We start from the raw sequence: 72,089 nt of genomic DNA on the forward strand, positions 1-72,089 counted from the left end.
ATATGAGGGAACGCAAGATATCTCTAGGGAGAGAGAGTGTGTGTGAGCGACATACAAGAGAACAATGGAGAAATATGAGACCCTGGGAGACAGAGTTTGTGTTTGTGTGTGAGAAAGAGATATTTAAGAGGAAGAGTCGTAGGTTCTCATATCTAAGTAGCGAAAGACATCTCTGTATGAGGGGTGTGCGAGTGGCACACATGGGAATAGTAGAGAGAAATGAGACCCCGGGAGACAAAGTTTTGTGTTTATGTGAGAGAAAGAGATTCCACATGGAGAATCATAGTTAGAGACACATAGCAGGGAGCGAGATATACTTAGAGAGAGATAGAGTGATGAAGGTTGAGGGAGAGAGTACCGTCAGTGTGTTACGAAGATAAAAGATCATTGTTGACATACAGGTAGCACGAGAGATACCTGAGAGACGATGAACGCGTATAGGTCCAGAGAAATAGTCCTATATAGGCATGAGTGATAGCTATATGAGATGAATATCTGGATTAAAGGGGATTCAAATATTTAAACTGGAGATCACGGCATCGATAATATCATAACACAAATTGGTGTATCAAACATGCATATTCATTTGAATTTGGGCACACGTGCAATGTTATATAGTTTATCAATATTGGTGATCCTTAGATTATTTAATTACAAACAATGCATGGTTTATATGCAATTAATGTCTAAACAGGATTACACTATATGTTGCTTGTGTGAAACACATTATACATGTTTGAGAAGTAAAAAAACCCGCATGAAACACACATTAATCGGAGACAGTTAGCGAGGAATGCATACATTGGATTTCAACATAAGGTGGTTTCAAATATTTGAAAATCCAAATTGATGGATACAACCTTATGAATCTGAGAACATGCCATTTGTAAACCGTATTTATGTATAAATGGTGTTGTGCTTTTGAAAGTATATATAAAAAATGATGTATATATAATGTAATTCCAATTGAAAATGGATCCCGCCCGAAAAAATAGAATACAAACGGGATTCAAATTGAGTTGACACGGTAAACATGCACTCTGCAAAATTTGAACGAAGCGGGGAAAGTCGCAGTGACCGCCCGAAACCAAAATCTACGAGATGGAAATTACTACTGCCTATCCTTGCCACACAAAGCCTATCTGCTGGATTTCTATAGGTTTCGATAGGGGTAGGTTTGTAATTTCACCCAAACATGACGTAACCACCTCTCACCCGGATTCATACACGGTGGGCGCCAAAACATAGTGTGTCCTCGGCCGAAATCGACTCCCTCCCCGATTCATATTCATACACGGTGCGCGCCAAAAACAAACTCTCGTTGGCAAATATTCGGTGTATGCGAGATTACCATCCTATCCCCAACCGACTAATATTGTTGTGATGTTGTAGGAAATTTGAAACGGGGGCTAAGTTTGTAAATTTCCTCGCATTGCAGACAAGCACACCCTGAATACATGGTTCCCCCCTTCCTCTCTACCTCCCTTTTCCCCATTCGTACTCCGTGGGCGCCAAAACACCCTCTCCACCCCAGCCTCCTCCGTCCGTCGACGTCCACCACCCCATCCACCGTCGTCCTCTTCCACCATGCCGGAGCTCATACCCCAACGCCACCGTCCATTACAAGAGATCGACCTCTCTCATCCACGGCTTCGGACCAGGATCCTTGCATGTCGTCCTCTCGCTTCATCCCCGCCGTCGTCCACCTTGCCGGCGCCGCTCCTACGACCATCTCGTCCACCGCGCCCTGCCGCCACCGTCTACCCTCCTAGATCTGCTTCCACGCCGCCGACAGCCATCGCTATCGCAGCACTGTCAAATTCTCAGCAGATGCATACACGGCGCCGCACGAGAGGCGATACTATTTCGTATCTGCTCAACTTATTTATCGTAGCAAGAAAATAGATCGCCACTGCTTTACTCTAATTTCTTGTCTTGGTTGCGAAGTTGCCTTTGTCCGGTTTGCACCTTCAGATCCGCCATGGCACGCTCAACACTACACTCCCAATGCTTATGGTTTTCCCCTTTTATATTCCACACTAGTTAAATCACAGTAGACTAAATTTCAAATTTGGGTCAGTCGATTTTACAGAGCTCGCCGGAGTTGGCCGGTGCGAACGAAGGGGCTCGGGTGGTTGTGGGGCCTCGCCGAACGAAGAAAACTCGACGCGGATGGGGGTGGGGGTGGCGGAGGAACACAGGCGGTGGGGGACGGTCGTCTAGCCTGTATGGGAAGAATCAGAGATGAGGAAGAAGAAGGGTTAGGAGATGTAGGATCTTCATCCAACCGCCTGAAATGGTCGAGAGATAGCTGGGAGTCGCGTTCTTAATGTGCTCTGGTTCATCATGTGTGGGCACTGTGCAACCAACATTTTATTATCCAAAATCTGCTTGCTCTTCTTTACCATGTTCCTCTTCCGTTCTTCTTTAATATGCACTCTCTCCGTTCCCAAATACAAGTCTTTGTATAGATTCCACCATGGACTACATATGGAGCAAAATGAATGAATCTACACTCTAAAATGTATCCTGTATGTGATCCATAGTGGAAATCTCTACCAAGACCTATATTTTGGAATGGAGGGAGTATGATAGTAGTACAGTATGTTCCTTGTACTGAAGATGAGCAGGGACATTTGCAGTGTAGAGGTCTATTGGGTCGGTTGTGATGGACACTTTGAGCCTCTTTGATTCGTAGGATTTTGTAAACATAGGAATAGGATTTGTAGTGGCCTTCCCACTTGAATCCTATAAAAATAGCAAGGAAATGCGGGGAGTTGTGTCGCCTTTGAGAGTTACACTGATATTAACAGTACCGCACCTTCAGTTGAAGAGAACTAGTATCCGAAGCCTTTCTTGCCGTACCGGCAGTACTAGCACATATATTCCAGCAAGTTCCACTTTGCTGATTTTACTCTGATACTTACGGTTTTCCCCATTATATCTACACTATGATCTGTGTAGCTGCTTTGTGTCGCACTAGCAGCAGTCCACTCTCGAAGCTAAACACTGCAATGACTTACAAAATTGTCACCAAGGCATTGAGTGCCATTCTAGATGTAATGAAACTCATACGCTCCCCACCTATTGATTCTTGTTCAGAATATCATCCTAATGACTATTCTAACCTCCAGGAGTCAAAGGCAGATGGCATGTCATGTTCATCCATCAAGGTGCCTATTCTAATTTGGCAAGGTTTTTTTGATTGCGCGTATCTTGCATATGTTGTCTTGCATTTCTTCTACTTTGTTGCACCACCATCTGCTTAGTTTACTCATCATATAACTCGAGATGCCATGCCCATCCATTATCAATACATATTCCATCTGTCATCATACCATGTTTTCCCACTAAAATGCTGTTATTGTGCATCAGACATCAAAAAGGAAGAGGGTGATTGCCGAACCTGAAGGAGCACCAGCAAAGTCCTTGAAAAACGTGGTGGTGCCGGAGATATCAGACATCACCCCACTTATATTGGCTATACAACTAGTGGCACAATACAGAGGACCGACAACAGTAGACTCTACCCATACTTCACTGGCCACACCACTATCCCAACCACACAGGACTTGCACTCCAGCAAAAGTTATACTAATTTCATTTCCATACCACCAGCCGTACCACAGAAAAATCCCACTCCAGCAAAAGGTACATCAAGTCCACCGGTCGAAGACCTATCCCAACTGCAGAGACGGCAAATTCTTGCAGATTGGAACCCTATTCCATTTATTCCCAGTTTAAAAGACAATGCTTTCAATGTTGTTAGGGACTATGTGCATATATTCCCATCACGGGAAGATTATAGTGAAGACAAACACCATTTTCACATCCTCCTATCCAACTTACATGTAAGTGCTATTATTCATGGTTATTATTTTCCTGTTTTCTGCTGATTGGACACATCAATGATTTACATTACATTGTTGTAACTAGGCAAGGGTCAATCTGGATAGTCATGACGAGCAAAGCTTGCTTGTGATTTTCAAGGAAGCATTGTAGCAGTATCGGTGTTACCTGAGGAAATCACACTTTGACGGCAAGTCTATAAACGAATTTCTGGTGAAGTCTCCTGTGCTAAATTGAGAAGACATTGAATGGAAAAACCTTGTTATGCACTGGTCTAGTTCCCAGGATGAGGTAATGTCTATGAAATCATATGACAATGAACTTCTACTTTTCCGCATGTGCCTTACGGATCTTTTTTGCAGGAAATATGCTCGAAGAAGAATTCCGGTATGAAAAGAATGACAGGATATCGCAAATATGCTGCCCGCTGCTTTGCTCTTGTTAGTACCTGTTGTCCTGTATCACTGTACTTACATACATACCTGGTTCATTATGTGACAGCAGTATGCATGATAGCTTGCTTATCAATTGTTCGCTCCAAATTATCTGATCTGTATGAATGGTTACATTAGTGTAGAATATATCCAATGCCAATGAATTTTTTAGCTCTGCATTGTTCTTGTAAGTACATCTATCCTTTATCAGTGTACTTATATTGACAGGTAGTTGTTCATGTACCATCACTCTGCAACTTATTTTCCTTTGCCCTCCATTTTCTATACATCAGATCTATATTTACTCTTACCATAAGGTTGGTACTGAAAAAGTATAGTTGTGCATTGCTCTTGGCTGTGCCTTTTGCCTGTATCGCTGCACATACATTTATAGCTACTTGGTTATGTAGCATCACTCTTCATCTTATCTTAAATATTCTCCATTTTTTTGTATATTATCACATCTATATTTACTCTTAACAAAATATAGAATAAAGGCAATGCTTATGAAGAAGATTATGTGGTAAACTTCTTGAACTGCCCCCCGTCAACATGGATAAGGGCTTTATAGAGCCTGTCTTCACCAGTAATATAAGTTTGTCCTTCTCAAGCCTTCAAACTTTCTTGTGTATATTTGGTTAGGCATGACTGCAACATCTGTTTATTTTTGGTGTTTGCATCAAATTGCATGTTTAAAGTTTATTATGTAGTTCATAAAAAAAAGTTTGTCCTTCTCAATTTAAGTTTTCAGTTGTACAACCAAGTTCCTTCTTCATACCATGTAAATTAAACTATACAGAGCAAGTGATCTTCTTTTGCACTGCATGTATGCTTGTCTTCTTCATCCGTAATCCACTAGTGTGGTGAACCTACCCACTAAAGCATAATGTCATATTCTGCAATGTCTTAACTATGAACAATGTCATATTATTCTACTATTATTTAAACCATCTCTTTATTTTCCATTCTGAAATGGGATAAATTGATAGCACACTAACCATTGATACTTATGAGTTCTTGATCTGTAATCTAGTGGTATCGTGAAGCTGCCAACTCCTTCACAATGTCATTTCCTGCCATGTCTTGACCTGAACAATACCATATTGTGTTAATGCAATTTTAAACTGTGTCACTTTATTCGTCAGTAAGAAATGTGATGAATTGTCAGGACTGATACTTTTATGTGCAAAACCTGTCATTTGTCTACTTGTTTATCTTTCAGAGTGAGGAAGATATAAGTGTTGAACAAGCACAGTCTCATCATCTTGCTCAGCTGCTTGCGCTGCAGCTCAGCTGCTTGCGCTGCAGCTCCCCTGCAGGGCTAACCTTTCTTGAACTCTATTGAAGTGCTGTCGGTTTTGTATATTATTTTGTCGGCGTGTTTATTTGCACTGGTGGCGATCTTTGATGCCCAGTGTATGTAGTTTGTTGTCTTCTTGTGCTTCATTATCTTAGTGGCGAACTTTGATGCCCAGTGGATGTAATATGCCGTAATTTCTTTATTGTATAGTCTAGGTTTTTTCTTATTCACGATGCTGCAGTTATTTTACTGTATATATATACTGTCTTCGTAGTAAACCGGCCAAACCGTAAAATTACGGTACTTAATCGAGCCGTCATGCAATCACGATGTATGATCCGCATCATTGGCCCTGTCATCTTGGTCCGTTAAACGGCAAACTGGCCCAGTAGATAAGGGCCTTTAATAGGCTGAGTAATCCCCGTCCCTCTTTTCGCAAGAAAACTCAATGGGCTTTTAAGAGGCTGAGAAGTATGTTGGGCCTGAAACGTGTCGAACAGCTCACGGGCCGGCAGCAGCCCGAAATGGACCCCGGCCCATGATTGTGCGAATCAAATCACGGGCTTTTAATAGGCCAAAATTGTCTCGGTCCTTGTTTGGCCCAATAGATATCGGCTGCGAGTAGGCCGGATGCAAACCGGGCCGTAGTTAGGCCCAACTTATGACGAGCTTTTAACAGGCCAAATTTAATATAGGGCCGAAATGTTAGACAGGCCCTTAACAGGAGGAAACTAATATCAGGCCGAATTAATAAATGGGCCTTTAGCAAGTGGGCCCAAAAGCATAGCATCCAGTTGACGGGCCAAATCTGATATGGGCCGTAATTTAGCCCAAAGCCTCTTAAAGGGCCGGACCTAATCTGGGCCATAATTTGGCCCAGAATGTGGTAGGCTTTTAACAGGCCGGATCTCATATGGGCCATTATTAGGCCCGTAACATGCCAGGCCATTAATGGACCGAATGAAATATGGGCCGACATTTGGCCCGAAACATGGCAGCCAGTTAATGGGCCGGCCTACTTGGGTCCTCAAAATCTTGTGGGCCTACAGCTGGGCCGGCCCATTAATGTCGGCGAAATCTCGTGGGCCTTTAGCAGGGCCGTCCCATTATTATCGGCAAGAATCTTGTGGGCCTTTACCTAGGCCGGTCCATTATGGCACACAAAAATCTGGTGGGCCTTTACCTGGGCTGGCCCATTATGGCCTGCAAAATCTTGTGGGCCTTTAGCTGGGCCAGCCCATTATGGTCCGCAAAATCTCATGGGCCTTTAGCTGGGCCGGCCCATTATGGTCTGCAAAATCTTGTGGGCCTTTGGTTGGGCCGGCCCATTTAAACTTGATGGGCCGGTCCATGTGTCAACATATCATAGGCGTGTCTCGCCCATTGGATGAGTGACACCTGTGCCAACGCGGACCTGACACGTGTCTCCTCCAGCCAATGATGATTTTACACGTGGAAAAGCCCCATTGGTCGGGGCTGTTAACGGGTTATCGGATCCAAAACCTGACCCGATAGCTTAACGGTGTTACGTTACGGTGGATGCCACGTGTCGGTCACCCTTGACGAAAGCACTTCTGTGACGCGCGATTTATCATCATGGAAGTGGACACTTTCGTGATGATAATTTTGGTAATTTGATGGAACACTTCTACGACAGCATAGGTATGACTATCTTGATTCTGTCATAAAATCGTCATGGATGTACATGCATGACAAAAAACCTGACCTACTGTGACAAACATGTATCATCACGGAAGTGGATTTTTTTGGAGTGTAGCTATATGTATAGCGAGATATTGGTCGGTGTACATCCATTTGTTAGAGGCAAATAAGGCCCAGCGAGACGGATAGACAGAAAGAATGGAGCTAGGAGGTGGTGCGAGAGGCCCGACTACTAGCTAGATAGGAGGAGGAGTGTGCGGTTGTGAGATCGATGAAAAGAGGGGCGAGAGTTTACACGTGTGTGTGACCGTATGAGAGACACGAGGCAAGGACACATAAAGGAGGAGATTGAAGGTGTGTGTGTATGTTGTAGGCATGCATCGCTGGAGAGTTTTATTGATCGGTGTGTGTCGGAAAGGAGTTGTGGAGACTCTGGGAGAACGACCTAAAGAAAAAAATGAATGTGTCCGGTGGATAGAATGCTGAGGGAGGGGAGGGCGAGGAGGGCGTGTGCATGCATGAGAGAAAATTAGTGGTAGCTACAAAGGTTAGAGGATTGTGTGGGTGTAAGAGACTAACAAAGATCTTAATTTGATATGAAAGCGGATTCATATATTTGAATAGGAGATCATAGTTTTTTAAACATTGCAGGCATGAATATAGTAGTGATACACGTGATGTGCACATGTTATACCATAATGTGATAATGCATGGCGTTTGCAACTCACAGCTAAATGCCAAACAATCTAAACCATACTATACATCAAACAATCTCACATTTTATTTGAATTTGTGATAATGTGTGGCGTTTGCAGCTTACAACTAAATATCGAACAATCTAAACAATACTATATATCGAACATTCTCACATTTTATTTGAATTTGTGGTAATATGTGGTGTTTGCAACTCAGATCTAAATACTTGTAGGCATAGGGGGCAGGGCACATAATGTGATAAACACATTATACATATGAAACATGGTTTAGATTATGAAGATCTAGCTAGAGCTAGAAATGTGGTGTGATTTGAAATCAAAATAAAGTGGATTCAAATAATCGAGTTCGAGTTCATATAGTACACATAGTTCATATGTAACTCGAGACTAATCATGAGGTGTGTTGTGAAGATAATACACAAACGATGGTTTAACTTGACAATAATGATGATTGTAGATCTTATTAAAACAGAGAAATGAATTCAAATGCTTTTAATTCACAACAACCATTACTGTAGATCTTATTCAAATAGAGAAACGAATTCAAATTTAGTTCATATTGAAGCGGTAGTATATACGTTTGGAATTCACTAAAACATTCATTTGAGTAGTAGGTTGCATGCATTATACACGTAGCAAGATATTGTAATTGAACATAACATGAATTCAAAGTTTTGAATGACATTTGTAGTGCGCATTGATTTGGTACAGTACACGTTAGGTTTGTCCAGAAATTTCAACCCGCGCCTTGTTAGCCCGAAATATTTAAGATATATCTTTGTCTCGTCGTGCTCCGACAACTCCCTCCATCTCAACCCGTGCCTTTCTATTCGGAAATTACAACGCGCGCGAAAACTCCCACCTGATGTGAAATCCCGACACGCGAAATGCCCGTGGTACCCCTGAATCGAAAGAACCGCCCTAAAAGGGGTGGGGGTACTTTTGTAACTTACCCCACATTTCGGACAAGCGCGTCCCTTAGCCATGGTTCCCCACTGCTATCCCATCCGCCCACCCATTCATACACCGAGGCCGCGAAAACCCGCGACGAAGCCACACACCCTGCTCCGTCCGCCACCCAGCCGGAGCCTCTTCCCTGACGACGTCGTCCACAGCAACACCTCGACGTCCCTCATCCACCATACCGGATGAGGATCCGTCATCGATCTCGTGGTCCTACTGGTTCAGCCACCCCTTCCTCCACCTCCAAGGAGCTGCCCCGACATTCCCCTCGTCTTTCGCGCCACCTCCATTCCCACACCGCCGTCTTCACCTGCACCACCGGAAGAGCATCATCATTGTCGTTTCCTTGGATGAAGCTGCGGCCTAATCGGCGCCACCAACGAGGTTGTACACTAATCGCCGCATTTTTTCTTGATTCAATCTCATAGTGCTGCCGGCGCTCGGTCCCGAGCCGACACGACGCGGCTCCATCCATGGCGGCATCGCCGGCCACTTCCTCCACGGTGTCGCTCCCTCGGCGGCGATGTCCACATTAGTAGGAGTTGATGCTGCTTTAGCTCTCGCTCGTGCTGCTACTCTGCTCTTGCTCTCGGTCGCCTGCCTTGTCTGCTCTTGCTATTGCTATTGCTCTTGCTCACGCTGTTGCTCTCTCTATTGCTCTTGCTTGCGATGCTGCTCCGATTTAGCTACACTTCAGTCGACTGAATTTACTTTTGGGTCAGTCGATTTTCAGGGGGTGGGTGGGGGGGGGGGCTTGCCGGGGTGAAGGAAGAACCAGCCGCAGCAGGGAGGGGGGCTCGCCAGAGAGGTACCCCACTATCTATCTTAGGGTTCAGGGTGGGGGCAGTGGTCGCCGGCGGTGGCGGGGCGGTGCCATAGGGATCGCTGGAGAAAAAGCTTGGCACGGGGGGGGGGGCTAGAGGGATGGCCGGGGCGGTGGCGTACCGGCGGTCGGGAGTGTTTTCGGGGCAGGCGGGGCAGCGCACCGCCGGCCGCGAGCGGCGGGGGGCTGTTGTTTGGTCGGTGGTGGCTGGCAGCTGAGGGTGGTGGAGGTTGAAGATGAACCGCAGGCCCTTGATTTCATATCCAACGGCTGCAAAATCGACTGACCAGAGATGAAAAAGTCAGTCGACCGATGTGTAGCCTCACCTTGCTAGTGCGTTCAGTTTCGACAGCAAAATTCAGTTTCGACAGCAAAATTCAGTTTCGACAATTAAGTTCAGTTTCGACAGTTAAGTTCAGTTTCGACAGTTATATTCAGTTTCGACGGTTAAGTTCAGAGATGAGCGGCTGATGTATTTTACATCTAGCACTTTGTGGTTATGTATTTTACGTCATGTATTGGAGATGTTATTAGAATTCCACTCAGGTTAACGTTGTTCGTTGTCTCTCTTGTCCTACTTCAGCCTCGGTGTTGTACAACTCACCGGAGCTGCTCCAACGACGAAACCCTCCATCACAGTGGAGCAGTACCTCGGGCTCCATCTCCAGACGCCAAAGATCTTCTTCCCCTCCTCCGACAGCAAAGTCAGCTGGAGCATCCTCACGGGACAACCCAATCACGCTGAGATCGACATGGCTTTGCCAAAGAGGTTGTACACTTGTTGCATCTCTTTTTTACTCTACATGTTATATATATTGTCCACTGAGCACACTGATTTGTTCCTTTAGTGTCTCCTTGAAAGAAAAAACGTAGGTATTTTAATTTTCACTTGTCCTCCTTTTAAAATTCCTATTCATGAAGAACAAGACTAAGATATAGTAGCATAATAGCATTATAACCGTACATTTTCTTGTGGTTTGACTTAATCTCACCATGCTTCTTTGCATCCTGTGATCTTCCAATTGTTGTGAATCAAACAACCAGATTGTCAGAAATCCCGTGTTTTTAAATTCTCTGTTTTGCACGTGCATTCCTATCCTATTCTTGTCTATTTCCTATCCCTGCATTGTTGGAATCCTCCAATTCAAACGAGCCCTTACAGAATTACTTCTCTTACAGATAGTTATCAAAGAAAACCTTGCGTGGTTTGTCCCGCTCCTGCTGCGTCGTCGTCCACCCCAGCTCAGCTGCTCCAACTACAGAAGGGTCCAGCACAGCAGGGATCCGGCCTCTAGACTATCTTTCGTCGCCTCAGATCTTCTTCCCCGTTGCTGGCAGCCATGAAAACTACATTACCATCATCAACCGAGCAGATGACCTCGAGGACTACACGGGTCCGCAAGAGAGGTTGCACTCTTTCGTGTCTGCTTATGTTATGCATCGCTTAATATTACATGCTACTTTATCGTCCTATTCACCGATTAGACTCTGAGTCAACTCCAAACTAATGGTCAAACTTGAGATTTTAAACGGTTGTGGAGTACATATCGGGGCCGCAATCAATAGTATCTATCTACTACCTGGTTAATCTCCGGTGTCTACTATGAGTTTCATGTTGGGTGGGAAACAAACAGTAAAGAAGCCATTATCTGTATTTTTTAACTGAAGCCATTATCTGCCTGCTATTATTGGTTTTGGGTCTATCCATAGGTTGCTACCATCACTCTGGATTTCTGCATGCACTCCTTACATAATGTCACTATGTTTTATTCCTATGCATGACAGTTATTGTAAACAATGGAACTGAACATGTAGAGCAAAAGAGACGAGCCTTGCGTGGCAATAAAATTTCATGCAGACATCGTTCCATGGTAGGCGCAAAGGCAGCCCCCCTCCACGCATTTCGGATTGTAATCGAGAGGAAGATATCTATTCTGAGGGGGATTCAGAAGGAGAAGACAACTCCTATTTACCCCCTGAGGTCTTCGCTCTAACTTGCATGCTGATGTTGGTTATATCATGCATATGGTGTCTTGCATTGCTTACTTTATACATCAAATATGTCATCTGCTTAGTTTAGACATCCTTTGTGCGAATGCCATCTATTTAGTTTATTCATCATTTATGTGAATTATGCAATGCCATCTTGTTTAGCCAGGCATCATATATGTGAATTTTGCAATGCCATCCTGCTTAGCCAGTCATCTTATATGTAAATTATATCAGGCCATCCTTTTTTTTCGTTACATATTACATTTGTCAACAATGTTAGTACATTCAACTTCTCTTCGTGTGCATCAGCCATTTGACATGGTGATGGCAAATTCTGGAGTGAAAACAAGGTCCTCAGAGCAGACTATGCTATCTGACGAAGAGCATATCTCGCTGATTATGGTAGCTCCTCAGAGGAGGATTTAGAGACAGATGACCAGTCCTACCCCCCCCCCCCCGAGGTGTATGCTCTAACTTGGTAGGGTTATGTTGCTCATATCGTGTGTATGGTGTCTCGGATTGCTATGTCATTTGATTAGTTTAGACATGCTTTGTGTGAATGCCACCTGTTCAGTGTCTAATTACCATATATGTGAATTATGCATTTCCATCTTGTTGGAAGACATTATATATGTGAACTATACAATGCTATCTTGTTGCAAGGGCATTATATATGTGAATTATGCAATGCCATGCTGTTTAGCCAATTATCATGTATGTGAATTATATCATGCTATCATTTTTTTGTATTACGTGTTCCATTTGTCGACAACGTTTGTATATTCAACTACTCTTCCTGTGCATCAGCCATTTGAAGCGGTGATGGAGGTATCTGGAATGAAAACAAGGTATTTAGAGCTGAAAATGCTACCTGCTGAAGCAGACATCTTGCTGGTTACAGAGAGCTCCTCAGAGGAGGTTTTAGAGACTGATGACCAGTCCTATTTCCCCCCCTGAGGTCTATGCTCAAACTTGGCAGGGTTATATTACCCATGTCATGCATGTTGTCTTGCATTGCTTAGTTTTTACATCATGTATGGATTGCCATCTGCTTACTTGCTTACTATATAAATCATATATTTGAACTGTATCATGCCATCATGTTTACATAGTACATACACATCATCTATCTGAATTATGGCATGGCAACCCATTTAATAAAGACATCATGTAGTTATATCATCTCATCCTGTTTAGTGTTTACATTCATCATATTTTGAATTATGGCATTCTATCCGTGAATGTATGTGAATTATGGCATGCCAACCTATTTAATAAACACATTATATAGTTATATCATGTCGTCCTGTTTACATAGTCTCATGTTTTGAACTATGTCTTTCCATCTTTTTTAGTTAGCCATCATAATGTGAAATTGTGTCACGCTATCCTGTTTAGTTAGCCATCATATATGTGAAATTGTGTCATGCTATCCTATTTGGTTAGACAACATAAACATGAATTATTTCATGCCCTCTTTTATTGCCCACTATCCATTGCACCTGTCTATCATACAATTTCTATACTTTCAATTACTTTTCTTGTTTATCAACCATTTGAATTGGAGAGGGTGATGGCAGTATCTAAGGGAGTAACAACACGGTCTTCAGAAAAGATAGTGCTACCAGTTGATGCAGATAGAACCACGATTGTACTTGCCCAAGGACCAGATCCACCACACATAACCCAGACTCTCGCAGATTGTACCCCTACCAAGTTGGACAGAGAACCAGCTACACCCCTTCTTACCCCAACCCCGGCAGATAGTAACCCAGTTCCAGTTGACATAGCACCGTCTCCACCACAAAGCACCCAAACACGAGCAGTTAGTAAGGGAACTGTAGTGCCCAAAGCACGAGGACCACCACTCCGAATCCCAACTCAACGCTTAAAGGAGAAGAAGATTTGTTCTCAGGTCAGGTTCTGTAGCTATGGTTCATACTCCTTTGCTCTTGCATTACTGTATTTACTCATACCTACTATTTTCAAATTTGAAGGATGGAATTGAAACTCCAATGGTGCAACAGGCATGTTTTAAACTTGTTTCTTTAACTGGTTTGCTGTTGTAACCTGCTCTATGTTGATTTCAGTTTCAATTGAATAAACAGTTATGTTCTCATGTCATGCACATTACAAGTGTTGTTATTGCTCTATAGTTTCCCACACTTATATTCTGACTATTCTGCTTTGTCTTGAACAAATATTATTTGAACTGTGTCTCTATCTTGATTTGTCAACAAAAACTAGAATGATATAGACCATAAAGTGACCATGGTACATAGATATATGTTTGTTTCATGTTGTTATCCTGTCCACTTTACTACTGAACTCATTTACCAAAATGAGTTTCATATACAACATGGTAAACATGTGATGTGTCTACTTGTTTCTCTTTTAGAATGCGGAGAAAATATTGGAGAACAATACCGCGTTATCCAATGGTAAAGGAAGTAATGCAGATAAGGTTCAAGATAGTGAGACATCCCTATTGGTCTCCAAGAAAGCTGATAAAAACTATCTTGATGACAGTGAGAGAACCCAAAAGTCCTGTCTTGATGTAGTGTTTGAGTTACTGGCCACTACTGCTGGCACAAGCTCTTCGAACTCGCTGCCTGAATCAGTTCGTCTTCTTGAGTCTCAACTTCAAGTTGAAAGACAGCGATCAGATGTGCTGCGACAGGAAGCCGAAGGACTGAGGAAGTCCCTGCAGAATTCAGATGCATATTTCCTGGTGCAAAAGCAAGCGCTAGAGGATTTAAGCGCCAAACAAGAGAAAGTTAATAAGCTTGCTAAGCATCTTTCCAGCATTTTGGGTACCCAGGATATTGTTTCTTTAGATCTTCTGAAGTGGTTTCAGTTCTACATTTGTTTTGTTGCAGCGTTTATTTGCGCTGGTCGCCATCTTTGACAACCAGTGTATATGATATGCTGCTTTGTTCCCTATATTTGCACTGGTGGCGAACTTTGATGCCCAGTGGATGTAATATGTGTAATAGCCGTGATAGCCTAGCGTTAGTTGCTTGCTTATATATTTCCTTGTTGTCTTGTTTATTTGTTTGCTTGTAGTCATTGCAGTTCTTTTTCCGCGGTTTGCTAGTGGCTGCAAGAACCTATTTTTTAAAACTAGGCCACCATAAACATGGGCTAATATTTACTGTAGTGACACTGGGCCTCCTATGGGCCGTAGAAATAGTGGGCCTTCTACGGGCCATAGAAACAATGGGCCTTCTACGGGCCGTAGAAACAATGGGCCTTCTGTGGGCCATATCATCAATGGGCGTTATACGGGCCGTATGATTGATTGGCCAAACATGGGCCAATCAGACCACATTATGGCTGTAAACGGGCTAGAGTTGGCATCGTCTGTTCATGGGCCGACCATAACGGGCCATCGTTAATAGGCGGAATTTGATGACGCTATGAAAACGGCCCAACATATTAACGGACCACAAACGGGCCGACTGTAACCACAGGCTGAATTTGGCCCACAAGCAGAAAATGACAGTAATGGGCCGTAAGTAAACGAATGCTGGAAATGAGCCCAAGAATAAATGGGCTCTGAGATGGCCGAAAGATAAATGGGCTGGAAACAGCCCAACAGAATAACGGGCCGTTAATGGGTATAAGGTGATACATTGTTCATTACGGGCCAGTTTCACCACGGGCCGTTAATGGGTGTAAAGTGATACACAGTTCATTACGGGCGAGTTTCACCACGGGCCGTTAATAGGCCAAGAGTTACAAAGGGCCTCATATGGGCCGAAAGACGTCATGGGCCATACATGGGCCAGAAATGAAAATGGGCTGGAATCTTATTGGATGGCCCAGATGACGCTACTGAGCCTAATTCGGATAGGGCATAACGGGCCTTGGGTTAGCGGGCTGTAAATGGGCTATATGAGAACAGGCAGGTTAATAGGGTTTCCATGGGCCGGCCCGCTACCTTTTGACCAAGTCAAACGGGCCGGCCTTTTCACAGGAATGGGCCTCTGTTGGGCCGTGCCATGTGTCGAAGTATCATAGGAGCCTTCTGTCCAATGAGTGGATGACATCTGTCCCAACGATGAGCCGACACGTATTTCCTCCAGCCAATGATGATTTTACACATGGAAAATCCCCATTGGTCGGGGTTGTTAACGGGTTATCGGATCCAAAACCCGACCCGATAGCTTAACGGCGTTCCGTTACGGTGGATGCCACGTGTCGGTCAGCCTTGACGAAAGCACTTCTGTGACGCGCGATTTATCGTCATGGAAGTGGACACTTTCATGATGATAATTTCGGTAATGTCATGGAACACTTCTACGGCAGCACAGGTATGACTATCTTGATTCTGTCATAAAATCGTCATGGATGTATATGCATGACAAAAAACGTGACCTACTGTGACAAACACGTATCATCACGGAAGTGTATTTTTTTGTAGTGAGGGTTGCTCTTCACTCGGAATGTTTTTTTAACTTAGGCGATTATGGGGTCGCAGCTAAGCCCCCGAGTGGGAGGGTTGCTCTCCACTCGGACTGTTTTTTAACTTAGGCTATTACGGGGTCGTAGCTAAGCCCCGAGTGGGAGGGTTGCTCTCCACTCGGAGTGTTTTTTAACTTAGGTGAATCGTATTCGCAGCTAAGCTACCCACTAGGGGATTTTAGACACAGATGCTTATAGGAAACTAATGATTATGATATTGAAAAAAATCTTGTCTTCGGAAAGCAAACTGAAACACTTTTATTACAACTCGTCAGGTCGAGTGATCTATGTGTAGAAGTGACGGAGCAGCTCTGCGTTCCATGCTCATGGCTCGTCTATCTTCTTGGCTATGTTGTAGATGTGGTAGGCTCCGTTGTGAAGCACCTTGGTGATGATGAAGGGGCCTTCCCAAGCTGGGGCCAGCTTGTGAGGTTGCTTCTGATCCACTCGAAGAACCAGGTCTCCCTCTTGGAATGCCTGTCCTCTGACGTTCCGGGTGTGGAGCCGACGTAGGTCTTGCTGATAAATGGTTGACCGGATCAAAGCCATCTCGCGCTCCTCCTCTAGGAGATCAACGACATCTTCTCGTGCTTGTTCCGCTTCAGCTTCTATGAATAGTTCCACTATGGGGGCGTTGTGCAGAAAATCACTCGGGAGCATGACCTTTGCACCGTACACCAAGAAGAAAGGAGTTCGGCCAGTAGACCGATTGGTGTTGTCCTCAGCCCGCATAAGACGGAAGGCAACTCGGTTATCCAAGAACTAGCAGCATGCTTGAGATCGTGCATCAGGCAGGGTTTTAATCCTTGGAGAATCAAACCGTTCGCCCTCTCTGCTTGTCCGTTCGACTGGGGATGTGCGACAGATGCATAATTGACCCGAGTGCCTTGGGTTGTGCAGAATGCCTTGAACTCGTCAGAATCAAAGTTGGAGCCGTTATCCATGATAATGCTGTGAGGGACTCCATATCTGAATATCAACTCCCTGACGAAACTGACAGCAGTGCTTGCGCTGAGGTTCTTGATGGGTTTAGCTTCAATCCACTTGGTGAACTTGTCGACTGCTACGAGCACATGGGTGAAACCACTCGCGCCGGTCTTGAAGGGGACGACCATATCTAATCTCCAGAATGCAAACGGCCAAACACGAGGGATAGTCTTCAAGGCGGATGCTGGCTTGTGGGACATGTTGGAATAGAACTGGCATCCTGCACACTTGTCGACTATATCCTTTGCCATTTCGTTTGCCCGAGGCCAATAGAATCCCGCTCGGTATGCTTTGGCCACGATGGTCCGAGAGGATGCATGGTGACCACAGGTCCTCGAGTGGATATCGTTTAAGATCATTCGAACTTTCTCTGTAAAGCTGATCTTTCATAACTGTAAAGGCTTTGGATTGACGAACTATCAGACGGACTTTGTCTTCGTCTTCTGGGAGCTCCTTTGTGAGAATGTACGCAATATACAACACTGTCCAGTTGGGCGTGATCACTAGGACTTCCATGATCAGGTCGACCACGACTGGAATCTCAATCTCACTCGAGTTGGTTGAACTTATCGGCTGCGGGGGCTCTTCCTTGAAGGGATCCTCTTGCATGGACGGGGTATGGAGATGTTCCAGGAACACATTACTGGGGATAGGCTTCCGAGTGGAACCTATCTTGGCCAAATCATCCGCCGCTTGATTCTTGAGTCGGGGTATGTGGTGGAGCTCTAACCCCTCAAACTTCTTCTCCAACTTTCTCACTGCATTGCAGTAACCAGTCATTGCAGGGCTCCTGACATCCCATTCTTTCATCACTTGATTGACCACTAAATCCGAGTCGCCGTAGACCATCAGGCGCCAGACACTGAGTGAGATGGCCATACGCAATCCATATAAAAGTGCCTCATATTCAGCTTCATTGTTGGAAGAATCACATTGAATCTGAAGGACATAACTGAGCTTGTCTCCTTGTGGGGATACTAGAACCACTCCTGCGCCAGAGCCATTCAACATTTTGGACCCATCAAAGGACATGGTCCAATGTTCCGACTGGATTTGAGTCGGCTGTTGTTGTTCTGTCCACTCTGCGAGGAAGTCTGCAATTGCTTGAGACTTGATGGCTTTCTTTGCCTCAAACTTGATATCCAATGGAAGAAGTTTGATCGCCCATTTAGCCACTCGACCAGTTGCATCTTTATTATTCAGAATCTTTGACAAAGGAGCGTCGCTGACGACTGAAACTAAATGATCAGAGAAGTAGTGTGCAACCTTTTTCATGGTTAAGTAAATCCCATAATGAAGCTTCTGATAGTGAGGGTATCTCTGCTTGGATGGGGTCAAAACTTCTGAAATGTAATAGACTGGGCACTGAACTTTGAAGGCTTTGCCTTCCTCTTCCTGCTAGACTGTGAGCACTGTGCTGATAACTTGTCCTGTGGTTGTGATGTAAAGCAAAAGAGGCTCCTTGCTGATTGGAGCAGCAAGCACCGGCTGGGTGGAAAGCAGGGCTTTGAGATCTTCAAATGCTGCTTCGGCTACATCATTCCGCTCGAACTTGTCAGACTTCTTCATCAGTCGGTAAAGAGGCAATGCCTTTTCACCGAGTTGTGAGATGAATCGACTCAATGCAGCCAAGCAACCAGTGAGCTTCTGAACATCATGCACTCGCACTGGGCATTTCCTTCGGAGGATTGTGCCAATCTTCTCTGGATTTGCATCGGTTCCTCGTTTAGAAACGAGAAAAAACTGAGTAACTTTCCACCTGGGACTCCGAATGTGCATTTTGATGGATTGAGCCTGATATCGTACCTTCTCAGGTTGGGAAAGGTTTCAGCGAGGCCAGTCAGCAGGTCGGAACCTTTGCGTGACTTAACCACGATGTCATCCATGTAAGCTTCCACATTCCGACTGATCTGAGTGAGCAGGCACTTCTGGATCATGCGCATGAACGTGGCGCCAGCATTCTTGAGGCCAAAGGGCATGGTGACATAACAAAAGCACTCGGACGGGGTGATGAAGGCAGTCTTGATCTCATCGGGTCCAAACAGTCGGATCTGATGGTACCCGGACTAAGCATCCAGGAAGGACAGTCGCTCGCACCCCACAGTCGATTCGACTATCTGGTCGATGCGGGGCAGCGGAAAATGGTCCTTCGGGCAGGCCCGATTGATGTGCTTGAAGTCAATGCACATTCATAGTGATTTTTCTTTCTTAGGAACCATAACAACATTGGCGAGCCACTCGGAGTGGTAGATCTCGTGAATGAACTCTGCGGCCAGGAGTCGAGCCACTTCTTCGCCAATGGCTTTCCTTTTCTCCATCGCGGCCCGACGGAGATGCTCTTTAACCGGTTTTGCTTTCAAGTCGACGCGCAAACGGTGCTCAGCCAGTCCCCTGGGTACACCTGGCATGTCAGACGGCTTCCATGTGAAGATGTCCCAGTTCTCACGGAGGAACTGGGTGAGTGAGGGAGTCCTGGATAAGGGGGTATCCGGACAGCCGGACTATATACTTTGGCCGGACTGTTGGACTATGAAGATACAAGATTGAAGACTTCGTCCTGTGTCCGGATGGGACTCTCCTTTGCGTGGAAGGAAAGCTTGGTGATTCGGACGATAGATCTCCTTCTCTGTAACCGACTCTGTGTAACCCTAGCCACCTCCGGTGTCTATATAAACCGGAGGGTTTAGTCCGTAGGACAACAACAGTCATAATCATAGGCTAGCTTCTAGGGTTTAGCCTCTACGATCTCGTGGTAGATCAACTCTTGTTATACTCATATCATCAAGATCAATCAAGCAGGAAGTAGGGTATTACCTCCATCAAGAGGACCCGAACCTGGGTAAACATCGTGTCCCCAGTCTCCTGTTACCATTAGCCTTAGACGCACAGTTCGGGACCCCCTACCCGAGATCCGCCGGTTTTGACACCGACATTGGTGCTTTCATTGAGAGTTCCTCTGTGTCGTCGCTGTAAGGCTCGATGGCTCCTTCAATCTTTAACAATAACGCAGTCCAGGGTGAGACTTTTCTCCCCGGACAGATCTTCGTGTTCGGCGGCTTTGCACTGCGGGCCAATTCGCTTGGCCATCTGGAGCAGATCGACAGCTACGCCCCTGGCCATCAGGTCAGGTTCGGAAACTTGAATTACACGGCCGATATCCGCGGAGACTTGATCTTCCAAAGATTCGGACCTGCAACACGAGCACCGAACAGTCACGACGAGCACGACTTAAATCTGCTGTCGGATAGTGTTCGGGATATCGCCCCTGCAGCTGCTCCGGACCTAAATCTGGGGCAGATCGCGTTGTCCAAGGACGGGTGGATGGACCCCGCCACGGAAGCCGCATACTCTTTGGCGATAGAGCCAAACACAGATTCCGCCGTTAAGGGAATCTGCATCACCGGACCCCCGGACTTTTGTCTAGATGTGGGTTCCGAACCGCGCGCGCCCAGGCCCATCGAGTTCGATTGGGCTCCAGTAATGGAGTTCATCACCGCGGATATCTTTCAGCACTCCCCCTTTGGTGATGTGCTAAACTCATTAAGGCGTCTCTCTCTGTCAGGAGATTCCTGGCCGAACTATGTCCGGCTCGAGTGGGAAGCAGGCGACGAAGAAATTCGTTACCCACCCACCACCCACTTAATAGGCATTGTCAATGATTTGACCGACGTGCTTGACTTCAACTCCGAAGACATCGACGGTATAGACGACGATGCAGGAGAAGAACAGGGACCACCACCCATAGGGCGCTGGATAGCCACCTCTTCATATGATATATATATGGTGGACACCCCGAAACAAAACAATGGCAATGAGGCAACAGAAGATAACCCCTCAGGGAAGAAATCAAAGCATGGGCATCATCGACGCCGCTCTAAGCGCCGCCACAGCAATACCGGCACAGGAGAAGAAAACAATCCAGATGGTGTCGAAGAGGAATACAATCCTGATCAGCCTACCTTCAAGCAGGCAGAACAGGAAGACGGGCAGGTCAGCCCAGATGAACAGGCGACGGACGGATACTTGGAGGACGACAACTATATTCCTCCCTCCGAAGACGAGGTGAGCCTCGGTGATGATGAATTCGGCGTACCAAAGGATCCCGTAGAGCAGGAGCGCTTCAAGCGCCGGCTTATAGCCACTGCAAGAAACCTGAAAAAGAAGCAGCAGCAGCTCAAAGCTGATCAAGATCTACTCACAGACAGATGGACCGAGGTCCTGGCAGCCGAGGAATACGGACTCGAGCGCCCAACCAAAGGTTACCCAAAGCACAAGTTGCTACCTCAACTTGAGGGGGAGGCCTTAGCGCCTACACTACCAGCACAGGACGAGGCTGACCGGCCACCTCATGGCCGAGACAAAACGACGTATCAGCCCGAATACCAGCCTGCACCCAGACGCCCATATACTACGGCTCGAGGCAATACGCAGGACCTGCGAGACATATTGGAAAACAACGCAGGACAACCAAGATCGATCTACAGATCACGGGGCCACGCCACAACACATGATGATGACCGTCATGCCGGATACACTAATAATAAGTCCGGTCGGGCCAAACATAACCGACCAAACTTAGTCGGACTGCATCGTGACATAGCCCGGCATAGAGGCGCCGCACACCCCCTCTGCTTCACTAATGAAGTAATGATCATGAATTCCCAGAAGGGTTTAAACCCGTAAACATCGAATCATACGATGGCACAATAGACCCCGCGGTGTGGATCGAAGACTTCCTTCTCCACATTCACATGGCCCGTGGTGATGACCTACACGCCATCAAGTATCTTCCCCTTAAACTCAAAGGACCGGCCTGGCACTGGCTGAATAGCCTGCCGGCAAACTCCATCGGCAGTTGGGAAAATCTTGAGGACGCAATGCTCGACAACTTCCAAGGCACTTATGTGTGACCACCGGATGCTGATGACTTAAGTCACATTACCCAATAGCCGGAGAGTCAGCCAGGAAATTCTGGACTCGGTTCCTAACTAAAAAGAACCAAATTGTCGATTGTCCGGATGCCGAGGCCCTGGCGTCCTTTAAGCATAATATCCGCAACGAGTGGCTCGCCTGACACCTCGGCCAAGAAAAACCGAAGTCCATGGTGGCCCTCATGACACTCATGACCCGATTTTGCGCGGGCGAGGGTAGATGGATGGCTCGCAGACGCACCACGCCAAGAAACTTAGGAACTTCAGATGTCTGCGACAGTAACGGAAAGCCACAGCGCAATAGGCATAAGCGTCGGAATAATGGTGACAACGCCGAAGATATGGCAGTCAATGCCGGATTCAGCAACTCAAAATCCGGTCAGCGGAAAAAGCCATTCAAAAGAAACAATCCGGGACCGTCCAGTCTGGACCGCATACTCGACCGCTCGTGCCAGATTCACGGCACCCCCGATAAACCAGCCAATCACACTAACAGAGATTGCTGGGTGTTCAAACAGGCCGGCAAGTTGAATGCCAAAAACAAGGACAAGGGGCTGCACAGTGATGATGACGAGGAGCCCTGGTGTCTGAACACTAGGGGACAGAAGAAATATCCCCCCAGGTGAAAACGGTAAAACATGATCTATGCCACCCAGATTCCCAAACAGGAACGAAAGCATGCACTGAGGGACGTCTATGCGATGGAGCCAGTCACCCCAAAGTTCAACCCATGGTCATCCTGTCTGATCACCTTCGATCGTAGGGACCATCCTACCAGCATCCGTCACGGCAGGTCAGCCGCATTGGTCCTCGATGCAATCATCGACGGATTCCACCTCATGCGAGTTCTTATGGACGGTGGTAGCAGCCTGAACCTGCTTTATCAGGACACAGTGCACAAAATGGGCATCGATCCCTCATGGATCAAACCCACCAAAACCACCTTTAAAGGTGTAATTTCAGGGGTAGAGGCCCGCTGTACGGGCTCAATAACACTGGAAGTGGTCTTCGAATCTCATGATAACTTCCGAAGCAAGGAGTTAATCTTTGATATCGTCCCTTTCTGTAGTGGCTATCTTGCACTATTTGGACGAACCGCGTTTGCTCGATTCAATGCGTACCTCACTATGCATACCTTAAGCTCAAGATGACAGGACCTCGCGGGGTTATAACAGTCAATGGAAACACAGACCGCTCCCTCCGTACGGAAGAGCACACTGCGGCCCTCGCGGCGGAAGTACACAGCAGCCTTCTTCGACAGACAGCCAATTCGGAAATGACAACCCCGAACATCGTCAAGCGAGTCCGGAGCACCATGCAACAGGATCGTCAGGCACGCCAAGAGCTTGATTAGCAATCCGGCCTCCACCCCAGCCCCATTCAGGCGGCATTTGTGCCACGTGTACACAACTACGCACTCAAAATACCATGGGCATAGGTGGAGGCGAGACAATGATGCGGCCTACAGTGTGGTTCAGCCGCCACGAGGCCCGCATACCGTTTTTCTTATTTTCTTTCGGGACCCTACTTTCGGGCAGCTCCTTCAGAGAACCGGACCATCGGAATCATCACAGGAGGGAACACCAAGGAGGCAAGAGGCTTTGCACACAAGGGAATACCCAGGTGGTCCCTGTTAATGATAGTTATACCTGTTTCACATACCTGCATGCGGCCCGCCCATGGATAGGACATGTCAAATAGTCCTATTTGTTTCTGCTTAACGCTTCAATTATACCCATACGCTTTGAAGTATCATTCAAACGGGAAACAATATACAACGTCAGCTTATTATTTCTATCTTCATGTTTTCCCCTGAATGTTTATTTAATATTGCATCTGTATACTTTGGTACGTTCAGTTTGCCAGGGGCTTCTTATTGCGCCCCACAATACGGCAAGATAAGTCCGAACACTTTTGACAGAGAGGCACCCCAAACTTATAGCATTATATGCATCAGCTCCAAATCATGTCTTGAGTCAATAGTTGGGTTAGCCCGACTCCCTTGTTTTGGTACCTTACGTTCCGTTATATCGGCTAAGGTAGCGCAGGGAGAACTACTGCGATTGTGTCCCAGTTCTTCCGGATGAGCACCTCAGTAGACAAAGCCGAAAACTGACTGTCATGATGCGGCGAGAGCTGGTTGCTGTTTGAGAGGTTCAAAATCCTTAAAGATTTTTTCCGCTTCAGGCGAGGAATCGGCCTTGTCCGATTTAGACGTGTATAGCGCCCCGATTCGGCTTTCCGAATATTAGGGGCTTCGCTGAAATTTAAAATTGTAGACTTCTATGGCTAAATGAGAGTTATAAAGCCGCATAGTCCGATTGCCTTGTTCTCTGCGCTGAACACCTCCTTAAAGGACTAAAATTTGGATAAAGAGTGTTTGGTTTTCCACGAACACCCCAGTACTAGTTACGAGGGGGCAGAAGCCGACGACTGGCCTACTTTCAGAATTTTACAAACAGCCGCACAGAAGGTAATATTTTAAATCAAACAAAGCGTCATATAAGCGCAAACAAACTTGTTTTCCTATTACAAAAATGACATAAGTACATTCACTCAATGATTATGTCTTTGGTACATTCATTGGCCACAAGGCGGGCGCCTTTCATAATGCCATCATAATATTTTTCGGGGTAGCGATGCTGCTTACCCTCAGGTGGTCCATCCTTCACCAGCTTCTCAGCATCCAGTTTGGCCCAATGTATCTTCGCATGGGCAAAGGCCAGGCGGGCACCCTCAATTCAGACGGATTGCTTGATAACCTCAAGTCGCGGACAGGCATTTACCATCCGCTTTATAAGGCCAAAGTAGATGTCATGTAGAGGCTCACCAGGCCACATCCGGACTATCAGGCCCTTCATGGTCAGTTCGGCCGCCTTGTGGAGTTCGACCAATTGCTTCAGTTGGTCACTCAAGGGCATCGGGTGTTCGGCTCCGGCATACTGGGACCAAAACAACTTCTCTGTTGAGCTCCCTTCTTCAGCACGGTAGAACTCCGTGGCATCCGATATGCTGCGTGGTAGATCTGCGAATGCCCCTGGAGAGCTCCGAATGCGGTTAAGTAAAAGAAATGTCTCCTCCACATGCTTGCTCTACATAATGAATGCCTTACCCGCCGCTATCTTCTTAGCCGCCTGGATTTCCTGGAGGGCCTTTTGGGATTCGGCCTTGGCATCTTTCGTGCTCTCGAGGGCTTTGGCAAGCTCTGACGCTTGCGTCTTGAAGTCATGCTCCAAGGACTCGAACTTCTTGCCGAACTCCTGGAGCTCTTGTTGTACCTCTCCCGCCCAAGCATCTTGCTTTTCATGCTCGGTGCGCTCTGTGGCCGCCTTGGCTTCGGCCTCGGACAGCGCTTTCTTCAGGGCCGCCACTTCGGTCATGGCCCCTGTTAAAAATCATGATGCTTTTTGTTAGCATCACCAATTTTTCTCCTCTACATGACACATGGACGAGGTATCACTTACCTTTGTTCTCCTCGAGATGCCTCTTCACGAGGCCGAGCTCTTCTTCGTCCTGCCCCAGGTCCCGCCTGAGTCCGGCGACCTCAGCCGTGCGCGTAGCGGCGGCCAACAGCAACGCCTGCTTATTAACATAGACAAGTACTGCCAGACTCCTGCGGTTCTTAAGTTGACCCTCTGTTTGGCTTTTCTTTTCGAACACCAAACAGAGTGTCAGGGGCTACTGTCTATTGGGTGATATTTTCTCACACTTTTTCGTTCTTTACCTCAAAGCCTGTTAGGAGGCTGGTGCAGGCTTCGGTCAATCCGCTTTTGGCAGACCGAACCTTCTCAATCACCATACTCATAAGAGTATGGTGCTCTTCGTCAATGGAAGCGCCTCGAAGCACTTCCAGCAAATTACCCGATGCCTCCGCCTGGGCGGAGGTCCTCAGCACGGTCGGCTCACCCTTCTTAGCGAGGGGCTGCCCTCTTGAATCCGGAACCTGTGGAGGCTCCGGCACAGTAACCGGCGGGGAGCCAGACTTGTTGTGGCTCCCGTCCGCATAATCCGTGGGGATCTTACCCCCCATGTGCCCCGCGTCTGGGATTTTGCCTTGGGGCGTCTCCAGAACCATCGCCCCCTGCTCTAGTATCCTTTGGGACAACACCTCGGTGTCATCCACAGGTCGTGGGGAGGTGGCCATAGGGAGTGAATCCATCTCTGACTCACTCAGAGACCCATCCGAAGAGGATACCCCGAGATTGGACCCAGCCGGACTGCATATACGTGTTCGGCGTTATTACAAACTATGAAGTTAAAGTCACACGAAAAGTATTACAGAGTGCGGATACTTATGACTTCGCCCGGGGCTTTCCCCTGGGCAGCCACTCCTCCTCGCTGTAGGCGGCCGTAGTGGAGTGATCCGGAAGGGATGTCTTTCCCTTCTTCGGCGTCCTAGCCTCCCCCTGCGGGGCGGCTTTCCTTTTCTTCTCCTCCCCAGTATGGGGAGGAGGCATTTCTTCATGTTTCCCCCCGTCTCCGTGGGAGGAATCTGCCTGGGCGTCCTCAGACGACGAGTCTATCACGACCCTGCGCCGGAGACCTTTTCTGGTCCCCGCGGCCGCTTTCTTGGACCCTTCGCCCCCCCCCCCCCCCAGTTGGGGTGGCCTTCTTCTTCCTCTCCTCCCCTTTATAGGATGAGTGCGTCTCGTCGTCTTCTGGCAAGGCTTCCGGTGCAACCTCACGCCGGAGACCCTTCCTGGTTCCCGTGGCCTTCTTTTCAGCCTTTTTCTCTGGCACCTTGTAAGGCGCCGAAACCAGCATCTCCGTCAGGAGTGCGGTTGCTGGATCTTCAGGTAGCGGAGCCGGACAGTCGGTCCGCTCCGCCGTCTCCATGTAATCCTATTTTGTCAGCATGGTGACTTAAAATCCTCCCACGAATATGTTGGGAAAGGTACATCTTGTGATAATCAGAGGACTTACTGGATTGGCGAGCCGCTTTGCACTGAGCCTGCGGTCCCCGAAAGTTGGAGGAGGAACTTCGCCGGTCTTGAACAGCACCTTCCAGACGTCCTTATGCATCGTGTCAAAGAGCTCATGCAGCATCTGTTGTTCGGCCGGATCGAACTCCCACATATTGAATGCCCGTCTTTGACACGGGAGAATTCGGCGATGAGCATGACCTGGACCATGTTGACAAGCTTGATCTTCTTGTCCCTCATACTTTTGATGTAGGTCTCGAGTCCGGTCAGCTCTGCAGGTTCGCCCCAGGCCAGGCCCTTCTTTTCCCAAGAGGTGAGCCGCATGGGGATTCCGGATTGGAATTTGGGGGCCGCCACCCAATTGGCATCGCGCGGCTTGGTGATGTAGAACCATCCCGATTGCCACCCTTTCACGGTCTCCACGAAGGAGCCGTCAAGCCATGTAACGTTGGGAATTCGGCCCACCATGGTGCCTCCGCACTCCACCTGCTAGCCGCTAACGATCTTCGGCTTCACACAAAAGATTTGCAGCCACAGGCTGAAGTGGGGCCTAATGTGGAGGAAGGCCTCGCATACGACAATAAATGCCGAGATGTTGACGACAAAATTTGGGGCTAGATCATGGAAATCTAGCCCATAGTAATACATGAGCCAGTGGACGAACGGGTGGAGTGGAAATCCTAGTCCGCGGACAAAATGAGGGAGGAATACTACTCTCTCCCAAGACTTAGGGGTAGGGGTGATCTGTCCCTCCGCCGGAAGCCTGTGCGCGGTGTTTTCGGCCAGGTATCCGGCCACTCGAAGCTTGGTAATGTCCTCCTCTGTGATGAACGAGGCTATCCACTTGCCTCCCGCTCCGGACATGCTGTGGAGAAGGTGTGAACTTGGGCGCTAGGGATCGAGAGTGCGAGAATGGATGGGCAAATGAGGAAGAAAGCATGGGTGAAAGCGGGAGATCCTTATCCCTTTATAAAGGTGGTGAAAAAATGTGCGCCTCCCCACTTGCCTGTCAAAATTACTCATATTCCAAGCACCACGACTGATGGCATGGTTGGGTTACCCATACCCGTATTGATGAGAATCCCGCGATAAGGGGACACGATCTCTGCTTTGACAAGACATGCCAAGGAAACCGCCTCGCAATGTGTGCGGTAGCTGGTTGTGAAAAAACGGTTCGAATAATGACTGGGCCATGGCGTGATGTCACGCTATGAAGAATTGTCAGCAGATTAGATTTGTGGAATGTTGTTCTCTCTACGGTGGTATGTGAAATTTGTCTTGCAGAGCCGGACACGACTTAAGTGTTCGAAATTTACCTTGGAGTATTCGGAGATGGAACCCGCCTTGCAATGCCGAAGACAATCTGCGCGCCGGACTCATCATCATTGAAGCCTGGTTCAGGGGCTACTGAGGTAGTCCTGGATAAGGGGGTATCCGAAGAGCCAGACTATATACTTTGGTCGGACTATTGGACTATGAAGATACAAGATTCAAGACTTCGTCCTGTGTCCGGATGGGACTCTCCTTTGCATGGAAGGCAAGCTTGGCTATTCAGATGATAGATCTCCTTCTCTGTAACCGACTCTGTGTAACCCTAGCCCCCTCCGGTGTCTATATAAACCGGAGGGTTTAGTCCGTAGGACTATGACAATCATAATCATAGGCTAGCTTCTAGGGTTTAGCCTCTACGATCTTGTCGTAGATCAACTCTTGTAATACTCATATCATCAAGATCAATCAAGCAGGAAGTAGGGTATTACCTCCATTGAGAGGGCCCAAACCTAGGTAAACATCGTGTCCCTAGTCTCCTGTTACCATTAGCCTTAGACGCACAGTTCGGGGCCCCCTACCCGAGATCCACCGGATTTGACACCGACAGTGAGCACGGCTTCTTATTTGTTGTCGAGCGTTGTGGAAATATGAGTCGGAGCAGTATTGGGGTCGGTCGGGTGGATGTGAACCGGTTTGGTTTCCCCGGCCGACTGGAACGCAGACTCTGAGGCAGGCCTCTTGGCACGCAGCAAATTACTTGGATGTGCCATCTGTTTGTGCTCTTGGAACTCCACCGCTGTCATCTGCTCATCTGCTACCTTTGCACCATCCTGGAGGCAATCCTCCACTTTCTTCCGGTTACCATAGACGGTAATCACGCCTTTGGGGCCAGGCATCTTCATTTTGAGGTACACATAGCATGGTCGAGCCATGAAGCTCGCATAGGCCGGTCTGCCCAGAATGGCATGGTACACACTTCCAAAATCCACAACTTCAAACGTCAACTTCTCTTTGCGGTAATTCTTCTCGTCGCCGAAAACCACATCGGTCGCTATCTGGCCGAGTGACTCAGCTTTCTTTCCAGGGATGACTTCATGGAACCTCATGTTACTCTCGCTCAGTTTAGACATCGGAATGCCCATTCCTTTAAGAGCTTCGGCATACAAAATATTGAGGCCACTGCCGCCATCCATCAGAACTTTGGCCAATCGCGTGCCTCCAACAACTGGGTCGACCACTAGCGCCTGCCGCCAAGGGGTAGCCACTCACGGCGGGTGGTCCGACTGATCGAATGTGATAGGAGTCTTTGACCATTTCAGATATTTGGGTGTCACCGGAGCGACCATGTTCACTTCCCGGTTAATGACTTCCAGTCGACTTCTGCTCTCGACATCAGCAAAAATCACCAGGGTGGCATTAACTTGGGGGTACCCACCCTCCTCTTCTTCCTTGTCTTCCTCCTTTTCCGAATACTTATCCTTTTCACTGGGCTGACCCTTCTTCTGGAAGCTTTGGATCAGGAGTCGACATTGTCGAGTGGTATGCTTGGGGAGGATCAGATTCCCCTCTTCATCCTTCTTGGCGTGAATAAGACATGGCAAATCCATCACATCGTTCACATCTTGATCTTTCACTTTCCTGGAGATCCAGGGCCCTTTGGGCTTCCGCTTGAACTTCCCTTGATTTAACACTGCTGCCTCAGTAGGCCCTGCTACCTCAGCCTTTCGCTTCTGCTTCCGACTGGAATTCCCTCCTCTGGTGTCCTGGGCGACTATTTTATGCTTGCCACTCCGGAGTCGGTCCTCCTCTTCACCGTTAGCATATTTGGTGGCAATCTCCATCATCCGAGTTAGAGTCATATCTCCTGTCCGACCGAACTTCAAATTGAGCTCTCTGTAGCGAACGCCTTCCTTGAAGGCACAGACTGCTTGGTGATCTAACACGTTCTCCACTGTGTGGTGCAGAGAGATCCATCTCTTTATGTAGTCTCTCAAGGTTTCATTCGGCTTTTGCACATAGTGTTGCAACTCCGGTAGACCGGCTGGTCTCTTGCAGGTGCCCTCGAATGTTCTGGTGAACACTCGGGCCAACTCATCCCAACTCAAAATACTCCCAGGGGCCAACTGATTGAGCCAAGCTATGGCAGAACCTTCAAGCATCAGAGGGAGGTACTTCATGGCCACCTCATCGCTGCCCCCGCCGATGTGCACAGCCACTCGGTAATCTTCAAGCCAAGTGTCGGGCTTCGACTCTCCCATGAACTTGCTGACACCAGCTACCAATCTAAAGTTGTGGGGGATCTCCGCGGCTCTGATGGCCCTTCCGAAGCACTCGGGGCAAGACACATGGACCCTACTGCTGCTAGGTCTGTCTCTGTTCAGCCCTTCTCTGTATGCTCTATTCTGGTTGACCAAGCCCTGAACGAGGACTGACCTCGCGTCGAACCCAGGCTCCCTTGGGTCGACTGGAACCCTGCGGTCATTACCGAGTGGATGCCTGTTGTCATACCGCCGGGGCACGTATGACCCGACCCTCGGGAGGGGAGAAGGCACTCGACGGTAGTTGTCACGAGCGAACTCATGGTCATCATTTCCATGAAATCTTCCCAAATGCTGATCCTGACGGTGCTCACGATCTCTTTGACTCAACAGTGATCTAGGACTGTGTGCCGACTGAAAAGTTTCTGCCCTTACCGACCGACTGTGAATTTTGTTACGCGATTGGGACTGTCCGTGGAGTTTTGATCTCCTGCTTCCTGGAGTAGTGCTTTGATCTGTTCCAGGACTCTCCCAGCCTCTGAATAGGACGGCTGGATGGACTCAGCAATACGCGCAGCTGCTGCAAGATTCTGGATCAGTGTGCAGAATACCTGGGTTTCCGGTGGAAATTGTTGTCGCATGTGCCGACTGGATCCGGGGATCAGTCCACAGGCGCGCTCGTCGATAGAATGCTGGAGATTATCCAAACGGGTGCGCTCGGCCAGCGTGGCCAGGAGCATGTCCTCCAAGGCCCGAGCCTCGGTGGTTTCCCCTATGATGAGGGTATGGAGAGCCTCCTCGTTGCGGCGACGCAGCTCCTCCGTCTGCTGCAAACTGAGAGGTTAAGGCTGGTACTCCTCGTGGCCGAGCGACTCGCCACCGACCCGGTTCTCGCCGTTGCGGCGCAAACTAGGCGGGCTGCGATGGGAGTCGACCATGAGAACATCCGTCGTGGGGTCACAACTCCCACTCTGGAAAGTGTGTCCGCGAAGTCAGTCGACGGATCGACTGGACCGCAGTGATACACGTCGGGCTCGATTGCCGCAACCTGAGGGGTGAACGCCTGCCTAGCCAGCGCGTGCTTTACCCACCGCTGGAGCCGTGAGTGGCCCGACCGCTTGCGGCGGCGTCCAGCGGAATGAGAGGCTGACACGGGCCCCGACTGGTACGGAGTCGACAGCTGCCGGAGGAGCACGCCATAGGCGCTCGCGCGGAAGTGTGATGAACCTCGGGTCGGCAGTGCCTCGACGCCGAGGGGGGCTTCCTGGAGCCAGGCCGAATCATCAGCGACGAACATGAGCGCTCCGAGTTAGAACTTGTGGCCCATGATCAAATTGCTGCCGGAAACCATGTTGATGAAGACTGAAGAAATTGCAACCTCGCCGAAAGTCGCTAAGATGGTTGGCCCCATGGTGGGCGCCAACTGTCGTGGTACTAAGATTGACAGTAAGAATAGAGGGTACGTAGGAGGAGGCAAGGTCCTAGCTATGGTGAGGTTGTAAGCAAGTGTTTACGAGTTCAGGCCCCTCTCGAAGGAGGTAAAAGCCCCACGTCTCGGTGCCCGGAGGCGGTCGACTGGATTTCAGTATATGCTTGTGTGTTACATGGGGTGCGAACCCTTGTCTCAGAGGAGGGGGTGGCTTATATAGAGTGCGCCAGGACCCCAGCTCCCCTCCGTTATAGAGGGTTCAATGTTCATAAAGGAGGGGCCTTACTGATAACGCCAGCTATAAGTGTCATTAATGTTCATGAAGACTACGGAGTGAATGTCCGACCGTTGCAGTTCCGTATGACTCCTGGTCTTCATGGGTCGAGTGGTTTCTTGTATGGTCGAGTGATCTTCGAAAAGTTGGGATACCCGAGTGAGATGATTGGTCGAGTGGATTGCACTCGACATATTCCTTGGGTACTCCCTGTTATCTCTTGAGCTTCTTTGCTTCTAGGGTAGTGACCTTAGGTAGGGCACGTAGGTCAGGCCTATGACCCTACCGTAGGTCTATATCCTCATCAGGTGGAACATGTACAAATGGCTATATATTAGGTATAGTATGTTACAAATGGTTGACAAATAGTCTAACTAAGATTGCACCCCTTCCTTTAATCTATACTTGGCCTTCTTGTTGATTGTATCAAAGTGAGATTTGAAGCGCGATATGCAATATTCCAAGTTTTGACCTTGTTATAATAAATAACACTTTCCCATGCTTACAAATACTCGAACAACCATCAATCACACATTCTTTCGAACATTGAATTGAGAATCTCCTCTCCCTTCCATGAGCATGTCTACAACATCATAGTCAGTGTTCCAGTAAACCTAAGAGAAACACAGTTACACAAAAAAATTGAAGAAGAGATTTATAAGATGATCATTCAGCTCATCATCACACAAAACTCAATTATTGTTTTCAATGTGGAAGTTCTTTCTTACAAGGAGATCTCTGGCATTTAACCTTTCATGTAACATCATCCAAAAAAAGAGATTTCTCTTGAGGAAGACCGCGTGATTTCTATAAGTTTAGTATCCACAGCATTTCACATTTGATTTACATACTCCCACATTTATATACATAGACAACACACCTTTTTAGTTGCCTGGACATAAGTTCATATAAATACAACCAATTGTTTAACGCTTGGAATTTAGAAATACACATGACCTACAGTATCTCGATCTAATACAAACATAAGAGGAATATAAGCTTGTAAAACGAACTAACATTGTAATGCAACATAAATGTCAAAGCAACAATGGTTCACAACCCATAGTTTTCCTTATGACGCGTATAATCGTTGGACCATCCGTCGCCCACCTTGCATTGGGAGCAAACCCATAGAGAAAAGTTAGTTCAAGACCTCTCCCTTCATCTTGCATTTGACCCCCTCTACAGGAGAAATGAAATACTAGAAGGAAACAAGGAAAAAACCAGATCTCTCAACTAAGAAAACAAGAAATACTAGAAAAACAAATCAAAGAAACATGTATAGAGCATGAACATGTGTTAAACATATTGAACAACGTGTATCTTTGCATATGTTTTGCTAGTGTACATTATACCTTGTAGATGGCGCCATCTCCATCATTTTTAACTCCATGATCGAACCATCCAGGAGCTAATCCAGTGGCTCCTCTACACCATCTTCCACCTTCTCCTTGACATCCTATGGTAATTTCACTTCCTAACCGTATGAGATCACGTCTTCCATTCTAGCAACTACGAAAATCCCCCGCTTTCATTTCTACCCCTCTTGTTGTTTTCTTATATCTAAAATAGCATGATATAGGGATCGTTGGTCGACGAGAGAAGGGTGGTTAGATAAGTAACCCGTGTGCTGGGTCATTGTTGGTGTGAGCTAGCATTCTCCAATGTGAACCATGCGAACAACATTCGGTGACAAGTTCTGACAGATACTATAAAAAATTCATTGAATGTGGTGACTGGAGTAACCTAAATTTGCATGTAGAGTAAAGTTTTACTATTCATTTGGGAGTAAAATATTACTGTTCATTTGGGAGTCTGTAAAAACATGAACATTGTGGAGAAGAAGTACGAGTTATAAAACATCAAGAGAAAAACAAACCGGCCTCCTTACTAAAACTAATAGATTTGTGTCATATGTTAAATAATGAGATGGAGCATAGACATTTCTTTCGTGAATCAGATTGAGTATAGACTTGTATTCATATTTTTATTTGATAAGCGTACCCTCTATTATTGAGTTTGTTCATTACTAAAAAAATAAGTGTTTGTATGCATGTTGATATTGTATTAATTTTTATTAATTATTGTGGCCACAAGACAATAAACATTTTACACCCGATGAACACTTTTCTTAAAAAAATCCTGGAATTTTTATGAACATTTTTAAAAAATGTCATTAACACTTTTTAAACCTACGAACATTTTCTCGAATCGTACCAACATTATCTTGAATGTCAAGAATATTTCTTATAACTGTGTGATTTCTTTTTTAAGCCACATGCATATATTTTTTTAAATGCGCGAACATGTTTTTTGGACCGCGTGAACATTGTTTTGAGAAACAACAATAGGGAAAACCCCTACTATAAATCTTTTTCATTAAGGTTAGTGGAACATATACAAATGGCTATATATTAGGTATATAGTATGTTACGAATGGTTCACACATAATCTAACTAAGATTGCACCCCATCCTTTAAGCTAGGATTGGCCTTCTTGATGATTGTATCAAAGTGAGATTTGAAGCGTGATATGCAATATTCCAAGTTTTTGACTATGTTGTAATAAATAACACTTTCATGTGCTTACAGATACTAAAACAACCATCAATCATGCATTCTTTGAAACTTTGAATTGATTATCTCCTGTCTCTTCCATGAGCATCTCTACAACATCATAGTCAGTGTTCCAGTCAAAACTATGGGAAACACAATTACTCAAAAACAATTGAAGAAGAGATCTATAAGATGATCATTCGGCTCATCATCACACAAAACACAATTATTGGTTTCAATGTGGAAGTTCTTTCTTACCAGGAGATCTCTGGTATTTAACCTCTCTTGTAACATCATCCAAAAGAAGAGTTTTCTTTTTAGAAATACTGCATGATTTACATATCCACTAGGAAGGCGTTGTAGCATCAGGAGGATTTCAAATACGTTCATATTCTTTTGTTGGAATACTTATTGCTCTCCCACTAGACTGCGAAGTCTCTTTGATGTTGTTGCAAATCATGCCATTTAAAAGCTTCAGCATTATTGTGCTTTTTGGGACAATAATGGATGACATTGGTACGTGAAACATATTATAGAAGTCATCAAAAACATAGTTGTTTGAAGTGGCAACGGTGATGTTTATGTCTTTGGTGTATGACAACAACTGTGGGAATCTTGCCTAAAGATTCTCATCTTTCCACCTATCAAACTAGACCTTTACTGTGTTTCTCGGAGCAGGTTTACAAATGCTCTTATTCTGAAATCCTCCAATATAGAGCAACAACCTCTCCAACAGAAAAATCCAACTCTATTGGGATAGAGACGCACCTCAACATCACTATAATATGTATTTTAAATAAATTGAGCCCAAGGTATATCATGCTACTTGAAAAACTTGCATAAGAATTTAATGAGAAGAGCACTGTTGTGTGATCTGAGATCAAGAACACCAACGCCACCAGGTCTTTTAGGAAGGCATACATTTTCCCCATTTAATCGATCACACAAGTTCCATGCTTATTAATTTCTTTACATACTAAAGAAAAATTCTAGCATTTTTTTTGAAAGTGGTCTAGGATTATGAAATGTACTCTAATGTGAAACATGGAAAAGATGGGGAGCGCATAAATTGCTAGATTCACCAACCTACCAAAGTATGGCGACATTGAAGGAACCTGAGATAGTCTTTTGTCAAGTTTGGACACCATAGGTATCCGATAATCCACTTTAGGTTTACTAGAACCCATAGGATCCCAAGACAATTGAAAGGCATAGCTCTTTTTTACAAGCACGAATGTTAGCTAAAAACACAGCTCTTTCATCACATATTTTAATTCAGACCAAAGAGGACTTGTTGTAGTTAACTTTCAAACTAGTAAATTGTGAACAAAAAATTGTAGGACATTCATCAGGTTTGATAGTTGCTCTGGTTCTATAGGCATGATAATAAGTGTATCTTGCATATTGGATAATAGGATATCTCATAGTAGATGATTGTCAATAGGAAAGCTGAGATGTTCATTGTGCCATGATTCATTAACCAGGATCTGTAGAAGTTCAACCACAAGAATGTAAATGGGAGGTAAGAGAGGGTCTCCCTGTCTCACCCTCTTTTGTAGTTATTTTTAGTTAGTATTTTTTGTAAGGTGCATGAAGGAGATAAAAAAACTACCTTGTACATCTTATCCATCTTTTATCGCCCTGCTCTGACCTCTACTGGACATGCCTCTCGAAACCATTCTTGTCCCTTATGTATATCATGATAGAATGACACATAATAATGGATATAATAAAATATATAATGGCCTCGCCATAGTAAGAAAACATACATGAGGCGTGCTATAAGCAACACGATCATTAGATCCGATGTAGTGTTCCTCCGTCTCAGAGAAAAGGTAGTCCATGACCTATTCATTCATCCTAAACTTGACTCCCGTTACTGGAGATATGAAATACAAAAGGAAACAAAAGTAATGGGAAAAATAATCACATATCTCTAGTAGACAACGCAGTGAAATCTAGAAAAAGCATAGAAACATGTATAAAGAATGAACATGTGTTGGATCTACCTAACATGTATTTGTCCATATGTTTAGTAGTACACATCATACGTGGAAGAGGGCGCCATTATCACATCTCCATGATCCGGCCATCTGGAAGCCAATCCGATGGCTCCTCCATGCCATCTTCCACCTTCTCCATAACATCCTCCACTAGCGTCACCTCCTCGCCGTATGACATTAAGTCTTCCATTACTAAAACTCTCATAATCGCACCCTTCTCTGTCAAACCCTCATTTTTTTTCTCAGATACAAAGGAGCATGAGAACGAGAATGTTGGCAAATCAGGGGGTGGCTAGATATCTAATCTATCCAGGGTAGGAACTTCGCCGCCGCCGGGCGACTTGATTAGGGCTAGATAGCACACCTATCACCCACAATTTCTCTATTTGTTGCCTTTTATAGACTGGTCTTATTTCCCTCCTTGGATTGGGCCGGCGGCTATGCTAGATGGGCTGACTGGGCCAGTTAACCACAGTAGTCCAAAAAGCCACAAGAATAACTGCCCGTAGGAAGCCACGGGGATGGGCGTGCTAAAGCTAATTCCGTGGTTATCCAACGGACAGAGATGCCAATGACATGTGATCTGAAGGCTAAAAAGGCTTAATGCATGAGTAGGCTAGGAGAGTGCCCAGTTTCATTGTTCTAAATTATTTTCCCAGGGATACCATATAAGATCACATAAGTCGTGGCAGTAGATAATATCATTTTATCCATTTAAGACATTTATCTCCAAAGCCAAAATATTTCAACATGAAGTAGATGGCATTGTATTCCACCTTGTCAAATCCTTTCTCAAAATCAATCTTAAATAGTAAATTAGTTTCTTAGATTCATGACACATATGAATGTACTCAAATCCCCAAGCTAGACATTCCCGAATAATTGTTCCTTTGATGAATGAATCCATATTGACTCTTACTAATAAGTGGAAAGACAATATCTTGGTCTCTATTTGCTAACAATTTTGTAATGATTTTAATGGGCATACTCACAAGGGAGATGGGCTTAAAAACATTAAGATTCTTTGTGCTTTACTTTTTAGGTATCAATACAATGTAGGCGGAATTAACACGACATAAATTAACCTTCTCAATCAAAGTAGGATTATCGATCCAACTGTTATAGTATTTGCAATAATTCTAAAAGTTCTCAAAGCAATCTAAAGTTTAGTATCCACCACATTTCACCTTTGATTAACATACTCCCACATTTATATACATAGACAACACACTTTTTAGTTGCCTAGACATAAGTTCATATAAATACAAACAATTTTTTACGCTTGGAATTTAGAAATATACAATACCTACAGTATCTCGATCTAATAGAAACATAGGAAGGATATAAGCTTGTAAAACGAACTAACACCATAATGCAACATAAATGTCAAAGCAACAACAGTTCACAGCCCATAGTTTCCCTTATGACGCTTGTAGTCGTTCGACCATCCATCGCCCGCCTTGCATTGGGGGTGAAGCCCATAGAGAAAAGTTAGTTCAAGACCTCTCTCTTCATCCTGAATTTGACCCCCTCTACAGGAGAAATGAAATACTAGAAGGAAACAAAAGCAACAAGGAAAAAACCTAATCTCTTAAGTAAACAAAACTAGAAGAAAAAAATTCAATGAAACATGCATAGAGCATGAACATGTGTTAAATATATCGAACAACGTGTATCTTTGCATATGTTTGGTAGTATATGTGATACCTTCTAGATGGCGCCATCATCATCATGTTTGAACTCAATGTGCCAACCATCCGAGAGACTATCCAGTGGCTCCTCTGAACCATCTTCCACCTTCTCCTTGACATCCTATGGTAGTTTCACTTCCTCACCATATGAGATCAAGTCTTCCATTCTCGCGACTCCGAAAACTCTCCGACTTTCTTTTCTACCCCTCTTGTTGTTTTCTTAGATCTAAAATAGTATGAGAAAGACATTGTTGATCGACGAGACAAGGATGGCTAGATAAGTAAACCATGCGCATGATTATTGTCGGTGCGACCTAGCATTCTCCAATGTGAACCATGTGAACAACATTGAGTGACAAGTTCTGACAGATAGTACTATAGACAATTCATTACATATGATGACCAGAGTAATCTAATGGCATGTGTAGTAAAGTATTACTATTCATTTGGCAGTAAAGTATTATTGTTCATTTGGGAGCCTGTGAAAACATGAACAATGTGGAGAAGAAATACGAGTTGTAAAACATCAAGAGAAAAACAAACCCGCCTCCTTACTAAAACTAAGAGATTTGCCTCACATGTTAAATAATGAGATGGAGCATAGACACCTTTTTCACAAATTAGATGGAGTATAGACTTGTATGCATGTTGATATTGTATTAATTTTGTGGCCAAAGGACAACGAACTTTTTACGTATCATGAACATTTTTCTTAAAAAAATTCCTGAATGTTTAATGAACTGTCTAAAAAAATGTCAATAACACTTTTTAAATGTGTGAACATTTTTTAATCCACATGAATATTTTGTTAAATGTGTGATCATTTAAAAATGTCATGAACACTTTTAAAAAAATTGTGTGAAATATTTTATGAATATTTTTAAAATAATGTCATGAACATTATTTAGAAATGTGTGAACATTTTTTAAGCCTCGTGAATATTTTGTTAAAAATGTGTGAAACATATTTTGAATTGTGTGAACATTTTTTCCATACACAAAGTTCAAAAAAATGTTCACACACTTCGAAAAATGTGTTTGTGCATCTTTAACAATGTTCTTCATTAGACTTTGGTGAATGTTCATACATTTATAAAAAAAATATTCGTGAATTTCATAAGAATGTTTGTACCATTTAACAAAAATGTCCGCATGTTTTAAAAAGGTTCATGACATTTTTTTTAAATCACGCAATTTAGAAAAAAAATCATGACATATAAAAAGTGTGTGTAACCATTTAAAGTTTTTTTAACAACATTTACAAAAAATGTTAATGCATTTAAAAATATCATGATGATGTTGAATTTTATTCGCATAACTAAAAAAATCATGCGACATAAGAAAATGTTCATAACCATCTAAAACAACTTGCTAGATTTACAAAAATATTGATGAAAATATGAGAACTTGTTCGTTGTACTTTTTAACATGTTCAAGAAATATAAAAAACATCCCCTCCCTTTTTTCAAAAAAGAACATGCAAAAATGAGAGGATAAATAAATAATAAAACAAGAAGAAAAAACCTAAAAACAAGATAGACGGATATTTTTTTAGAGAAAAACATAGGAAAAACCCTGAAATGAAAACATTTCAAAAACGCAAACAAGGTTCCCAAAATGAGGCAATACATTAGCAACAACGGTAGGGAAAACCCCTATTGTAACTCTTTTTCATTAAGATTGGTGGAACATGTACAAATTGCTATATATTAGGTATAGTATGTTACAAATGGTTCACAAATAATCTAACCAAGATTGCACCCCTTCCTTTAAGCTAGGCTTGGCCTTCTTGATGATTGTATCAAAGTGAGATTTGAAGCATCATATGCAATATTCCTAGTTTTTGATCTTCTTGTAAGAAATAACACTACTCTTGTGCTTAAAAATACTCCAACAACCAGCATTCAGGCATTCTTTGAAACATTGGATTGAGTATCTCCTCTCCCCTTTCATGAGCATCTCTACAATATCATAGTCAGAGTTCCAGTCAAAATTACGGGAAACACAATTACACAAAACAATTCAAGAAGGGATGCATAAGGTGTTCATTAGTATCATCATCACATGAACACAATTATTAGTTTCAATGTGGAAGTTCTTTCTTATCAGGAGATCTCTAGTATTTAACATGTCCTGTCACAATAGCCAAAAGAAGAATTTTCTATTTAGGAAGGCATCATAATTTCCATATCTATTGGGAAGTCTTTGGAGTATCAGGATTTCAAATAATTCAAGATTTATTCTTTTGTTGGACTATTTATTGCTATGGGAGTAGAACTGCCAAGTGTCTTTGTTGTTGTTGTTGTTATTGTTGTTGTTGTTGTTTTTGTTGTTGTTGTTGTTGTTGTTGTTGTTGTTGTCTACTAATGATATTCATTGCATTATGGGTTGTTATTACACATTATGGTACAATATTTATGCCTATTCCCTCTTATTTTACAAGGTTTACATGAAGAAGGAGAATGTCGGCAGCTGGAATTCTGGACCGGAAAGGGTGCAAATCTGAGAGACCTATTCTGCACAACTCCAAAAGTCCAGAAAATTTACGAAGAATTATTTTGGAATATATAAAAAATATTGGGTGAAGAAATACCAGAGGGGGACCCACTAGGTGGCCACAAGCCTGGGGGCGCGCCCTACCCCCTTGGGCATGCCCCAGATCTTGTGGACCCCATGCCAGGCCTCTGGTGCCCCTCTTCTGCTATATGATGTCTTTTGACCTGGAAAAATCAAGAAGAAGTTTTCGGGACGAAGAGTCGCCGTCTCGAGGCAGAACCTGGGCAGAAGCAATCTAGGACTCTGGTGGAGCTGTTCTGCCAGGGAAACTTCCCTTCGGGAAGGGGAAATCGAGGCCATTGTCATCACCAATGATCCTCTCATCGAGAGGGGGTCAATCTCCATCAACATCTTCACCAGCACCATCTCCACTCAAACCCTAGTTCATCTCTTGTATCCGATCTTTGTCTCAAAACCTCAGATTGGTACCTGTGGGTTGCTAGTAGTGTTGATTACTCCTTGTAGTTGATGCTAGTTGGTTTATTTGGTGGAAGATCATATGTTCAAATCCTAGAGGCTATCATATACCCCTCTGATTATGAACATCAATATGCTTTGTGAGTAGTTACGTTTGTTCCTAAGGACATGGGAGAAGTCTTGTTATAAGTAATTGATATGTCCATTATGCATCATGCTTTTATATCGATATTTATTGCATTATGGATTGTTATTACACGTTATATCACAATATTTATGCCTATTCTCTCTTATTTTATAAGGTTTACATGAAGAGGAAGAATGCATACAGCTAGGGTTCTGGGCTGGAGAAGGAGAAAATATTGGAGACCTATTCTGCACAGCTCCAAAAGTCATGAAACTCCACGAAAGTCATTTTGGGAATTAATAAAAAATATTCAGCGGAAGAAATACCTGAGGGGGCCACCCACCACCCACGAGGGTGGGGGCGCGGCCTACCCCCCTGGGCGCGCCCCCTGCCTCATGGGCCACCTGGCAGCCCTCTGGTGCCCATCTTCTGCTATACGAAGTCTTTCACCCTGGAAAAAATCGCAAGCAAGCTTATGGGACGAAACTCCGCCGCCACGAGGCGGAACCTTGGCGGAACCAATCTAGAGCTCCAGCGGAACTGTTCTGCCGGGGAAACTTCCCTCCGGGAGGGGGAAATCATCACCATCGTCATCACCAACGATCCTCTCAACGGGAGGGGGTCAATCTCCATCAACATCTTCACCAGCACCATCTCCTCTCAAACCCTAGTTCATCTCTTGTATCCAATCTTTGTACCAAAACCTCAGATTGGTACCTGTGCGTTGCTATTAGTGTTGATTACTCCTTGTAGTTGATGCTAGTTGGTTTATTTGGTGGAAGATCATATGTTCAGATCCTTAATGCATATCAATACCCCTCTGATTATGAACATGAATATGATTTGTGAGTAGTACGTTTTTTCCGGAGGACATGGGAGAAGTCTTGCTATAAGTAGTCATGTGAATTTGGTATTCGTTCGATATTTTGATGAGATGTATGTTGTCTATCCTCTAGTGGTGTTATGTGAACGTCGACTACATGACACTTCACCATTGTTTGGGCCTAGAGAAAGGCATTGGGAAGTAATAAGTAGATGATGGGTTGCTAGAGTGACAGAAGCTTAAACCCTAGTTTATGCGTTGCTTCGTAAGGGGCTGATTTGGATCAATATGTTTCATGCTATGGTTAGGTTTACCTTAATACTTCTTTTATAGTTGCGGATGCTCGCAATAGGGGTTAATCATAAGTGGATGCTTGTACAAGAAAGGACAGTACCCAAGCACTGGTCCACCCACATATCAAACTATCAAAGTAACGAACGCGAATCATATGAGCGTGATGAAAACTAGCTTGAGATAATTTCCATGTGTCCTCGGGAGCGCTTTTCTCATATAAGAACTTGTCCAGGCTTGTCCTTTGCTACAAAAAGGATTGGGCCACCTTGCTGCACCTTATTTACTTTCATTGCTTGTTAACTGTTACAAATTATCTTATCACAAAACTATCTGTTACCTACAATTTCAGTGCTTGCAGAGAATACCTTACTGAACACCGCTTGTCTTTTCCTTATGCTCCTCGTTGGGTTCGACACTCTTACTTATCGAAAGGACTACAATTGATCCCCTACACTTGTGGGTCATCAAGACTCTTTTCTGGCGCTGTTGCCGGGGAGTGAAGCGCCTTTGGTAAGTGGAACTTGGTAAGGAAAAATTTATATAGTGTGCTGAAATTTACTGTCACTTGTTACTATGGAAACTAATCCTTTGAGGAGCTTGTTCGGGGTATCTTCACCCCGACCAGTAGAGCAAAGAGTTGTTCCTCAACCTACTGAACCTACTAAAAATGTTTACTTTGAAATTCCTTCGGGTATGGTAGAGAAACTGCTAGCTAATCCTTTTACAGGAGATGGAACATTACATCCCAACTTGCACCTAATCTATGTAGATGAAGTTTGTGGATTATTTAAGCTTGCAGGTATGCCTGAGGATGTTAATAAGAAGATGGTTTTCCCTTTATCTTTCAAGGGAGATGCATTGACATGGAATAGGCTATGTGATGACACGGGATCTTGGGACTATAAATTATTGAAATTGGAATCTCAGCAGAAGTTCTATCCTATGCATCTTGTTCATCGTGATCGTAATTATATATATAATTTTTGGCCTCGCGAAGGAGAAAGTATCGCTCAAGCTTGGGGGAGGCTTAAGTCAATGTTTTATTCATGCCCCAATCATGAGCTCTCAAGAGAAATGATTATTCAAAAAATTTATGCTCGGCTTTCTCTCAGCAATCGCACCATGCTCGATACTTCTTGTGTTGGGTCTTTTATGATGAAGACTATTGAATTCAAGTGGGACTTATTGGAAAGAATTAAACGGAACTCTGAATACTGGGATTCCGACGATGGTAAGGAGTCAGGTATGACATCTAAGTTTGATTGTGTTAAATCTTTTATGGATACCAATGTCTTCCGTGAATTTAGCACTAAATATGGACTTGACTCCGAGATAGTAGCTTCTTTCTATGAATCATTTGCTACTCATGTTGATCTCCCTAAGGAGAAGTGGTTTAAATATAATCCTCCCACTAAACTAAAAGTAGTTGCAACTATTAAAGTTGAAGAAAATACTATCACTTATAATGATCCTATTGTCCCTACTACTTATATTGAGAAACCTACTTATATTGTGGTTAAAGATCTCTTGGCTGATAATATTGATGGGCATGTTATTTATTTCTGTGATGAAGCTGCTAGAATTGCTAGACCCGATGCTAAGAAACATAGACCTGTAGTAGGCATGCCTGTTATTTCTGTTAAAATAGGAGATCATTGTTATCATGGCTTATGTGATATGGGTGCTAGTGCATGTGCAATACCTTATTCCTTATATCAAGAAATTATGCATGATATTGCACCTGCTGAGGTAGAAGAGATTGATGTTACAATCAAGCTTGCCAATAGAGTACTGTTGCACCAATTGGGATTGTTAGAGATGTTGAAGTCTTGTGTGGGAAAGTTAAATACCCTGCTGATTTTCTTGTTCTTGGTTCCCCACAAGATAGCTTTTATCCTATTATATTTGGTAGACCCTTCTTGAATACTGTTAATGCTAGAATTGATTGCGAAAAAGATGTTGTTACGATCGGTTTGGATGATATGACTCATGAGTTTAATTTTGCTAAATTTTGTAGACAACCCCATGATAAAGAATTGCCTAGTAAGGATGAAATTATTGGTCTTGCTTCTATTGTTGTACCTCCTAATGATCCTTTAGAACAATACTTTCTAGACCATGAAAATGATATGTTCATGAACGAAAGAAGGGAAATAGATGAAGTATTCTTTAAGCAGGGTCCTATTTTGAAACACAACTTACCTGTTGAGATCCTAGGGGATCCTCCACCACCCATGGGTGATCCCGTGTTTGAGCTTAAACCATTACCTGATACTCTTAAATATGCTTATCTTGATGAAAAGAAGATATATCCTGTTATTATTAGCGCTAACCTTTCAGAGCAGGAAGAGGAGAGATTATTGAAAACTCTGAAGAAGCATCGTGCTGCTATTGGATATACTCTTGATGATCTTAAGGGCATTAGTCCCACTCTATGTCAACACAAAATAAAATTGGAGAAAGATGACAAACCAGTTATTGATCACCAACGACGGTTAAATCCTAAGATGAAGGAAGTGGTAAGAAAGGAAATACTAAAGCTCCTAGAGGCAGGTATAATTTATCCCGTTGCTGATAGTAAGTGGGTAAGTCCTGTCCATTGTGTCCCAAAGAAGGGAGGTGTTACTGTTGTTCCTAATGATAAAGATCAATTGATCCCGCAAAGAATTCTTACAGGTTATAGGATGGTAATTGATTTCCGCAAATTAAATAAAGCCACCAGAAAGGATCATTGCCCTTTACCTTTTATTGATCAAATGCTAGAAAGACTATCCAAACATACACATTTTTTCTTTCTAGATGGTTACTCTGGTTTCTCTCAAATACCTGTGTCAGTGGAGGATCAAGAAAAGATCACATTTTTGCTTATAGATGTATGCCTTTTGGTTTATGTAATGCACCTGCTACTTTTCAAAGATGCATGATGGCTATATTCTCTAACTTTTGTGAAAATATTTGTGAGGTATTCATGGATGATTTCTCCGTTTATGGATCCTCTTTTGGTGATTGCTTGAGCAACCTTGAACGAGTTTTGTAGAGATTCGAAGATACTAGTCCTGTTTGAATTGGGAGAAGTGCCACTTTATGGTTAATGAAGGCATTGTCTTGGGGCACAAATTTTTTGAAAGAGGTATTGAAGTTGATAAAGCTAAAGTTGATGCCATTGAAAAGATGTCATGTCCCAAGGACATCAAAGGTATAAGAAGTTTCCTTGGTCATGCCGGTTTTTATAGGAGGTTTATTAAGGACTTTTCTAAAAATTTCTAGACCTCTAACTAATCTATTACAAAAAGATATTCCTTTTGTCTTCAATGAGGAATGTGTAGAAGCATTTGAAATACTTAAGCAAGCTTTGATTTGTGCACCTATTGTTCAACCACCTGATTGGAATTTACCCTTTGAAATTATGTGTGATGCTAGTGATTATGTTGTAGGTGCTGTTCTAGGACAAAGAGTTGATAAGAAACTAAATGTTATTCAATATGCTAGTAAAACTCAAGACAGTGCCCAGAGAAATTATGCTACTACTGGAAAAGAATTTTAGCAGTTGTATTTGCTTGTGATAAGTTCAGACCTTATATTGTTGATTCTAAAGTAACTATTCACACTGATCATGCTGCTATTAAATATCTTATGGAAAAGAAAGATGCTAAACCTAGACTTTTTAGATGGGTCCTCTTGCTACAAGAATTTGATTTACATATTATTGACAGAAAGGGAGCTAAGAACCCCGTTGCAGACAACTTGTCTAGGTTAGAGAATATTCTTGATGACCCACTACCTATTGATGATAGCTTTCCTGATGAACAATTAGCTATCATAAATGCTTCTCATACTGCTCCATGGTATGCTGATTATGCTAATTACATTGTTGCTAAATTCATACCACCTAGTTTTACATACCAGCAAAAGAAAAAGTTTTTCTATGATTTAAGACTTACTTCTGGGATGACCCACACCTTTACAAAGAAGGAGTAGATGGTGTTATTAGACATTGTGTGCCTGATCATGAACAGGAACAGATCCTACGCAAGTGTCACTCTGAGGCATATGGAGTACACCACGCTGGAGATAGAACTGCACATAAGGTATTGCAATCTGGTTTTTATTGGCCTACTCTCTTCAAAGATGTCCGTAACTTTGTCTTGTCTTGTGATGAATGTCAAAGAATTGGTAATATCAGTAGATGTCAAGAAATGCATATGAACTATTCTCTTGTTATTGAGCCATTTGATGTTTGGGGCTTCGATTATATGGGACCTTTTCATGCCTCTAATGGGTATACACACATTTTAGTTACTGTTGATTACGTTACTAAGTGGGTATAAGCTATTCCAACTAGTAGTGCTGATCATAACACCTCTATTAAAATGCTTAAAGAATTTATTTTTCCGAGGTTTGGAGTCCCTAGATACTTAATGACTGATGGTGGTTCACATTTTATTGATGGTGCTTTTCATAAAATGCTTGCTAAGTATGATGTTAATCATAGAATTGCATCTCCTTACCACCCACAGTCTAGTGGCCAAGTAGAGATGAGTAAGAGAGAGCTTAAATTAATTTTGCAAAAGACTGTTAATAAGTCTAGAAAGAATTGGTCCAGGAAACTTGATGATGAATTATGGGCCTACAGAACTGCATATAAAAATCCTATGGGTATGTCTCCATTAAAATGGTTTATGGAAAAGCATGTCATTTACCTCTTAAACTAGAACATAAGGCATATTGGGCTATTAAAGAGCTCAATTATGATTTGAAACTTGCCGGTGAGAAGAGGTTGTTTGACATTAACTCACTTGATGAATGGAGAACCCAAGCTTATGAAAATGCCAAACTATTGAAGGAAAAGGTTAAAAGATGGCATGACAAAAGGATACAAAAGCATGCGTTTAATGTAGGTGACTATGTGTTGCTTTTCAACTCTCGTTTAAGATTTTTTGCAGCAAAACTTCTTTCTAACTAGGAAGGCCCTTAAGTTATCGAGGAAGTCTATCATTCCAGTGCCATAAAAATCAACAACTTCGAAGGCACAAATCCGAAGGTGGTGAACGGTCAAAGAATCAAACATTACATCTCAGGTAATCCAATAAATGTTGAAACTAACGTTATTGAAACTGTAACCCCGGAGGAATACATAAGGGACACTTTCCAGAACGTTCCAGACTCCAAAAAGGAATAGGTACGTGGTGCGGTAAGTAAACCGACTCCAAAACAATTCTAACAGAATTTTTTCTCTGTTTTGAAATATTTAAGAAAATAGGAAAATAAGAAGTAGTCCGGGAAGGACACGAGGCGTCCACGAGGGTGGAGGGCGTGCCCTACCCCCTGGGTGCACCCCCTGCCTCGTGGGCACCTTGTGTGCTCTCCGGACTCCGTTTTCTTGCAGATACTTCTTTTGGTCGGTAAAAATTCATTATATAATCTCCCGAAGGTTTTGACCACCGTAACACGCAAATATCCTTTGTCTTTGTTTCGAGCTGTTTTTCTGACAAATCTAGATCACCATGACGTCTTCAAGCGCCCCCAAGGACAAACTTTTCGAGAAGTGTAAGTGCATCTAGTGCCACCCCTAGTTGGTTTTGGAGTATTGATGACAAAGTTGGTTGAGGGACTAATGCGTTTGTGAGAATTGCAGGATAACGCAGGTAGTGTCCCTCATTGATTCGGTTTACCTACCGGGGATGACCCCTAAAAATGTATGAAGACATTGAAGACAATGGTGGTATGAGAAGATATTCATATTGAAGACTATGACATGAGAAGACATTGCATGAAGACTATGGAGCGCGAAGACTGTGTGGTTTCGTTGTTTCCTTTTCTTCTTTGTTGAGTCATAGGAACCACCGTACTGTTAAGTGGGGTCCAAGTGAACTAAGTCAGAGTGACTGAAGTGATGCTCAACTCAAATCCTATGTCTTTGAGCCAAGACAATGAGAGCAAATCTTATCCAGAGCTGGATGAGTCAGCTTTGCTTGTAGCCCAAGTAAAGTTGTCGCGTGTGTTTGAAATCTGACCATTGGAACACGTGTCAGTTCCTTAATGACCCAGGGTCATTTCGGACAAATCAGGCCGGGTTGCCTTGTGGCTATAAATAGCCCACCCCCTACACCATAAATTGGTGGCTGCTCAGAGTTAGTTTACGGCTTTTGTCGTTTGAGAGCAACCCACCTCGAAGCATTTGACAGAGAGAAATCCTTGCGAGGACAAAGCCCAAACTCCCAGAGCCAAATAGTGTTAGGCATCACTGAAGTCTTTCTGTCTGTGTGACCTGAAGACTTATTACACTTGAGGACTGTGTATCCTCCAGCCGGTTAGGCATCGCGTTCTGAGCATCCAAGAGTCATTGTGGATTGCCGGGTGAACAAAGTCTGTGAAGGTTTGGAAGTCTACCTTGAAGACTTACCAGAGTGATTGGGCAAGGACTGGGTGTCCTTAGCTCAAGGGGAATCAGGTGAAGACACGGTCTTCTGAGTTAAATCTCAGCCTCCCTAACCAGACGTCCAGTTGTCACAGCAACTAGAACTGGTCCAACAAATCCTGTGTCTTCAACAAGCGACTGGTTCTATCCCTTTCCATCCTTTACTTAAGTTTGTCTTCGTGAAGTCACTGCCTATCTGTATATCTGTTTGACTTCATTGCTTGACTACTTCTGTTGATTGGCTTCACACTATCTTCCATCCTGATCCTTACTACTTGCTGCCATTAGTCGTGTACTTTCACATCATTGCATATTTGACTATGGCTTGCTTATGGTAGCTTATCTTCCGCTGCATATCAACTAGGTCATTTCTGTTGTTTGTCTTCGAAACTTCTAAGTTTTGAAGACTTTCATAAAAATCGCCTATTCACCCCTCCCCTTAGTCGATACTAGCACTTTCAATTGGTATCAGAGCAAGGTACTCCCTTGTTCTGTGTGATTCGGTTTAACCACCTGGAGTTTAGCTATGTCGACTGCAGGGATAATCAAAGTCTCCGCTGCCTGCCCCATGTTCGATGGAACTGAGTATCCCTACTGGAAGAATAAGATGCGCATGCATCTTGAAGCCATTGATGTCGACCTCTGGTATGTCGTCAAGAATGGCGTTCCCAAAACTGGTGAAGGTGTCACCCCTACTGATGTCAAGACGTTCATTCAACTGGACTCGACTGCAAAGAACATCATCTGTGGTCATCTGACAAAAGGACAGTATGGCCGTGTGAGTGCTCTGGAAACGTCAAAGCTAGTCTGGGACTGGCTATCCAAGGTCAAGGAAGGCGTCTCTACACAGAGAGACCAGAGGATCAGTGTTCTTCGCAATCTCTTCAACACACATGAGTTCCAGCTCTCTGAGAAAAGAGATATCTATGGCCCCAACTATGGCCGAACTCGTGCTTTGAAGGCAAAAGTTGTTTCCTCATCTGAAGAAGAATAATCTGACTGCGGTTCTGAGGATCCTGAAGACATTGGAAGGGAACTTGCTATGCTTGTGAAGAAGTTCCAAAAATTCACCAAGAAGAAGGGCTTCAGAAAGTCTTCACGATCAAGCTCAAGAAATGATGAAGCTTCCACTCATGAGAACAAGAAGAGAACCTACCACAAGTGCAAGAAACCTGGTCACTACATATCTGAGTGTCCACAGTGGGACAATGAGAAGAAGAAGAAGAAGAGCAAGGAATATGATTCTGATGACAAGAAGAAGAAGAAATCCTCAAAATCTTCTTCTAAGTCTTATTCCAAGTCTTCATCACATAAGAAGAGCTCATCTGGCAAGGCTCGTGCTTTTGTTGGCAAGGAAATGGATTCAGAGGAGGAGTCTGCTTCTGAGGAGGTGGAGGTGGAGTCTGGAGAAGAGTCCGACCCTGACGTTGCAAGGCTAGCTCTAGCCACGGCCTATGTTGCCAAGTCCATCTTCAACACTGAAGACACCGACTTCCACACCAACGCTGAAGCTGATGACATGGACGATCCTGCTCCCACCTACTGCTTCATGGCACGCGGTACCAAGGTAAAATCACGCGATGCTTACTTTCAAACATCAAGTGAAGATGACTCTGATTGTGAATCTAAACCCAGCTACAAAACACTTGCTAAAATTGCTACTGAACAACAAAGGGCTATGGAACATACTCAAAAACTGTTAGACAAAAGCGATGACATGTTGGACGCGGAAATGACTCGATCACAGTCCTTAGTTGAAGACATAAAAAATCTTCATGCTAAGTATCAAGAACTTGAAAGTCTTCATGAGACGCTCTCAACCACTTATGAAAAGCTCTCCTATGATTATCTTCAAAGGAAGCAAGAGCTTGAGAAATTGAAAGCGACTCATGAAGATCTTCAAAAAGAGAATGAGTCACTTCGCGCTCAATAGATCAGTTCCGCTCAGGATGAATTTGAACCACCATGCTTAAAATGCATTGAGCGTGATAACGCTGCCTCTGTTGCTGAATGTTCCACTGCTGCTACTGTTGCTCTGTCTTCAACTACTGATGTGGTAACTAACCCCTCTTCTGAGGATACCACTACTATTGCTGACATTGTTGAGGAAATCGTTAACTGGTAGCTGCTCGGTTGGCTTATGAGTAGGGCATTAATAGGCTAATCAGCAAGTTAATCGGCCATTTAATCCATTAATTAGATGATTTATTGGTTTATCGGCTACTCGGTGACCCTACGAGCAGGGGTTAATTGGCAAGTTAACTGTTTAATCGGACGAATTCTTGAACAGGGATTGCTGATGAAAATGCTAGGTTGAAGACATTGCTTGAAATAGGGATGTATAAAAGTCTGAAAGGGCATCAGACACTGTGCGATGTCCTCAAAAAGCATATTCTGAACCAAAACCCTAGGAAAGAGGGTGTTGGGTTCGAGCGGAAAATGAATGCTGATGGTTCCTACTGGAAGCCTGAGCAGTATCCCAAAACCACATGGGTTGCTGCAAAGGAACCTTCAGTGGATCCATCCACTCTATCTGGATTTACCTATGCTAATCCTATTATCATTGATGAATCTTTTGATGCAAACTATAAACTGTTCAAAAATCAGAATGGTGAAGTGTTTGCCAGGTATATTGGTACTAACTGCAGGAATGGACCTCCAATGAAGAAGATCTGGGTTCCTAAAAGTTGTCTTGAGAATCTTCCTTTGAGTGTGGTCATGACACCACCAGGGAAGAAGATAAACCCCAGACCAAAGGCGTCACATGGTCCAACGGCTTCATACGAAACAGGACTCACTTGAGTCACCCTAACGCCAACGTTTTGCAGGGAAATCATACTCAGACTCATGAAAATATGAGCATGTGTCTTCAAACCTCTATATTCATAGAACTAAGAACTTTTCTGCTTATTCACATGAGTATCATTCATCTCCTGCAAGGCTATTTGCTAGGGCTTCAAAGCCGAAATTCTCAGATGCTGCACTTAGACTCATTGCTTCTAAGCCACCCCTGAAAATGTGGGTGGTGAAGAAGAACTAACTCTCTTTTGCAGAACATGGTCTCCAGCCAGCAATCAAAGGCGTCTGATATTATTGCTGGGGACCTAAAACATAAAGGGACGCATGCTAAAATGACTTACTATGTATTCCACATATGAATCTCTTATCTATCATATTGTGTGTTCTAATCTTGATCTAAGCTGTGATAATCCTAGTGTGCGTCAAATGCTTATGCTTCACAACATACCTTGTGAAGCCTATCCTCCTAACTGCACTGTAGGGCATGTCACCAAAAGCTTCAGAATGGATTATTGACAGCGGATGCACTAATCATATGACTGGTGATCGAAGTCTTCCAATGGACTCAACCTTACGTCCATCCGACAAGAGTCAAATCACATTTGCTGACACTGGTGAAGGCAAGGTATTGGGTCTAGGTAGAGTTGCAATCTCAAAGGATCAACACATGGATAAAGTGATGCTTGTTGAATCCCTTGGATTCAACTTAATGTTTGTCTCAATGCTTTGTGACTTAAACATGATTGTGATATTTGGAAAATATCGTTGCCTTGTACTAATGGAATCTGACAAGTCTCTAGTCTTTGAAGGGTATAGAAAAGGTGATCTATACATGGTAAATTTCTCAGCAGGTCCACAGCTTGCCGTATGTCTTCTTGCAAAAGCTTCAGAATGCTGGCTCTGGCATCGAAGGCTGGGGCATGCAGGCATGAGGAACTTACACACTCTCGTCAAGAAGAAGCATGTCATAGGCATCGAAGGTGTCAAGTTCAAGAAAGATCATTTGTGTGGTGCCTGCGAAGCTGGAAAGATGACGAGGGCCAAGCACCCCTCGAAGACAATCATGACAACATCACAACCCTTAGAGCTGTTGCACATGGACTTATTTGGACCTACTCACTACTCCACCCTCACAACAACGGCGTGTCTCTATGTGTCGGTGTACTAGAGTAGGGGTACCCTAGTATCCCGAACTTGTGCACGGGCAGTTGCAGCGCCGCGCGGCAAGGCTTGCCGGACGACCGCCAGAGTCCTCTGTGGGTTCCTTTGGAGCCATTCAAGAACAAAGCATTCAAGATGAAGAGACAAGGCCCCAGCAAGAGGATCTTGCCGGGAAGAGACAAGGCCCCGGCAAGAGGAGCTTGCCGGGAAGGCCAACCACGGCACTTCAAGAAACTTGCCGCAATGCACCGCACGTCCCGGCAAGGTCCGGTGAGCGACAAGCTTCTGGACTCGACAAGACGACGACCCCGACAAGGTACTCGCCGGGGGCCCGCTGCCACTCTGTACCCACGCTCCAGCGCACCCACCCGCGTGTCGCCATGAGGCTTCCTCAGGGGCGCGTGGCGGGAGCCTGTGCAGCCAGGGGTACGCGGTGGCAAGCGGAGATGAAGAGAAGGCCATCGTGGCAAACGGTGGCGCTCCTAACGGTCACTTTTTGCACTGTTTAGGCAACTCAGACGGGCATTCAATGACCTTGTCCCCTGCCGTCAGAGTTAGGTAGGGTGCACTGTGTCCACAGTAGCGGTAGCTGCACCTACCGCATCCTTTTCCATTTTTACCCTTCTAGTCTACGTTGCCACCTGTCGGTGACCCCTTGAAAGTATAAAAGGAGGCCCAAGCGCAACGTAGAGGGGGTTCGGCTCATTCGAAACATCAGGAACACTCTCACGCTCGGTCTGGCAGCGTCCATCGCTCCTGAGCAAGAATTCAATACACACAAACAAGCAGCAGTAGGGTTTTACGCATCCGTGCGGCCCGAAGCTGGGTAAAACTGCTCGCGTGTACTGCCTCGATCCGCTCTTTGCGCGGCCTCCGCCCCCCTCCGAACCGAAAGGGGCCCGGTCCCCATAGGTGTTGGTGGATCAGTTTCCCCGACATCTTTGGCGCGCCAGGTAGGGGGCGTCGAGATTGTGCGAACCCGATCCGGCGTGCACGCGAGCTAAATCTTCATCGTCTTCATCGACATGCCACCGAAGAAGAAGGATTCGGAGGCAGCTGTTCCGTCTGCGTCGCTTTCACCGCCTCCGGAGCAAACGGGTGGTGGAGTGGACGCCGGCGGAAGAATGGGCGTCGACGAGGGAGCCCTCAGTGCGGCCAAGTCCAAGGACAAGGCGGCACAGACCTCGGCGTCCATGCGCGCACCGCGCCCCTCTCAGGAGGCGCGGGACCAGCAGCGTCATGGCGTTCGCAGCGCCATACGTCCGCTGGGCCAAGATCAAGCTGGTGGTTCTCGTGGCGCTCAAGACCAACATGCACGTCAACATGCTGGCTCGAGCGAAGTACGGTCGCCTGGACGGGGCACTGCTCCTTCTAACGTGGTTAGGAGTCCGAGCACGCCCCACTCCTCGCACCGTTCACCTCCGCCGCCCACCACTCCAGCAGAAGCCTTGGCGCGAGCTCAACTGCTCCTAGACTATCCTCCGACGGCGGACAAGACCGACGAATGGAGGGCCACTATCCAGAGCCTCATCGGCTTCGCCAACGGCGACACTGCGCGGCAACCAAGCACCTCGCTGCCGCGGCAGGACAGCCGGACGCGAGCCGATGGCAACAAGACCGGGGGAGGTGCGACTTCCATGCACTCTCCACTACGAAGGCCAAAATCGCCGACTCGCCGGGTCCACCCCGACAGCGGCTCCACCGCGTCGTCGGACCCACGAGCTCGTCGCGACCAGCGCCAAGTTCTCCATGAACGACAACAAGAAGACGCTCGAACCCGCATCGAGCGCCGAAGAGAAGCGCGACGTCAATCCGACAAGCGCGCTGGGCCCTCTGTTGACATGCATGCGCCAGGGGAACCAGGCGATCTGCCGTACGCGGTAGGTTGTCCTGCGTTCACCCGTGAGCTGCGGCAAGTCCAGTGGCCCAGCACAAAGAATTTCAAACCAGACGTACCAGAGAAGTACGACGGCAAGACGCATCCGTCGGAGTTTCTCAGCATCTACACCATCGCGGTGCAGGCTGCCGGGGGACGGGACGACAAGATCCTTGCCAACTACTTCCCGCTGGTACTCAAGCCCAACGTCAGGTCCTGGCTCATGCACTTGCCGGACAATTCCATCTCCTCTTGGGCAGATTTATGCCATCAGTTTGTCGGCGCCTTTACAGGCGGCCACAAGCCACATGGCCAAGAGAGCGATCTTCATCTGCTCGCCCAGAAGGAAGGAGAGCCACTGCGCAAGTACATTCAGAGATTCAGCCGTGTACAGCACAACATCCCAGACGTCCACCCCGCCGCGATCATCAGCGCGTTCCATCAGAACGTGCGAAACCGAAGGATGAGGGAGGAGATGGCGATGTGTAAGATCAGAGACGTCAGCGAGCTTTACGCCCTGGCCGACAAGTGTGCACGCGCTGAAGAGGGGAGGAGGCTCCCCGGAGAGAGTACAGGAGCAGGAGGATCCGACAGTGAGGATGCCGCCCCGACAAGGAAAGGCCGGCGGCGGAACAACAGAAGGAAAAAGGGCAAGGAAGTGCTAGCTGTCGAGCAGACCGGCAACGGAGGTGGCGCCAAGGAAGCTAAAGCTGGTGGCTCCGACAAGGAGGCCCAGCCTGTGGCGGCCGCCGACAAGCAGGACAGCTCCGGCAAGCAGTATTGTAAGATTCACCGCACCAAGGGTCACGATCTCCAGAACTGCAAGAAAGTCGAACAGCTTGTTGAGCAACAGAAAGCTGAGTACGAGCGGCGCGACAAGGAGAAGGCCCAGGAAGGAACTGGTGGATCCGGCAAGAAACGTCCCGGCCGAGGAGGACGCCGCGGCAAGGCCAAGCAGCGGCAAGGAGACAGACCTCCCCGCGGCCGCGACAAGGATGAAGATGACGACGACGACGAAGACATGGATGATGACGAGGCCGACGAGCAGGAATTTCAGAAAGCCACAGAGGTCCTGTGCGTTGACGGTGGCGCCTCTCTGCATACTTCGCACCGCCAACTCAAGCAGTGGATGCGGGAAGTGAATGCAGCAGAGCCATCCATAGAGTCACGCAAGCCCCTGAAATGGTCCAGCGCACCTATCATCTTCGACATTGAGGACCACCCTGATCGCGTAACTGCGGTCGGGTGTTTGCCGATGTTGGTTTCTCCAACTATCCGCAATCTCAAGGTCACGAAGATGCTAGTTGACGGCGGGGCTGGCTTGAACCTGATATCCTCCGCGGTCCTCCAGAAACTTCAGATCCCTGACAGCGAGCTCGAGGAGACCGGCACATTCCAAGGAATCAGCCCGGGAAGAAGCAAGCCGAAGGGAAAGATCACGCTGCCGGTCACATTTGGCAGCGAGCTGAACTTCAGGACTGAGAGGGTCACGTTTGACGTTGCCGACTTTCCATTACCTTACAATGGAATCCTTGGCCGTCCGGCACTCGCCAAGTTCATGGCAGCATCTCACTATGCGTACAACATACTGAAAATGCCAGGCCCAATAAGTGTCATCTCTGTCCCTGGCGACAAGAAGGATGCTCTTATCTGTGCCGACAAGATCTACCGGGAAGCGGCAGCCGCAGCAGAGCGCAAGACACTTGCCGCTGAAGCTCCCGGAGGGAAGAAGAAGACCAAGTCCGGCAAGAGCTCTGATGCCTACTCCGGCAAGCGCACCTCTTCGGAGTGCTGCGCTACCGTCGAGGACGCACCATCGAGCTCCACCGGCAAGTGTAAGAAGGCAATGGCAGCTCCACCTGAGACTAAGAAGGTGTCCGCCAAGGAGGATGGCACTGGTGGTACCTTCACCATCAGCGCCACTCTTGACCCCAAATAGGAAAGCGCGCTCGTTGCTTTCCTGCGGGCGAATGTCGACGTGTTTGCATGGCAACCGTCTGATATCCCCGGTGTTCCCAGGAAAGTAATCGAGCACCACCTTGCCGTCTGTCCTCATGCGCGGCCCGTCAAGCAGAGAGTCAGGAAGCAGGCAGTGGAGCGCCAAGAATTCATCGCAGAAGAAATCAAGAAGTTGGAAGCAGCAGGCCTTGTCAGAGGAGTGCTCCATCCCACGTGGTTGGCCAATCCTGTTGTTGTGCGCAAGGCTAACGGAAAATGGAGACTTTGTATTGACTTCACTGATGTTAATAAAGCTTGTCCCAAAGACCCATTTCCCTTGCCGCGTATTGACCAGATTGTTGACTCCACAGCCGGATGTGATTTGCTTTCATTTCTTGATGCATACTCAGGATACCATCAGATCTTCATGGCAGAAGAGGATGAAGAGAAAACCGCATTTATCACCCCATGTGGCACGTACTGCTTCGTACGGATGCCTTTCGGTTTGAAGAATGCTGGATCAACATTCGCAAGGGTAGTCCACCGTGCTTTTGAGCCGCAAATGCACAGAAATGTGGAAGCCTACATGGATGATATAGTGGTCAAGAGCAAAAACAAGGCTACTCTGATTCAAGATCTAGATGAAACTTTTGCAAATCTGCGCAGGATCAACCTCAAGCTCAATCCCGAGAAGTGCGTGTTCGGAGTCCCTTCCGGCAAGCTTCTCGGGTTCTTTGTGTCACAGCGGGGGATTGAAGCCAATCCCGACAAGATCAAAGCCATCGAGCAGATTGAAGCACCAAAGCGCGTCAAGGATGTACGAAAGCTTGCCGGTTGCGTGGCTGCTCTCAGCAGATTTATCTCTAAGTCCGCAGAGCGCGCCTTGCCGTTTTTCAAAATATTGAAAAAGGCAGGTCCGATGAAATGGACTCCAGAAGCGGAGGCCGCGCTACAGGACTTGAAGAGGTACCTGTCCTCCACTCCAATACTTGTCGCACCTAAGCCACAAGAGAAGTTGCTGCTATATCTGGCAGCAACCAATCAAGTGGTTAGTGCTGCGTTAGTAGCGGAGAGGGAGGCGGACGATGAGCCAGCAACCGCGGCAAGTGAATCCAGCGACAAGCAGGGGGCTTCTCCGACAAGCTCTGGCCCCGACAAAGTTGAGTCTGCGCAGGCATGCAAGGAGGTGCAGAGGAAAATGGTGCAGCGCCCAGTTTACTTTGTCAGTTCCCTTCTACAGGGGGCTAGATCAAGGTATTCTGGCGTACAGAAATTGCTTTTCGGCCTTCTCATGGCCTCGAGAAAGCTGCGCCATTACTTCCAGGCACATGAGATAACAGTTGTCACTCGCTTTCCGTTGAAGAGGATACTGCAAAATCCAGAAGCAACCGGCAGGATTGTCGAGTGGGCACTGGAACTGTCAAGCTTTGGCCTCAAGTTTGAGAGTACTTCCACTATACAGAGCAGAGCATTGGCAGAATTCATAGCGGAATGGACGCCGACACCAGACGAAGAAACTCCAGAAACAAGCATCCCCGTCAAAGAGGCAAGCAAAGAGTGGCTGATGTACTTTGATGGTGCCTTCTCGCTGCAAGGCGCCGGCGCAGGCGTGCTGCTTATCGCACCCACCGGAGAGCACCTCAAGTACGTAGTTCAGATGCATTTTCCCAAGGAGCAAGCAACGAACAATACCGCAGAGTATGAAGGTTTGCTTGCCGGACTCAGAATCGCGGCAGACCTTGGGATCAACAAGCTCATTGTCAGGGGTGACTCGCAGTTGGTCGTCCGCCAAGTAAACAAAAGCTATCAGAGTCCGTTGATGGAAGCATATGTTGATGAAGTAAGGAAGCTAGAAGCACACTTTGACGGCCTGCAAATGGAACACGTTCCACGAGCTCAGAACGATATTGCTGACGGCCTGTCAAAGTGCGCAGCACTAAAGTTACCTGTGGAACCAGGGATTTTTGTGCTCAAGCTGACTCAACCATCCGTAACACCGTCGACTGGACAGAGAAAGAAGAGGAAGTTGGTTTCTGATGACTACTTTCCGGCAGAGCTTCCCGAAGCCGCCGCCAAGAAGGTCCCCAAGATCGACGCCAAGAGTGCTGAGGAGCAGTCTGCTCCGGCGAACCTCTTGGTTTGTTCCGTTGAAGCAGACGCTCCCGACAAGTTTTGCTCCGGCAAGCTTGCCGGGGAATATCACGCTCCGGCCGAACCGCAGGTTCTTGCCGTAGAAGCGGATGTTCCCACAGCAACAGATATGCCTTTAGCCCTTGTTGTCGAGCCGCAAGCTCCAGCATGGGCGCAGCAGATCGTCCGTTTCCTTCAGACAGGAGAGCTTCCCGAAGAGCAAGAAGAAGCGGAAAGAGTAGCCCGGCAGTCAAGTATGTACAAGTTTGTCGACAACACACTGTACAGAATAAGACTCAACGGTGTGAAATTGAAGTGCATTCGCCGGGAAGATGGACAACAGCTGTTGGCAGAGATACATGGAGGCATATGTGGTCACCACATTGGCGCAAGAGCACTTGCCGGCAAAGCATTCCGACAAGGTTTCTTCTGGCCGACAGCCCTCCAGGATGCAACTGCACAAGTAACCAAGTGTGAAGCGTGCCAGTTCCATTCCAAACAGATACACCAGCCAGCTCAAGCTCTCCAGACGATCCCTTTATCCTGGCCATTTTCGGTCTGGGGGCTCGACATCCTCGGCCCCTTTCCCCGAGCTGTCGGGGGCTTTGAGTTCTTGTACGTCGCCATCGACAAGTTCACAAAGTGGCCGGAAGTGGAACCAGTGAGGAAGGTGACAGCACAGTCAGCAGCCAAGTTCTTCAGGTCGATTGTTTGCCGTTTCGGGATCCCTAACAGGATCATCACCGACAACGGCACGCAATTTACGAGCCGCACCTTCATGCAGTACGTCCAAGATCTTGGCGCCAAGGTCTGCTTCGCTTCTGTTGCTCATCCGAGAAGCAACGGTCAAGCGGAGAGGGCAAATGCTGAAGTGCTGCGAGGCCTCAAGACCAGAACTTTCGACAGGCTGCACAAGTGCGGAAGAAACTGGATCGAGGAGCTGCCGGTGGTTCTTTGGTCGATCAGGACGACGCCAAATCGAGCCACTGGCCAGACACCCTTCGCTCTAGTCTACGGAGCAGAGGCAGTTCTCCCCACGGAACTCGTTTACGGGTCACCTCGAGTGCTCGCTTATGATGAGCTCGAGCAAGAGCAGTTGCGCCAAGATGACGCGCTGCTCCTTGAGGAAGACCGTCTTCAGGCTGCTGTGCGAGTCGCTCGCTACCAGCAAGCTTTGCGTCGCTACCATAGCCGCAAAGTTAAAGCCAGGAGCTTCGAGGAAGGCGACCTTGTTCTTCGGCGTGTTCAGTCCGCCAAGAATTCCAACAAGTTGACGCCGAAGTGGGAAGGCCCTTATCGGGTGAAACGAGTCACTAGGCCCGGCGCTGTCCGCCTTGAGACCGAAGATGGCATTCCGGTGAGCAACTCCTGGAACATTGAACATCTTCGTAAGTTTTACCCGTAGGGCGCGGTTGCCGGAAGCTTTTCCGGCAACCACCTTTTGTACAAGTCTTGCCGCTGTTGCATGTAATCCTTTGTACAAAGCCGGGCGCAGACCCCGTGCACCAGTAAAGTTCATGTGCCCCGCACATCTTGTCAGTTTTTTTATGCTATAATCCTTTTTCGCATATGTTATCTGACACTTTGTGCAGCACCAGACCCCGGTAAGCGATAACGAGCCCAAGGCTCCATATCATTACTTTATTTCTCTGTTTCTTTCTCAAAAGAAGGAAGGTTCCCTCGCCCACAAGGTTTACCGGGGGGGGAAGGAGAAGATAATGGTGTGGACCAGGCCGTTCAAGAAAGTTTCTCCTTGCCGGGAAGCAGACGACAGAAAAGCTAAGTTGCTAAAGTTTGAGCAATCAGTTTTTTAAGTTTTTGAGTTATTTTCCTTGAACGACCGTGCTTTGTATGGAAAACCTGTGCGCGGAGGAACCAACTCGTAGCTAGCTGCGCCCTTACTTTGTTTCGAGTCCGCTCAACAACTTAAGTGAGCTGCAACTAGTTGCGACAAGGTTGCTTGTCGGTAGCGACCCCGCCAGCAGGCTGCTGAAGTTCCGCACTCGGCGCTCGCGGCAAGGGTGCCTGCACCGGCAAGTTTCCCTAGAAAGCGTAGGGCAGAACCATACAAAGCCAAGAGTCGAGTAAAGGAAGTAACACAGCAATTTTTTGCCTAAGATAGAGTTATATTACAAAAATAACTTGTCGCGCCTCTAATAAAGTGTTCCCATGACATGACTGGCAGCGACAAGAAAAGAAGAAAACGGACGGCCTAATCTACGCGACCGCCGTCAACCCTTTTGACCTCGTTCACCCTGTCCACAATGGGTGCGACGAGGGCCTTAAGTGCGTCAAGATCAGCGTCCGCCGGCAGCCTCTTGAGGACGTTGGTGAGGTTGAGGCCCGGATTGCGGAAGGCCACCTTCACCAGCACCTTCTCCAGAACTCCGGCACAAATCGAGCGTGACTCGTCGGCCAACTGCTTTGGGATCCGTTCCCGGAGTTGCTGGAGCGCCGCCGCCACGCCTTTGAAGAACAGAGTGAGCTTGGCGCTGGGTTGGAGGTTCTCGTCGGAGGAGTACCCGAAGCCTTCCACCCCCAATTGCACCAGCTCCTCTTCGATGACTGCAGCAATGTTCACGAGGCCCTCCGTCCAGAGCGCCACAGTATCTCTGAGAAGATTCTGGGTTTCGGCGGCCCTCGCTAGCAGCGCCTCGTTGGCCTTGATGTCCTTCTTCAAGTCCGCCTCCCGTTTCTTGGCGCCGTCCAACGTCTCCGTCAGGGTGGCCAGCTTCAGCTCCAGATCAGCATTGGAATTCTTGGCGGCGCGCAGCTCTTTGCCCTTCTCGGAGAGTTGGCCCTGCAGCTCACCGTGGGCAAGGGCGTCCTTCTCGCGCTCCAGCTTGAGCGCGGCAAGCTCTTCGCCACCCACCTTCAGATCAGCCTCCAGCTGCGCCACCTTTACTTCCAATTCCTTCTTGGCGGTCTCGGCAGCCGCAGCCGCATCCTTTGCCTCTTGGAGCGACCCGCCAAGTGCCCGTTCGCGCGCGGCAAGCTCCTCCTCGTGGCTGTCGAGGTTCACTTTCCGCTGAGCCAGCTCGCCTTCTCGCGCGTACAGCTTCTCGCCGGTGAGCCGCTGCTGCTCTTCAGCTTCGGCCTTCTCGAGGAGGAAGGCCTTCCGCTCTTCAGCAAGCTGCTCCCGCTCCTCCGCCAAGGCCCGGAGAGCTTCCTGGCGAAAACCCCGGAGCTCCTCCGCGCGCTTCTCTATATCCACGCTCGCTTTCGCGACGAGCGCTTCCCGGGACTCCAACTTGACTTGACGGGCGCGATAGAGCGCCAGCAGCCTCCGCAGCAGCCGCTCCTCCTCGGGCTCGTCACTGCTGCTTCCCGGCGCGTCAACGATCGACAACCCGGCGGAGGCGAGCACCTCCCCATCCAAAACTTCTCCTTCCACCGGCGCCTTGGAGCTTGACGCCCAAGGGAGCTTGATGAAGATGCCCTCGCCAGCCTTCAGATAGGCGCCGGGCTGGGGCTCCTCGGAGCCTGACGCTGCGGCAGCGGCGGAGGGATCGGCGGTCGGTGCAGCGCCTGACGCTCCTGCGGCCTCAGGGCCGTCAGTGCGATCGCCAGATCCCCCGCCAGCTTCCTCGGCGGCAGCCTTGGCGGCCTCTTCACCGGCAGGCACATCGGCACCAGCTCCGTCTTCGGCGGCCGCGGCATCATCAGTGTTGCCGCGCGCGTCCTCTCCGCCGCCCGCCTCGGTCTCCATCGGATCCGCGGAGGGTGGACCTGACGACCGGAGAAGAATGAGAAGTCAAACAAGCACTCAAGAAGAAAAATCAGCAGAAGAATACAAAGAAAGTTTCGGGCAGGAAGGATTACCTGTGCTGGGATCCGCTGTCATAAGCTCCACCACCGGCGGATCGTTAGCGCTGTCCCTTGCCGGAGACTCCTCCCTTGCCGGAGGCTCCTCCCTTACCGGAGAACGCTCCCTTGCCGGGGAGTCCGCCCTTGGCGGCGTAGTCGAAGCAGACGACGAGTCGGAGGTGATCACCACGCCCTCCTGATGAAGCTGTTCTGCTCCTGCACAAACAAACCAGTGATCAGATGTCAACAAAGGAAAAGAGCAACCACGCGCACCCAGAAGCAGAAAGTAAACCATATGCTTACGCTGGGGGCTGCGCTGGGGGCTGCTCTGCGAAGTGATGGCCGGATCCGGCAAGGTGGTCTCGGGCGCGCCTCCTGTCGTCGCAGTGGGCTCGTCCTCGATGATCACCACCTGAGCCTTGGCCCTCTTCGCCGCCCTCTGGGCCAGAGTCCTGAAAAGGGAGAGTCCAGGGTGGGTCAGATCAGATGCAAGACAGGAATGGCAAGTTGAAGAACTACAAGAACAACAAGGGAATCTTACTCTTCTTCCTCTTCCTCGTCGGAGCTGAGCGCGGAGAGGTCGAAGTTCGGCCCACCTCCGGCGCGACGAGGTGGAGGGGTGGGATCCCTTGGCCGCTTGGCGGGGACTGCGGCGCCAGCCCGAGATGACCCCGCCCCAGTTGCCACTGCGGCGGGAGGCGCACCCGCGGCAACCGTACTTGCCGCGGCGGAGCGCGTCGCGCGGCGCTGCGGCTGTTGACCAGCTTGCCGCCCTGCTGCGTCCCCGATCCTGCGGAGGCGCCTTCTTGGCTGCACTGGGGGCTGCGTTCCGGGCCCTGTTCCCGGCAAGCTCCCCGGAGATGGCGGGCCGCTCGCACCCTCGGCGGGCTCACTCAACTCGGCGTCGGGCGCGGCAAGCTCTTCTTCGTCTTCGGGCCACTCCCGCTCAGCAAGACTCATCGCCGATGCCGCGTCCGCTTCCTCCACCGTGAACCCAAATTCACCCGCGGCTGCGGCTGCCGCCGCCTCTTCCGCCCTGGTGGCGATGCGTTCCATCTCTTGATCGGTGGTGTCGCGGGTGAGGAGCTTCTTGTCGTCAGCATTGACCGCTACTTCCACTAGGCTGTCGAAGAACTGCTGCACAACGTCTCCGGCAGGCTCTTGCCAAGTTGGAGCGATCCCGTGCGAATCACACAACGGCATCATGGCGCAGATGCGGTCGCGCGAGGAGTTGTTGCACAGAGGAACGACGCCTGCCGGCAACCTGAACCACTCGGGATGCTGTGGGTCGTGCTTGAATATCTCCTTGAGTATCCCGTCCAACTCTATGACGGTGAAATTGAAGTTGAGGCCTGGGCGCAACCTCATGATATCTGCCGGGCCTCCAAATTCCCAGGCGGGTCTCCCCCTCGCCTGCAGAGGGGCGATGCGCCGGCGAAGGAAATCTGCGCCGACAGCTCCTACAGTCAGCCCGGCAAGCCTGAGACGCAAGATCCGAGTGGTGGCGATCTTCAGCTTGTCGTCGTCCACGGACAGAGCGCTCCAGTCATTGCCACGCACTGCTGGGGCTTGGCGCAGGGCGGTGAACGGCTGCGGGCTCTCTTCTACAACCCAGCACCAATCTGCTCTCCACTCGTCCCACTTGCTGCGGAGCTCCCCCTCCAGATAGGTCTCCTTCTTGCCGGCCCGCGAGATCCAGGCGATCCCGCCGGCAAGAGGTTCCCCTCTCTCGACACGAGGCATAAAGAAATGGCGGAAGAGAGCTACGTTGGGGTGGACTCCGACAAAGTTTTCGCATAGATGGGCGAAAACTGCCATGGTCAGAACGGCGTTGGGGGTGAAGTCAAGGAGGTGGAGTCCATAGGTGTTCATGACGTCGCAAAAGAAATCAGAGAATGGCGGGCAGAGCCCGCAGTAGAAGAACACGGCGAAGAAAGGATATCCGCCAACTGGAGCTGCTTGCGAGGCGACGGCGGAGAGTACCTTCGTGCGCGGATGCGCCCGCGTCTCCGTCGACCAGAAGAGATAGTACCACTCCCTCAGCTCCTTCGCGGAGAGCTCGGGGGGGAAAGTGGCCCGCTCCTTCCGCAGCGCCTCAAGCCGCTGCGCTTCGGTCGACTTCACAGCTTTCGCGGCCGCGGCCTTCGTGGCCTTCCCCTTCCCGGGCTTCGGAGGCATGGCGGAGGCGGTGGGGGAGATCGACGGCGCTGGTGGTGGCGGCAGCGACGGGGGCGGAGCGCTGCCCTCTTTCAACTCTGCAAGCGGAGGAGGGCGGCGGAGATTTCTGAGATTGCAGCAGCGAAGGGCGAAGGTGGGGGAAATGCCCCTGTTTCCCCTGCTTATAAAGAGGGACGGGGCGGACATTTCGGCCTTCCAAATAAACAACCACCCACGATCTCTCCCACGACTCCGCGATTGACGCGTGCCGTTACGGGGGGCGCGGTGGATACGGAGTTAGATTCGGCATAACCCAGGCTCCGCGCGTGCCCGTGCCCTGTTTTGGGCCTGGCCCAACAGCGCTCGGCACTGTGTGTGGCCCAGGCCCAGGGGCTCCTGTCGGTGTACTAGAGTAGGGGTACCCTAGTATCCCGAACTTGTGCACGGGCAGTTGCAGCGCCGCGCGGCAAGGCTTGCCGGACGACCGCCAGAGTCCTCCGTGGGTTCCTTTGGAGCCATTCAAGAACAAGCATTCAAGATGAAGAGACAAGGCCCCGGCAAGAGGATCTTGCCGGGAAGAGACAAGGCCCCGGCAAGAGGAGCTTGCCGGGAAGGCCAACCACGGCACTTCAAGAAACTTGCCGCGATGCACCGCACGTCCCGGCAAGGTCCGATGAGCGACAAGCTTCTGGACTCGACAAGACGACGACCCCGACAAGGTACTCGCCGGGGGCCCGCTGCCACTCTGTACCCACGCTCCAGCGCACCCACCCGCGTGTCGCCATGAGGCTTCCTCAGGGGCGCGTGGCGGGAGCCTGTGCAGCCAGGGGTACGCGGTGGCAAGCGGAGATGAAGAGAAGGCCATCGTGGCAAACGGTGGCGCTCCTAACGGTCACTTTTTGCACTGTTTAGGCAACTCAGACGGGCATTCAATGACCTTGTCCCCTGCCGTCAGAGTTAGGTAGGGTGCACTATGTCCACAGTAGCGGTAGCTGCACCTACCGCATCCTTTTCCATTTTTACCCTTCTAGTCTACGTTGCCACCGGTCGGTGACCCCTTGAAAGTATAAAAGGAGGCCCAAGTGCAACGTAGAGGGGGTTCGGCTCATTCGAAACATCAGGAACACTCTCACGCTCGGTCTGGCAGCGTCCATCGCTCCTGAGCAAGAATTCAATATACACAAACAAGCAGCAGTAGGGTTTTACGCATCCGTGCGGCCCGAAGCTGGGTAAAACTGCTCGCGTGTACTGCCTCGATCCGCTCTTTGCGCGGCCTCCGCCCCCCTCCGAACCGAAAGGGGCCCGGTCCCCATAGGTGTTGGTGGATCAGTTTCCCCGACACTATGGCTTCATCATTGTTGATGACTGCTCAAGATATACATGGGTGCACATAATTCTCTACAAGACTGAAGTACAAGATGTCTTCAGACGATTCGCCAATCGAGCAATGAATAACTATGGCGTCAAGATCAAGCATATCAGAAGTGATAACGGCACTGAATTCAAGAACACCGGCCTTGATCTTTATCTGGATACAATGGGAATCACTCATGAGTTTTCTGCTCCGTACACACCTCAGCAAAATGGCATTGTTGAGCGCAAGAATAGAACCCTCATTGAGATGGCTCGAACAATGCTCGACGAGTACAAGACACCAAGAAAGTTCTGTCCTGAAGCTATTGATACAGCTTGTCACATCATCAACCGTGTCTACATCCATAAGCTTCTGGGTAAAACATCCTATGAGCTCCTTACTGGCAAGAAGCCAAATGTCAGCTACTTCAGAGTCTTTGGTGCTAGGTGCTGGATCAAGGATCCCCATCACAAGTCAAAGTTTGAACCCAAAGCTCACGAAGGCTTCATGCTTGGCTATGGAAAGGATTCGCACTCCTACAGAGTCTTCAACCTCTTCCACTACAAAATCGTTGAAACAGTGGATGTGCGATTTGATGAAACCAATGGTTCACAACGAGAGCTCCTGCCAAGAACACTAGATGAAGCTCCTCCAAGAGAATCTATCAAGCTGATGCGAACTGGTGAAATCGTGCCCTCTAAAGCACTGCCTGAAGAGGAACTTATCATTTCTGCACCAAACCAACCTGAAGATAATGCTCAAACTGAAGACAATCTTTCCAATGATGACAATGATCAGCATGAGCAAGGTTTTCGTCCAGTTCATCCTCGTGTTGCAAATGAAGTACAAATTGACAAGATAATTGATAGCATCAATGCACCTGGTCCGCTTACTCGATCAAGAGCAACACAGTTAGCAAATTTCTGTGGGCATTTTTCATTTGTATCAATATCTGAACCCAAGAAAGTTGCTGAAGCCTTTATGGAACCTGAATGGATTCAAGCCATGCAAGAAGAACTTCAACAGTTCAAGCTGAATAATGTTTGGCAACTTATCAAGCGACCTGACCCTCGCAAGCATAACATTATTGGAACGAAATGGATATATCGAAACAAGCAAGATGAGCATGGTCAAGTCGTCAGAAACAAAGCATGTCTTGTGGCTCAAGGATATACTCAAGTTGAAGGAATTGACTTTGATGAAACATTTGCTCCTGTTGCTAGGTTTGAAGCAATTCGCATACTGCTAGCCTATGCTAATCATCACAACATCTTGCTATATCAAATGGGTGTGAAGAGTGCATTTCTCAATGGCAAGATTGAAGAAGAAGTATATGTCGCTCAACCACCTGGCTTTTAAGATCCAAAACATCCTGATATGGTGTACAAGCTAAACAAAGCACTGTATGGCCTCAAACAAGCTCCTCGTGCATGGTATGATACAATCAAAGACTTCCTGAAGAGAAAAGGCTTCAAACCAGGATCCCTCGATCCCACACTCTTCACGAAGACATATGATGGCGAACTGTTTGTGTGCCAAATATATGTGGATGACATTATCTTCGGCTGCACCAACCAGAAGTATAGTGATGAGTTTGGAACATGATGCAAGAGCAATATCAGATGTCCATGATGGGAGAACTGAAGTTCTTCCTTGGTCTTCAAATTCATCAGCAAAGCAATGGCATCTTCATATCTCAAGAAAAATACCTCAAAGATTGTCTGAAGAAGTTTGGAATGGAAGACTGCAAAGGTTATACGACGCCAATGCCAGCCAAACACCACCTTGGTCCCGACGACAATGGTAAAGAGTTCGATCAAAAGGTATACCGCTCCATGATTGGTTCTTTACTTTATCTATGTGCATCTAGGCCAGATATTATGCTTAGTGTTTGCATGTGTGCTCGATTCCAAGCGGCACCAAAGGAATCACATCACTTAGCTGTGAAGCGAATTCTTCGATATTTGACTTACACCCCAACACTCGGATTATGGTATCCCAAGGGCTCAAAATTTGATTTGGTTGGATTCTCGGATGCTAATTATGCTGGTGACAAGGTGCATCGCAAGTCTACATCAGGCACATGTCATTTTCTTGGTCGATCACTTGTCTGTTGGTCTTCAAAGAAGCAGAATTGTGTATCACTCTCAACTGCTGAATCTGAATACATTGCTGCTGGTTCCTGTTGTGCTCAGCTTCTATGGATGAAGCAAACTCTCAAGGATTATGGCATCAACCTGAAACAAGTACCTCTCTTCTGCGACAATGAGAGTGTCATCAAGATTGCCAACAATCTAGTCCAACACTCGAAGACAAAGCACATTGAAATCCGTCATCACTTTCTCAGAGATCATGTCATGAAGAAAGATATCGATATCATTCACGTCAACACTGAAGAGCAACTTGCAGATATCTTCACAAAGCCCTTGGATGAGAAAAGGTTTTGCAAGTTACGCTGTGAGCTAAATATCTTGGGATCCTCTAATGTCCTGTGATCAGGCACACATCCTAACACTTATGCATGTTGATGACTTAGATGTGCAACACACAAAGTAATGTATATCTTCAATCAATGAAGACTTACACTCTGAGTGTGAATACATTAACATGGAATTTGACTTCGGAGCGCCACGATAATTGTGCATCGTGTCTGGGTCTAATACTTCCTATACGGTGGGTAACGCCACCACAAAATTTCTCTGTTTGTAGTGTTTCACTCATGGCGTTATTTTTGCAAAGACTTCGCATTTGGTTTATCTTCAGTTTCAATTTATCTTCATGATTTTCTACGCTATGATGATTTGATTGCATATATATATACTAGTGTTCTGTCCTCTACAGCATTCACTTATAGCTATGTCTTCAAGTTGAATCTTTTGAACTAAGTGAATGTGATCGGACCCTAACCTCTCTATGCTTACTATCTCAAACTCTATCTGTCCAAATCATATGCATTCTATTGATACTGTCGAATGTCCTCTCTGCATCCTTGTCAGCAGAAGACACAGAGACAAACATCAAGTCCTATTTAAATCATTCATCTTTATTGTCGATATCCGGAGAAGCCGAAACAACCATCCGACAAACTTGGCGGGCGTGGGAACGTGGGACAATTCTAAATATGTTGCATGCTTGCCACGTGTCCCATGGATGTGAATAGATAGGGTCACCTGCGTAATTGCGCTGTGCTGCACACCTACTTATAAATACGTGTCCCCTGCGGTAAAGAAATCCTTCTTCCACCTCTCCACCTCGTCAAAACCCTAGCGCCACCGCTAGCTCTCGACGACGCCGGCGACGAAGCGCTTAGCTGCCGCGACTTCTCCGACGCCGTCCTCACGCCGGCCGCGGACATTGTCCTCTCCGCCGTCGCCGTAGGTGTCCTCCGTCGCCAAGTTAGGGCACGGTGGACTGAACTACTCGGTCTCCTATTCATCCCATCTAGTAGTTCTTCGTGCGGTAATTATAACTCTATTTTTACCACCTTCTTGATCTTCATAGATTCATCCTATTTACCGAAAGTGGTTTCTACCTACTCAATGTTAGATCTATTCTGTCTGCATCTCATAATGCCTAGTATATTCACTTAGATTTCCTATCTAGTTTGATTCCTCACTTGTACTTATTCACGGATTGGTACAAATCTGGAACCGACTCTCAACATATAAGTGAATGTCTTTGCAACATGAGGTCAATGTCTTCAAACTGATTTATCTTCAAAATCTTCTGAGAATGCATATGACCTCTTGCCCTTCCCTTGCATCTCTAATGCTGTCACAGGTACATGTCCGTGGGAGAATCCCTTGGTTCTCATAGTCTGCATTCGTTTGCAGAATACTTACAGCATCATATCAATTCTCCAGAAGCCAGTTCCTGCTTGACCAGCAAGCAAAAGTCTCTGAAGCCTTTGAACATATTGAAGCCATTCAGTTTGAAGTTCATGGCTGCAAAAAAATCAGCAAGGAAGGGTGGCAGACAGCGCCGAGAAGGAACTTCCAAAGATCTGCCTGATGACCTAGCAGAGCTCTACAAGACAGATCCTGAAGAGACATATCATCAGCGCAAGACACGAATCCAATGGATTCAACGCTATTGGGCTGAAGAGTGGTTCAAGTACAAATTCGTAACCAAGGAATATGCAGAGAAGAATGCAATCAAGAGTCCTTGGGGCGATATTCTCTATCGAGGTCTTCAACCCAAGAACAGAGCTGAAGCTATTGCACAAGATTTCTATCCGTGCATGGTCCGTGGACCTCAGCTGAGAATGCCGATCCCACATCATTACTCTGGTGTCGTGAAGATAATCTCTTCAAGCGCAATTTTCAGTTTGCTAAGGCTTCAGCAAAGGAAAACAAGAAGTCATGGGGATTAGACTTCAATCCTGGTCCCTCTTCTCCCCGTGATGATGGCACACGTGAAGCTAAAGAAAACAGAATTGGCCCCTTTGCAAACCTTGATGGCCTCATCTCCTACATCTTGGTACAAGGTGCCAAAGTGGATCATTCTGACAATGAGGCTGATTCTGATGAAGCCCCAGCTCCTCCTCCGAAGCCACAGAAGCAAAAGAAGCTAAAGGCTTCTAAATAAGCACCTCCAAAAGCTTCTCGTGTGAAGCCACTGGCCACTGCACCTCCTGAAGCCAGTGTGCAGTCTAAAGATCAATCCCGCATCTCCAAGAAGACGGAGAAGAAAAAGCAACTTGTCAGGCATACTGATCAAGCCTTGACTCCTGCCGCCATTCTGCGTGAAGAACCCATTGATCTGTCAAGTGATTAAGATCTTGCCGATGATTCCCTTGAGCAACTGATAAAGAGCAAGGAAGAAGCAGAAATCTTCAACAACTTGCCTCTCTTTGATGTGGCAATCATCCATAATTTCATTGATGAGTGGTTCGACACCCCCAATCTAAGCTTTGAAGATTTGCAACTTCCCATTGGCCTCAGCGTCTCTTTCAATGGCGCCATTGCTTCTGAGCTAGCTCTTGCTCAGCGCATCGTTGAGCTAAAGAACAAAATTGATTATGAGAAGGATAAATTCAAGAAGCATGTGGCGAAGCTCAGTGTTCAAGACGTCAGAAACTTCAAGGTCATGCTGCATGAGCTTAAAGAAGCTTTTCTGAAGAAGCGCCAAGAAGCTCAAGGCTCTCGTGAGCGCATGAAGAGTCTGGCTGGTAAGTGTGTGCTTGCCTACAATGAGGCTGAGAAGCGCAAGTCACTTGGCCGTCCTGGCATTGACCCCAGGATGGTTGCAAAGAAAAAGAAGAAGCTTCCTGCTGACCAGCCTACACCTTCAAGCCAAGAAGCCCCTCGCATTATCTTCGCAAGTAGCATGACTGGCTCGAAGCCAAAGGTCACCACAACCGCTTCAGAACAGAAGAAGACGAGGGCTGCCGAGGCTGAAGCCAAAAAGAGGAAGAATACTGAAGCCTCTGATGCCGCTCCCTCCAAGAAGAAGCGCAAGACCAAGAAGTCTAGGGCTGCTCCCACAGAGCCATTAGTTGTTGAACCTATTTCTGTGGTTTGCCCTGCGTCAGAACATCAAGAAAGAAGGATGATAGTTCATGAGCCTGCTTCCACAGAGGCTCATGAAGCTGAAGATACACCAGCAGCTGAACCCACCTCTGCTGAAGACATTGGTCATGATGACAATGTTGACGATGATGAAGTTCTTCCTCAGATCGAACACAACGTGGTATCATCACCTGT

This window comes from Triticum aestivum, chromosome 1B, assembly GCF_018294505.1.
Source record: "Triticum aestivum cultivar Chinese Spring chromosome 1B, IWGSC CS RefSeq v2.1, whole genome shotgun sequence".
NCBI classification, from domain to species: Eukaryota; Viridiplantae; Streptophyta; class Magnoliopsida; order Poales; family Poaceae; genus Triticum; species Triticum aestivum.